This window comes from Magallana gigas, chromosome 3 (genome assembly GCF_963853765.1).
Source record: "Magallana gigas chromosome 3, xbMagGiga1.1, whole genome shotgun sequence".
Lineage (NCBI taxonomy): Eukaryota > Metazoa > Mollusca > Bivalvia > Ostreida > Ostreidae > Magallana > Magallana gigas.
In genome coordinates, this window is record NC_088855.1 from 204,321 (window position 1) to 260,409 (window position 56,089).

Sequence of the window (56,089 nt, forward strand, 5' to 3'; positions counted from 1 at the left end):
AGAAGATACATAGTACATACGGGCATGTTTTAAAATGATAGAGCTTTTATTTGCACAATTTAAATTGTCTTTTAATTAACAAAAGGCTGCTTTGTGCCAAATTTGGTTCAAGAGAAAAAGTAAGACTTGTTGAGAGTTTACAGACGGACGGTCGACACCAAGTATTCAGAAATGTCCGTAGGAAGCCTCGATAGGGGTGAGCTAAAATGACGTGAACAAAACTTGGTTTGTTAATCAATTAGTTGAAAATGTTATAGAGTGCGATTTACGAACTGTGTGAGTACAGTCATCAGGTTCTTTTTGGGAGATGGAATAAAAACAAAACTTAAAACAACTTTATTCAATGATTTACACACTTATAGATGATTGAATCAGTGTCTACACTTGTTCATCTTGTACGTGGTCCTCCAACCAAACAACGGTGGTCGTATTGACTGCTGTGTGACAGAAGTTTGCTAAATGTAGACTGATCGAGTGCAGAGTGGCGTGTGCCTCCGGTAAACTCACTACGCGTCCAACTTGACCTGTAGCTAACTGCATTATCTTCAGCTACAAACAAATTGTCGTTGTCATACTACTAAAATTTACTCAAATAAGTTGTGTTTAAAATTTTAAACTTAAAAGTTATTAAAATTCAAAATGTTTTCTGTCTTTGAATTGTCCTCAAAACCAAATCTGAATAATATAATGCATAAATATATATTCACACATCAACTTGATAAATGAAATATGCAACAGTGCAATGCATCAAATGTATAGTTAAAATAAAAACAAGAGGCCCATGGGCCACATCGCTCACCTGAACAGCAGTTCCTTGTAACATTACATTTCGTAGCATATGCTTTTTCTATTTTAAACATTGAACCCCTTTCTGGGGACCCAGTTATGGTCCGAGGTTTATGGTTGGCTTGAACAACATAAATAGTAACATAGGAATGAAAATGTGTAGCACTGCGGTGGGACCGCACGTACACAACCTGAAAAACTGAACGTAGCAGAGTTCCACTTCAAGAGGAATAACTCTCAGACTGTACAGAACACAAGAAAGATAACTCTTGGTTCCACTACATTAGAGTTTACACAATTTGAGGATCCTTGCATAGTAATCTCACAAACTGTAGCATTATAGTTCTCGAGAAAAACTTTTTAAAAACATTTTCAATATATCTTTCTATGTTAAACTTTGAACCCCTCTTGGGGCCACAGTATTAGTCCAGTGCTAAAGTTTTAATTATTTGGAATCTACATTATTTAAGGATGCTTGCCTAGTTATCTCACAAGCTGAAGCATTATAGTTCCCTAGAAAAAGATTTTTCAACATTTTTCCTCTATATTTCTATGCTAAACTTTGAACACCTCTTGGGGCCCCAGTATTAGATTGAGATCACGGCTTTTATAATTTCGAATCTACACTATTTGAGGGTGCTGACGTAGTTATCTGACAAATTGATGCATTGTAGTTCTCGAAAAGAAGATTTTTAAACATTTTCCATACATACCGGTATTTCTACATTTAACTTTAAACCCATCTTGGGTCTCTAGTATTAGTCCAGGGGTCACTATTTTAAAACTGTCGAACCTTCATTATCCAAGGTTGTATGCATGATAGTAATCTCACAAATTGAAGCATCGTAGTTCTCGAGAAGAAGATTTTTTAACATGTTACCTTTATATTTCTATAATAAATTTTGATCCCATCTTGGGGCCCCAGTATTGGTCCGGGGGTCACGATTTTACCAATTAGGAATCTACATAAGCGAAGAATGCATGCATAGAAATTCCACAAACTAAAACATTGTAGTTCTTGAGAAAATTTTTAAACTTTTCCTTTATGTTTTTTAAAATGTTTAAATTTTGAACCCCTCTTGGTGCCCATCAAATGTCCGGGAGTTACAATTTTTTGAATCTACATTATTTAAGGATGTACATGTATGCATAGTAATATCCCAAACAGTTGCACTATAGTTCTTGAGAAGAAGATTTTAAAACATTTTCCTACATATGTTAAAATCTAAACCCCTACTGGGGCCCCACTTTTTGTTCGGGGGTCACGATTTTTACAATCTTCACTATATATACAACCTTTTGTGTATGTATTAGCATTTTTGGTGAAGTGGTTCTTGAGAAGAAAATTTTTAAACATTTTTCATATGTAGTTCTATGTTAAACTTTGAACCCCGCCTGGGGTCCCAGTCTTGATCCGAGGGTCACGATTTCTACAATTTAGAATCTTCATTATACATACAAGCTTTTGTGTAAATATTGGCATTTCTGGTGCAGTGGTTCTTGAGAAGAAGATTTTTTAAACATTTTCCTAAGGTATTTCTATGTTAAACTTTGAACCCCGCCTGGGGCCCCAGTCTTGGTCCGAGGGTCACGATTTTTACAATTTAGAATCTTCACTATATATACAAGCTTTTTTGTAAATATTGGCATTTCTGGTGCAGTGGTTCTTGAGAAGAAGATTTTTAAACATTTTCCTATGTATTTCTATGTTAAACTTTGAACCCCGCCTGGGGCCCCAGTTATCTTCACTATGTATACAAGCTTTTGTGTAAATATTGGCATTTCTGGTGCAGTGGTTCTTGAGAAGAAGATTTTAAAAAAATGTTCCTATGTATTTCTATGTTAAACTTTGAACCCCGCCTGGAGCCCCAGTTTTGGTCCGAGGGTCACAATTTTTACAATTTAAAATCTTCACTATATATACAAGTTTTTGTGTAAATATTGGCATTTCTGGTGCAGTGGTTCTTGAGAAGAACATTTTTTAAACATTTTCCATATGTTGTTCTATGTTAAACTTTGAACCCCGCCTGGGGCCCCAGTTTTGGTCCGAGGGTCAGGATTTTTACAATTTAGAATCTTCACCATATATACAAGCTTTTGTGTAAATATTGGCATTTCTGGTGCAGTGGTTCTTGAGAAGAAGATTTTTAAAGACATGCCCCCTAAACTTACTGTTTCGCAATTATCTCCCTTTTAAAAAGGGCTGTGACCTTTATTTTAACAATTTATAACCCCCTTTCCATAAGGATGCTTTGTACCAAATTTGGTTAAATTTGGCCCAGTGGTTTTTTAGAAGAAGTTGAAAATGTGAAAAGTTTACAGACGGACGGGCAGACAGACGGACGGACGGACGACGGACAACGGGTGATCAGAAAAGCTCACTTGAACCTTCGGTTCAGGTGAGCTAACAATACATTCAAATAAAAGTAAGGGTGTTACTGGCATGTTGCGAATAATTGTGTCTCTATCACAATTAAAAGGCAGATCCGCTATTGTGTACATATGTGGACCAAATATATAAACATTTCTTCAATTGACTTGTTTATGCCAGGAAACTGACCAAACCTGCTGTCAAATAGCACATTGTACAAAAGCAATATATATATATATATATAGGTTTTACACGTTGTTCTTTATGCCAGTTGTACATACAAGTACAAAACAATGCTATTTTAATCAATTTCAACTGCGCAGGTGCATACTTTAATTTAAGATTTAGAAATCTCACAAAATATGAAAGGTGTCATTCATGTCGGTTTTGAACATATTCTATAGTGTAAATTACAAAAGAGGATTGGAAACATGTTCTTTCAACTTACATGTTCCTCTCCTTTTGGTGTCCGCTCTACAGCCATTTGTTGAGAAACATGAGAAGTCTTGTATATTGAAGTTGTAGTTTTGTCTCGAAATGAGTTCCCTTCTTAATCAATAAGAATGAGATATATTTTTATAACAAGTACAAGCCAGTCTATTCCTAGACATCATGTGTCTGTGGAGGCACACTAACGTTACAAAAAAGCCCTTAGAAGTGGAGAAATGGTTCAAAATATTAATTATATTAAATAAGAAATGCACATTCATTTTTATTGAAAATGTAGCGTTGATGTACCTCCATGGACACATACAGATATATCTCGTGCCGGTTGATAGTTTCTGACGCCTAGTATAAGAATATAGTACCCTATTTGGAGACAACGCTACAACTCAAGTGTGCGAGGTTCAAACCCTTTTTCAACAGATTCCTGTGAGTGGACACCTATTTTGAACATTTTTGAATCAAGTGTGCAGATGCGCAGTTCGAAGGGATAAAGTTATATTTTCCTGTAACAACCTGTGAAACCTCATATTTTTGCTTTTGTTCCATTAGTCAACTTTTTTAGTCAGTTTTTGGCATGAATAAGTCAGTTTAAAAATCTTTAACCCAACCCCCAACCCCCATTCCCCGAGTCGAGCGATGTTAGGTGACATAGAAGACTATACGTTGATCAAGCGATTACACGAGCTAATGACGCTGATACGTTAGTCGGACGACACTAAGCAGACAGTCAATTTACAGCCGTATGACTGACAGAGAAACCAATCGCTTTTGTGTCATTCTTTCATTAGTCAACACGATATCTGCCAGGAACAAATTAGGGATAAACCGACAGACACGAATCGGTGAATAACCGAAAACATCGCTAAAATTTAGCAGGAGAAAAGCTGATCATTTCTAGCTATTCGTTAATCAAAATCACTTTTAGCCAAAAGAATTAGTTTTTATATGAGACAAAGACAATATATCATTAAGCAACGCTACAAGTAATTTGAATGAAAAAAAATGTATAAAATTCAAGTGACCTCTACTAATTTGAGTCCGTTTTGGTCATGGGCCAGCTGACTCTCCTCGGCCGTCGTGTTGTACAACCAACACGTGAATGGGGTATGGTGGCGACCTCCCGATCTCATGCTCATGTAATGCTGTTATTAAAACAATCACTTCTGTACAATACTGCCGAATCAGAGTACAAATACAATATTACGGACCAATGAAAATCTTTAACCATCAAAGCTTATTTTGTTAAAGAATTATGGATTTGAGAAGACCGAAATAATTACATTGCTGGGTTAATTTTTATAAATATTTTTTTTTATTTTAAAATACTTTTATACAAGTTAAATGTTTGATTTTATGATAAATGTAAAAATATTTGGGAATACTCCTGAATAATAGAGTTACAATAAGAGTTACAAAGTGGTATTCATAGCGGTACTTCTTTACGTTTCTTTTCTTTTTAAGAATTAAATTTTGGGTTCTCACTTTTTCATACAGAAAAGAATAGCTGGAGCTCTCGTCTTTTTCCGTATGAATGGGTACAAAGGTCTTCTTGCTTTTCCGGCGTCCATCAGATCCCGAAAAACAAACAAGAACGCACTACAAAAATATGACCTAATTAGGAATTGGGCTGATCAAGCTCCACCTCGGGAAAGTTCATATGTCAACCGCCAAAATAAATAGTAACATAAGATATACAAGATTTAAGTGCATTGAAATGTTCCCCAAAACATCAGAGCTCAATCATAGCTATGAATTTTCTTTGATAAGATGTACATAATACCATTCTATACGAATTAGGGTCAAAACAATCTAAACATCCATGCTAAATACTAGGTTTGTAAGAATTCGGCGGTTAAATTTAAGGAGTTTTTAAGTTTATAACTTTATTAAAAGCCGATACCCGTTACATAATAACTGACAACTTTTCAGTAATGAAAATATATCCAATGCTCATTTTAGAGGACTCACCAAAACAATGGAGATGACTACAGTCTTAGACATTATGGTTCGTGTTATCAACACCGAGATAAGGAATATTCTGTTCGTACAATACACGAGATGTCAAAAAGTGAATCGTACAAGCATATCGTATCATTAAAATTATAAAATGTGTATGAATATGAGAGAGAGAGAGAGAGAGAGAGAGAGAGAGAGAGAGAGAGAGAGAGAGAGAATCAGAGAAATGTATACAAATATATTGATTAATTTCATGTTTATACCTTAAACACATTTATCAAGCTACTGATCCTTACTGCAATAATGACTTACTAAGATTACGTGATAATCTTACTTCCTCTGATACCAACCTAGTGGAATTATCCATATTCTCCGTCCTCTGCGAGAAACACTTTACCATAGTCTGGTTTTGTTTGATGATTATTTCTGGAGAGAGTTTTCAAACCATCCAAATGACCTTGATTGTGTTCACTGTTGTGCGACTAATGTCTGCAAGATGTGAGCTGACCGAGTTGTTGAAATCAGCCTTGCAAGTCGACACTCGGGTGTCTCGAAGTGAGACTAATCCCCCCTCAGAAAATAACTAACAAATCTTGATTTCATTTCAGAAAGGGGGGGCAAGAAGTGGACTACCCTTTTCGCCCCCAAAAGGCCGTAGATCTGAAGTTAATACCTTTGGAATTGACGAGCTTGATTATTGGCCTCTATAATTCAAAATATCAAACGAAAGACGGGATGCAGTAAAATGATGAGAAACTGAAAATTGTGACTTTTATTGTCATTGTTTTGAATAAGGGTAAGATAGCACCTTTATTGATTATGTATTAAAGACATATGAAAAGTAAGTTAAAAAAATTAACCAATTTATTTTTATGCCAGGAAGGATCATGTGTACCTATGTAAATAATCATTTTAGAAATGCAAGGTTTAATATCTTTAAAAAAAATTAAGCAAACAAAAATGCCCTTTGGCTTTTTATTTTGCAACATGATTTAGAACATATCAAACAAGAGATATGATATGCATACTTTAAAAACTTATCATACTTTTTACTTTTACTTTTTCCAATGCAGATTAAAATTTTAATGTTGAATTGCTTTGAGTAGTAAAAATCAATAAAAATAAATACTGCATGCAACAAAAAGAAAATGACGAAAAACAATTTAGCGGTTTAAATCACTGTTTTCTTTAAGGAATAAGGAATCATTTTTTTAGTATTATGAGGTGATAATTTCGGTCATATCCAAAGAAGCTCCAAGGGATTTATGATAGATTTCACCACTCTCCGAACGAAATTATTACCTCATAATATTCAAAAAATGATTCCTTATTACTTATATTTATATTATATCCAATTTGTACACTTTAAACATTATTCTAAAACTACTATTTCTTATGTAGCACATGCTATGTATTACTACGCAGCGCAGCTAATACCGTTTATCGCTTATGCTATAAGACACGCCAATTTTGTGTCACTTATGTTTTATTATGAAATTATTGGGTTTTAGGGTTTAAAATTGATTCGTAATGTTATCACAGACAATGACAGTTGAAATTAAAAATATTTGGGGATTTTGAAATTTTTACAGAATTTTTAATGTCTATTTCACAGTCCCCGAGATTCCCGTTGGAAATATTCTCTATATTTGTTATTTCTTTTTTTCAAAATTAAAACAAAAATTTTTATTCACAAATCACCAATTTTTAAGAGAACAAAAATAGAACAAAATTAATTATCTTGCCCCTATGGAGGTTTTAACTCACTATCACGTCATGATCCAGATTTCAACTGATTCTCTAAAATAAAGGACATTGCACAAACAGACATCTGGACCGGTAGGTGACGTGATAAGTTAAACATTTTGCATTTGAAAATTTAAAAATTCTCAATATAGTCACAAATTTAGAACACAACAAATTTATGCATATCTTCTTAAACCTTCTGATTTTACTTCTTAAAGGGGCATGGTCAAGATTTTGGTCAAATTCTATTTTTATGTTTTTATGTTTTACAATGCTTTATAAATGCATTTCTAATGATAATATAAAATTTGAAAGTCATTCGTAGGGTTATAAGCAAGATGTAGGTCTCACAGTTCTTTGTCATGTTAACAAGAGTCGTGCCCTGTTTTTGTTTACGTAGGTTCAATATACCAGTAGAAAATCTTTTACTAGCTTATTTGTCTATCTTTTTATTTAATTTAAGCATAGATAAATAGTTCCTAACGTCTAAAACATTCTTTTTAGGTTTATAACTGAAATTTTTACTTCAATGTTCAAAATGTAAACAAACGCTTTGTTTACATAGCGAAGAATTTCAAGCTCTGTAACTCGCTTATAACTCAACAAATGACACTCAAATTTCGGCTGCTTATTAAAATGCCTTTCTGAAGCATTGTAAATATTAAAATCGGAAAAATAATTTTTGACCAAAATCGTGACCATGCCCCTTTAAAGGGTTATTCTTTGTTTCTTTGAAATAATTAATCGGTAAAACTCAACCTGTACAGATGAATGTAGGTATATTCAATAAGGGGGTGTACAAACATTGATTTGTAATCTAGGGAAGTGGCCATACATATAATTATAAAATCTAAACGAAAATGTGAGGAAGAAAACCTACTTTGGGGAAGAACTTCTATATAGCCAGTTTTTTCCTGCGGGAGAAAGACTGCTATATACCATTTTATACCAGAACTTTGTTTAATTTCTTAGAATTATTCTGGTATAGAAATCTACAGGCATGATGATATGATATGGTGGCTCTTTTAGTACTGTGGGCCAGAGACAAAACTATAGGGAGGATGGCTTATCAAGTATTGTAAACTGGAGCAAAATCTACAAGTAGGCTGGCTATTATTGTACGCTATAAGCCAATCTACAGGGATAATAATTGTTCTGGTATTGTAAGCCAGACACAAGACTACGGGTAGAATGGCTTTTTGGAGCTAGAGACAGATCAACAAATGGGATGGATATTCTGGTGTTTTATGAAAAAATGACAAAAACAAACTGTCAACCATCTGAAAAATCCATAAAACGAAATACAAATTCAAAGCAGAGCAACACGGACCTTTAAAAAGATAGAGGTAGGATCAGGTGCCTAGGTGTATATCATTTCAATTATGAAGTCAAAACATTTAGTTGCTGCATGGATATTTTGTTGAACTTTTCAAAACTCAGATAATATGCTGATAACTATTATGAATAAATATTTACAAAAATTATTCCAAGTATCGATTACACAACTTCTACTATAAATTCATTTAATTCTCGCATTTTATAAAGCCTTGTCAAGGTGGTAAAAGATATAAGAAATTTTGTTCTAAAATGTACAACTGTTTTGGGGTTTTTTTGGGGTTTTTTTTTTTTTTTGCTGTGATGTTTTGTTTATTTTTTAAAACTTCCTAAATAAACATCCCGGGTTTTAGCTACATTCGCCAATTAATTTTTGCAGTGACATTTTTTACTAACGCAATTTGGATTACGTTTTAATTCACATGAGGATGATCTGTGCCATGTTATTTTGAAACTGACCTAACGATTTAAGTAAAATCTTTAAACATGTGGACATCCTGTCATGTCCAGGTGTGCTAAAATTGATGCGTACAAAACTTGGTATGATAAGTAATCGGTTGAAAAATCTGTTAAGTGCAATTTACCAACTGCATGATTACAAAGTCCTAAATGCTGCCATCACTTCTTCTTTTTAAAGATGGAATATAAACAAAACTGAAAGCAACGTCATTTATTGATTAACACACTGGTAGAACAGAAGATTGAATCAGTGTCTACACTTGGTTAATTTGTGCATGGTCATCCAACCAAATGATGGTGGTCGTGTTAGCTGTTGTGTGACAGAATTTTGCTAAATGTGGACTGAGCGAGTGAAGAGTAGCGTGTGCCTCCGTTAAACTAACTACGCGTCCAACTTGACTTGTAGCCAACTGCATCATCTTCAGCTACAAACAAATTGTTGTTCTCAAATATAACTAATTTTACTACAAAAAATCGATGCAAACATTGAAAAGTACACTAATTCTCTTACAAATAACAAAATTTAAACTTTAAATTACAAAATGCACATCATATATATGCACAAATCTACTAACTAAATTAAATCTAATACAATATATTATATTAAAAGTTTAGATTTACACTAAAGATTAAAGGGAAAGGTCAGGCAAAAATAAAAAAGAGTTGAAATAATTATATTTACCATAAAAATGATGTCAACAATCATATTTCACTTAACATGATCCCAATGGTAAGCAATAATCACTGATTAAATATCAAAGTTTGACAAAATCATGCGAGCTGCCATTTTGATGCTCTTCACTGTTTAGAGTTAAATATTGTGTGGCTTATCTTCGGGTTTTATCGCAGCATCCCGATAACTTCCAAATGCCCTGTGATATCAGCATACCCAATTCAGAGTTCTTATCAGTTCACACATGTGGTCAGTGCCTCGGAAAGTTTAACAGTTATGTGTGTGTAAATATGCCTGCTTGTCAAGCCTTTAATTGCACAAATAAGCAAGGAGAATGCAAAAAAAGTTTTTTTGTGATACCAAACCCTGCAAAGATGCTGCATCAAAACGCAAACAAGATTCAAACAATGGATTACTAATTTAAAGAATGGAAAGTTGTGTTTTGAAACTTATGTTTTCAATACTAAAAAGCTTGTCTGTGAAGATCATTTCACCCCAGATTGTTTTGAGAGAAATCATGTGGCAGAATCTCTTAATTTTTTTCCACGATGTAAAAAATTAAAATTCCACTCTAATTAATACAAGCAAAGGGAAAAAGGTCAGGAATCTAAGAAAACTGCAAGAAGTAACTACCTTAAATTACAACAGAAAAGAGAAAGGGCTAAGGTAAGAAAATCAAAATCCAATACCAAGTAATTTTTTGTTGTAAAACCTGATTCTTTGATTAATCAATTGACCTTACATTATTTCAGTTAAAAGAAAATTTACTTGCTCTTAAAAGAGGAATTAGCAAGCCTCACACATCATCTGCTACGTCAAACGATGATCAACAAAACATGCCTGGATCAAACCTGTTTGAATTCAATACCCAGGTAAACATACTGTCTTTAGTAATTTAGCATTCAATTGAAGTAAATAAAGTTCATTACATCTTTTTATGGGTTTATATATGTATTACAAAGCCTCCTTCAACGATGCAAAATGGCGTATTTAATATTTTAGGAGGAAGAAAGCCCTTGCCTTCAGACTATTCCAACTTCATCAATTACCAGTGAGCCGTTGGAGTGTGAAAATATTGTTCCGTACAGAATGTGTGGACATCCTTGTAACATATGTCTACAAAGTGAATATCTCAAGCCCTCACAATTTGCTTCTGATCATAGTTACTGTACAAACACTAGAACAATTGGAACAATGACAGTAGTTACAGACAACAGTACAGGAAGTTTTCATGGTAAAATTTTAACTTCTACTCCGATCAAAAAGATCTCCCCTTATCTTGATGAAGAATAAAAAGTAAGTTTATTTATGGATGACTCTACTCCGATCAAAAAGATCTTCCCTTATCTTGATGAAGAAGAAAAAGTAAGTTTATTTATGGATGACTCTGTCACAGGATCGAACTTTGATGACAGTCATGACAGCAGAGATCCTACTTTTGTTATTGATGAGGATGAAAGTTTTGATGCAGAAAATGTTGATGATCACAATGATGATAATTGTGATGAATCATCATCACTCGTACAAACCAAAAAGTTTATTGTGTTTGAAAATTGTTTGGATGATATTCTGAATTGTTTGATAAGCAATATTTGTAAATGTCATGTCGACCCTTCAGATACCATCAAAGAATACTGTGGTTCATTGTTAAAAGTGTCAGTATTTTGCACTGGCGGTCATTTAGTCAAAAAATGGTTATCTCAGCCACTGTTAGGGAAAATGCCCGTAGCCAACTTGCTTGTGTTTGCAGCAACCCTTTTTGCAGGTCAAACATATGCACATATCTCTCAGTTTGCAAAATTTATGAATTTTCAATTTGTAAACAAAACAACATTTCAAACTGTACAACGAGAAATTGTAATGCCAGTGGTTGATCATTCTTGGACTGTTATGCAAGACCACATTTTCAAGAAAATTAAAGATTCCAACCGTTGACTAATGTTGGCTGGTGATGGTAGATGTGACTCTCCTGGCTTCAATGCAAAATATTGTACATACTCATTATTAGATATGGAAACACAAGAAATTGTGGTTTTTGTTAATATCAAACTTACTGAAACAGGAAGTTCAAGCAAAATGGAAGTTGAGGGATTTAGAAGATGCATGACATATTTGATTGAAAAGGGCTTTAAAATAGAATTATTGGCAACTGATAGGCATGTTCAGATTAGAAGTCTCGTAACAAAAGAATTTCCCAAAATTGATCATCAGTTTGATGTTTGGCATCTTGCAAAATCAATAAGAAAAAAACTGTTGCAAAAATCAAAAACAAGTGACTGTCGTCTTGGATAAGAGCGATATGCAATCATTTATGGTGGTGTTCAGCTAATTGTCAGGGTGACAAACAATGGTTAAAGGAGAGCTGGGTCTCCATTGTGCATCATGTTGTTAATGAACACAGTTTTGAGGGTGAAAATGTTACAAGTTGTTCTCATGAAAATATAAGTCCTGAAGACTCAAGGAAAAAAAAGTGGCTTAAAAAGGGTTCTGAAGTTCACAATGCATTGAAAGAGGTTGTACAGGACAAAAGGTTGCTATAAGATATCGCTCATCTCAGTGAATTCTGCCACACTGGCAATCTTGAAGTCTACCATAGCCTTCTTACAAAATATGTTCCAAAAAGGCAGGACTTTGACTACGACCAAATGAACTGTAGAACAGCAATTGCAGTCATTGATCATAATATGTCTCAAAACAGAGGTCAGAAGGTAGATGAACATGGAATTGGTGTCTACAAAATAGCATATTCTAAAGTAGGGTCAAACTGGGTTGCAAAACCTGTGTATAATCCCAAATTATATAAATGGGTACCTGTTTTGATGAAATTATGTATTATGCAGAAGCAAACAATGGCAATTCCTGTTATGCAAGTATCAGCAAGGTCAAAGGGGAATATTGCCCCAGTACAACCTCAAAATAGAGCTGACCTTGTATCTAAACTTGTGTCAAGGTTTAAGGTAGTTTATGACCATGCATCATAGGGGTCAGGCACTGAATTATGGATCTGAACACGTAATTGATGCAATGTAATTCATGCACTGTATGTGCATGTTGTATTTATTATTGGAATACATTGGTGATTATTTTTTTCTTTTGCCTTCAAAGTATAATTATGATACATGTTTGTTCCATCTTTTAAATCAATTTAAGAATTACGAAGGTCTTGCATGCTTTCAAAAGCTGTCTTAAAACCAATATACTGTCCATTTTGCTCTGGAAAATGTTCTCTAATTTTTTTCACGACACAACTTGGAATTGTCACTCTTTTTCCTTTTCCTAACTTTTCACCTCTGAACATCCAACAAACAAATTGACGGTATGCTACCAGTCTGGATTGTCTGAAACATTAAATTGTACATTAGTGCTAATCAAATTGTAAAACATGTCTGTCATAATGAGTTGCAATTTTATGTACTTTTTATTTGGACCAGAGAGTATGTTTTCCTTTACAGAGTGTATATTTTTAACGCATGCATGTTTTTTTCTTCTGATTGATATTTTTATATTTGTTCAGATTATTCTTACTGAAAGAATTTTAATAAATCCAAATGTTTGACAAACTGTTTTGTAAATTATTTATAATTATAGATAAATCAATCAATCTTACTTGTTGGATAAGTGTTCTGGTGCACGACCTTGTTGTTTTTTAAACATCATGAATTGAATAAAAGCAATGGACAGAACATCTGGATTTAGAATTAGCAGATCGAACTGGTCATGGTCAGTTATGCAACCTAGATCTCCCATATTCCCAACTGTATAATCACACTGTTTGCAACACATGCATTCCTCCACAGTGGGCATGACCTCGCATTGTCCACAGGAACACCATTCCTCTAATGTTGGTATAATTGGACTTGATGGATTATTTTCAGTAGCAAGATTTTCAAGTTTTTCTTCTGTATATTCAGATGCAAATGCATATGGTTCTATCCCAAATACATTTTCTTGCGCCATTCTTCCAGAATTTTGTTATACAATGTGTGGGTCAAGTTATCGAAGTGGTATGCTGACGTCACAGAGGTGCTATCATGGCAGCCTCCATGCCCGTGCGGGAGATTTAACACTCACCAGATAATTAAACCAAGTTTTATGGCTTTAGATGAGATAATGATATAAGGTATATGGTGGGTGTTAAATACAAACTTTAGTATATCCATTTCACTAGAAAAATTTTTTACGTGACCTTTCCCTTTAAAAACAAAAGAATACAAATGAAATGTGTGTTTTTACTGACATATTGTGTGGGCGGGTGGCTGGGTCTGTTTGTGTGAGGATTTACATTTTAAGGATGTAAAATGCGCATACAAGTGCAGTGCAATGTTATTTCAATTACTTAAAACTGCACAGCTGCAAACTTGAAACTGAAGATTGAGAAATATCAAAAAATATGATTGAATGGGGTATTGTCCATTCTTAAGCCAATTTTTTTAAAAAGAAAAGAATAAATTTTGCATGATAAACTTGTATCTTTGAATCAAGATGGGTGTCCTTTTGAAATCTGCTATGTCGATGAAGGCACATTGACTTTACATTTTTATAGAGAAATTTATATCATTCACAACAATATGTGGGTATCGTGACAGACATATCTAAACAAGTTCAGATTTGTTTTGCTTTTTTTTTAGTTTTTTATGTGTCAATTAAAGTATACCTTTTTAGATGTTGGAAAGGGGGTCTAAAATATGAATGAATTTTCTTAAATAAGAAATATTATGCCTACATTTTGCATCGGAAATATACCTTCAATTTACCTCCATGTATTTATTCAACTGATAATTTCTGGCATCCATTTCAAGAATATGGTACCCTATTTTGAGACAAAGTTACTAATTCAATGTAAAACGACCAAACTTTGCATCTAATAAATATGTGGTCCAATATCTGTTATCTTGGTATCATTTTTGAACACGTTATCAAATAAAAATACTCCATCAAAGAATTTTCAAAAATTATGAATCTTTTCCAATGACTGTAGACTCCTTTTTTTACGCGAGTTCTTACTCCCGAGATTCAACTTTTTTTGCATCGTCACGAAAAATAAAATATTCAATTTTTCATTTAGTTTACGTCTGTCTGAAATTTTCAAATCAGCGAGATGTGCTTCTCGCAATTTCATCCGGGTATGAATTCCCCGCGTTCAATTTACAGTAATTACATCTTGAGTTTTATGTTGAAGTCTATGGACAGAACATGTATTATTAGGTATTGTAAGAAGTAGATATTAAAATTTATAGATTCAATTCTTGGTGAATAGACGCCAAAACGTTTTCTTTATTGAAATATGAAATGGTCTATTTCACTTACCAATAAATATTTAACTTTTTAAAAGATTCCAAATTTTTCAATATCCGTTCCTTTTACAATGAATACCTTAAATATCCAAGGTTCAATCCTTTTCACTATAAATGGTTGTAGAATGTATATCAGTGACTTCATTTCATTATTTAAAGATTATTTTTTCAATCTAAGTCTGCACTTGCGCAGTTCTAGGTGATTGAAAAGGGATACATTCTGTTCTTGTTTAAGCAATTTGAATAAAAAATCAACATGATTTATTTATTGCTTTTATATCTTCTGACAACAGTTTTATTCAGTTCCTAGATTGAACAAGTCAGTTTATAGATGTTCACGTTTTGATCCATGTACAAGATTGCTTGACATTCCCTTTAAACGAAAGCTTTGGTTTCGTCTGATGATAAACTTGAGTTTGGCAATAACATTTGATACGGACGGTTACACGAGATTTAGGCGAAGCTACGTTAGTGGAGCTATGTGACGTGATATATGTGGTTAAACGTTAGTTGACGGATGACACGTGCGTTGGATGATGACTAGCGAGTCGTCGAAACTACGTGAGTTAAATGATCATACGTATACGTTAGTCGTACTGATTCCAATACTGAGCGCATCAATTGATAGCTAATTCATTCTTTAAATAAAACAAAGTTTTATTACAGAAACAAGTGCTGGTGGTCAGTCAGGTGTTGATACGTGGTAAGGGGAACAAAACGGGTGAAGACACGTGCTAAGGCCGATGACATATGGGTCGGGCGACAGTTTCGGACCATTCTAAAATCTTCAAGAGATCTGCCGCGAAAAAGATTAGGACTTAGTCCGACTGACGCATTATTGGGATCCGGCGAAACCATAGCACGACTACAATAGAGTTGTACAGTGTTTTTGCCAAGATATCTAGGTTTTTAAAATGTGATAGAGGCAAAATATCAATTAGCAAATTCTACAAGTTATTTGAACAAAAAGATTGATACAGAATTTAAGCAACCTCTACTAATTTAAGTCCAGTTTGATCATGGACCAGCTGACTTTCCTCGGCCGTGGTGTTGTACAACCAACACGTGACTGGAAGGTGATGGCTTCCTAATCCCGTTCTCATGCTGATGTAATGCTGTCGTAAAAACAATTTCTACTGTACAATTAATGCTGAATCAGAGCGAGTGAAAATACATTATTACACACCAATGACAACCATAACCATCAAAGTTGATTATATGTATTTTGGATTTGTTGTAACAGAAATAATGACATTGCTGAGTTATTTCTTTTTTCATTATCCAAATAATTCAATGCAAAATAAATGTTTAATACATGTAGAAATATTTGGGAATACTCATGAATGACAGAAAGTAATGTTAAAAGTACAGATTGGTATTCATATAACTTTACTCTTCTTTTAAGTATTACTTGCAAAGTGCTTACTTTTTCGTAAACAAAAGAATATCTGTCAATTTCGTTCTTTTCCAGGTGTATGGGTACAAAGGTCTTCTTGTCTCGACGTCCATCAGATCCAAAAATACAGAAGAGGACGCACTACAAAAATCTGACCTATTGTGAAATCAAACATAGCGCTGGCTAACCATCGTGGGTCAATTCATCTGTCAATCGCTATTCAAATAGTAACATTACCGAACAGAAATCATCATTAAGTATAAAATGAGTTGTAGATGACTTAGGTTTGCAAAAACTAGTCGTTTCAGGGAATTAAAATTCAAAAAAGTTCCAAAATCAACAAAGCTTGTTAAACTTAGCAAACGTAGCTTTTAATTTTCCCTTATAAAATTCACTAAAACCATTTCTGTGACGTCATTGATTGATACACCGATTCCAGAAAATCTCTTATTGTCCTTTAACCCTCCAATCAGTTACCTGTAGCTGTCTTATAGGTATATACTTATTGGACGGCTACATGTGTAATACTGGACTATTATGAGGCGTTATTTTAATATTCTAAGGGATTTTCAGATATCAAAAATGGATATTTTTTTTATCAATAATTCAAATTATCAAGTAGTTTGATATCAGAAATTTTTTTTGGAAATCAAAAAATCAATTTCTGATTTTAATTTCTGATATCAAAAATTTGAAGTAACTTCGAAATATAATTATAAGTTTTTTGCTATCAGAATTTTGATTTGTAATTCTAGTATCAGAAATAGGAAATGATTGTTTTTATATCAAGAAATCCAATTTCTAATGTCACAAATTTATTTTATGATATAAGAAAACATAAATTTTGATATCAAAAATAATTTTTTGATTTAAGACACCCCAGAAGTATAGTATTAAAATGGCGCCCCATAGACTGCTGTCTATAAAATTATAGGACAGAAAAACACTTTACTGGTTTCTACACTTTCATGGAAATTTATCAGCATTCGTAGAATATCGATAAGAAATGAAATTTACAAATTCAAAATAACAAGAGAAATTTCTGGTGAAATATAAATAACCTATTGGCAGAATTGCAAAAAAATTTGAAAATCATAAATTCATTCAAATGAATATAATTGATTAACGCTTCGTCCTTTTATACCATATTGAATCGGAAAAAATTCTAAATCAAACAAGAGACATACAGGCATTTACGGTCACTTGGGTTCTATATTCCATACACATACCCGTCGAGGAATCTCATATACAAGCGTTAAAAAGGTTTTATTTGGGAATTTAAAAAAATGAGAAAATATTAAAGACCAATCCCTCTGTACACGAAATCTTTAAAAAGGGAATATAAAATCTAAAATTTTGGTGAATATAATGATAAGAATAGAATGCATTACCCAATATTGAAAAGTTGCAACACTCTAATAGGAAATAATTTTTCAATATTTGTTTACATTGAAGATAGATTTTAAGAATATATGTTTTCTAAAGGAAACTAAAGATGGCTAGTACATGTATGCATTATTTTATTTGTAAAAAATATCCCCAGGGGCCAGACAGAAACTCTTTTCGAAAGGCATTTATTCGACAAAAAAATTATAATCTGTCTCCTTTCTCACTTCTAATATTTCAGCGTTTCAGCCATCTGGTTTTTGTTCAAAAATCAATATACATGTACCGCCGCACATCATTATTTTTTATAAGCCAGTTATTACTTTACTATCAACAAATCGAATTGTTTATTTAAAAACTCTTTGGTTGTTTTGTTTTTATATAATGAACAGATAATAAAAATTCTTGTAATGATCGTTTCAATATTTCACTTTTAATTACATTATTGGCAATGATAAACTAGATGCTGTCATTAGACAGTAATACCCGCACCAAGTGTTTGCCCTTAAATAACACTGTTTTGTACCAGTTTAATTAAAAAGGAAGGCCACATACAAAAATTTAGCTCCGGTAATACATTTAAAAATTATAATTTTCATAACTGAAGGATGAGATCCCTTCCCATATGATAATACACATGAGCAGCACTTTATGTGCAATTTGGGGTTGAACTGTTTGCAGTGAATTTTCAGTTAATCAATAATCTTAACATTTCATGTCATAGAAAGTATAATGGCCTATATAATTATTACAAACAAAATTAAAAATTAAATTATGCCCCCTCCCCATGGTGGTTGCCGGTTTTAGTTTTGCTTCTGTGTGCCTACATGTACATAATCGTGTGCACAGATTTAGAGATGGGGTGGGAGTGAGGGGTCAAGACCCCCCCCCCCCAATGAAAATTCATTTAGGCCTATTACCAAAAATACACCTTGGACCCCAATGCTCTTACAGACATGTAAACGCTCTAACCCATTGCGCTTCAATGTTAGGTAACATTATTGGGGGGGGGGTAAATATTTAATTATTATTTAATATACTTTATTGTTTATCTCAATAGGAAGTATACATCACAATATGCAGGTGTCCTGCACCACCTAAAAGCTGTTATTTACATAATAAAATAGTGCAAGTGGATTTGAAGAATAGGTCATAAAAATGCATGCATGTTACAAATAACTGATCTTTGTCCGAAGTTACGTACACAACACAGGTCTGCAGGTCTCATTAGCGGGTACTAGTTTTACCCAGCTCTTCGATTAGATGGGTTCACGTCTGTGTTTTCCATATGCAGAAAAGGATTAGTTAAGATCAACTAAAGGAATTCATTATTGTGTTTTAATTGGATTATCATTATGATATTGACCAATATAGGTAAGCATAATACATGTAGTAGCAGTAGCACAATATAATGAGATTCCAGCATACATAAGTTCTACTTTCACTTTCTAAATGTGATCTACCTTTGACAGCATACTGTATCATCATCTTTTAATATTTAAATAAGCTTATCATCGTTACCTATCTTATCGCATTTGTAAAGTTTCTGTCATTTTAGTTGCGAAAGTTATTTTTTACATTTGTCAGACTTGCACTATTGAGTTGAGCCCATATTGACCCTGTATAAACAATTTCTTATTAAATTTGTGTATTACATGTAAGTAAGTGTAGACACTTATCATTTTTATATGAGTTATAATAGTAAGGAAGGAGTATTTCTTTCTTAATGTATTATAATGCATCAAATACAATGTAGGTCATGACCTTATGGGACTGTTCTGACCCCACGAAAAATTGCTAACTTCCAAAATGTTAATGTGCATCAGGAGAGAAATCAAGAAATGATTTAAAATTTGCTACTGTACACATGTAAGAATGTATTAAGAAGACTGAATCTTTAGAACCCGGTTAGATTGGGGGGGGGGTGAATGTGGAGCATAGACATTTATAATTTGAATCATTTATTGTTATTAATTTTAACTTGTCAGTGAATACTAGATATTGATCCCAAGGAAGAAATATGACCTCTGAGCATATCTCAATAGATCTTTTGTCAAATATGCAAGGTGTAATGTAATTATTTTTAAGAATAACATTTTTTACCAGTTTATAAAAGTTTTTAGACACCCAAATTATGTTTTGATTTTTGTTAATAGATCATTCGACAATTAAGGGGGGGGGGGGGGAGAACAGTTTATATTTGAGTTTGTTTGTGGGTGGGGGTTCCAAGTCATATATTTGACAATTTTTTAATGTATTTTAAAATAAGACTAAGCTATACTACAGTCATGATCATGAATAGTATAGAACAAAACACAAACTAATACATGTACATGTATATATACATAGGAAGTATTACAAAACAGAGATGATTGATCTATATCTGGGTTCTTAAATTGAATCATATATCATGTACATATTATATTATTGTTTCTTTGTTCAAGGCATTTCAGATGGTATGTAGGTCATGATCATAAGTGCTCTTCCTGAAATTATCAAATATCATAAAAACCATAATTGACATCCCCACCTTAATCCAAAGATATTATTCCTCCTTAGGTCATGGCGCATCAGATCATTATGGCATGTAAGTCATGATCCTAAGGGGTCATCATGACCCCCTTAGAATCAGAAATTGTCAATTATCATTAAATTATTGATGTTTGGTGATCCTATCTCTATTTAATCTTTATTATTAAGTCTCCCAAATGAAATTTGGAGACATTGTTTTTGTACGGTTCTTAATACATATATATATATATTATTCTTCGTCTTCTTCTTTTTCTTCTTTCCCGCTCTGAACTTGTTTATCAGAGATGGCTGAACAGAATTTTACAAAACTCTAGGATATGATAGGCCTGCATATCTAGTTGTGCACCCTGGTTTGATTTTTCTCATTTTATGTTAGACAACCACTTTTCGGGGGGGGGGGGGGGGGGTCTAACATTGAACCTTGTAGGAAGAATCGTAGACTCTATTGTAAATGGTAACTTGAAAACGGACAAAGATATTAATATAGGGTTTTTATAATCATATATTGACTGTTACTGGCAATATATAGGGTTAATTAGATCTGACCCCTGGGGTCATCCCCACCCCCCAGGAATTTGTAATTACCATATATCTCAGAAACTGTTATAATCATGACCCCTAAACCATATATATTCATGTTTCTGATGTCAAGGGGCATCACATGTTATGTAGGTCATGGGCCCTGTGGGTGGTTCTGACCCCCTCAAACAGCAAGTCCCTTAATATCTTCAAAACAGTTGAGATCCCCACCCTTAAACCATATGTATTCTTGTTCCTTGTGTCAAGGGGCATCAAACGGCATGTAGGTCATTGGCCCCGGGGGTGGTCATGACCCCCCCCCCCTCGAACAGGAAGTGCACGAATATCTCCAAAACGGTTGAGATCCCCACCCCTTAACCATATATATTCTTGATCCTTAAAGGGCATCAAAAGGTATGTAGGTAATGGGCCTCAGGGTTAAATTTAATTTTTCAAAACCGTAATGCACATCTATCCATTAAATCATAAAAGGAGTTCTAGGATCTATGTTTTTTTAAAGTGATAAACGTCAATTTTTTTGCTACTTTTTGACTCCCTGGATCAAATTTAAATTTTTAAAACCTTACTGCACATCTATAGAACAGTCCCTATCATATCCCAAGATATGATGTGTCTATCCATTAAATCATAAGAGGAGCTCTTGGATCTATGGTTTTTTTTAGTGATAAACGTCAATTTTCTGCTACTATTTGACTCCCAGGATGAAATTAAAATTTTCAAAACCTTATTGCACATCTATAGGACAGCCCCAATTATATCCCAAGAGATGACGTAGCTACTCCAAAAGTTGTAAGAGGAGTTCTGGGAACCATACTTTTTTTGCAAAAAAAACGTCATTTTTTGTTGCCCACTGATCCCCTTAATAAAAAAAATAATTCTGGAACCTGATCACGCCTCAATATGACATCCCCAATCATATTCTAGAAGATCATTTGGCTACTGCCAAAAAAAAATGACGTTTTTGAAATCAGTTTTTTTGTAAAAAAAAAAAAAAAAACACGTCATTTTTCAGCCATTTAATGACCCCCAGGACAAAATTGAAAATTCCGAAACCTTATTGCGCATCTATAGGATACCCTAAAACATATTCCAAAAGATGATTTGTCTGCTGTTGAAAATGTAGGAGGAGTTCGAGGAAGAAGATTTTTTGTGAAAAAACGTCATTTTTTACCAATTATTTGACCCCCAGGACTAACAGAGAATTTTTGAAACCTTCTTACAAAACAACATGATACCCCAAATCAAACTCCAAGAGTTCAGTTTGCTGGTTTATAAGATGTAAGAGCAGTTGGAGAAAGTAAAGCGGACAGACGGACGGACGGACGGACGGAACAGGGTAACAACAATATACCCGAACTTTCTTTAGAAAGTGCGGGTATAACTATTAAATATAATATGAACAAGCAAGGAAATATTACTTTATACATCCCCAGAACTCTGACTTAAGGCTTTTACAATATCTTAAATTTGATAAACTTATTCTTTTATTTTTAAATATATATATACAGTTCTTTCATAAAAATTCAAGAGCAGAATAAAATTAAAAGATAGTATTAAGTTATACAAAATACACTGGCGTCGGAAGCAAATTGAAAGTGGGTGGGGGGGGGGGGCTAAACTGATCCTCAGAAATATTAAGAGTAAAAAACATAATTCCCAAAATCATGAAAATCCTAATCCGTGAGGGGGAGGGGGGGGGGCTAGTATACCTTTGACTCCAACTTCTTAATCTTTCAAACGTACATTACGGAACAATAATGTTTTCTGCGAAAAAAAAAATGGGAAGGCTGAACCCTCTATTCTGCTATGTGCCTAATGGTTAGGTCAAACTTAGCAAAAAAAATGAGTCCCCCCCCCCCCGGTTCCGACGCCTATGAAATATACATATATGTATACCCGCACTTTCTAAAGAAAGTTCGGGTATATTGTTGTTACCCTGTTACCCTGTTCCGTCCGTCCGTCCGTCTGTCACGTTTTACATTCTCAAACTGCTCTTACATCTTATAAACCAGCAAAGTTAACTCTTGGAGTTTGATTTGGGGTGTCATGTTGTTTTGTAAAAAGGTTTTCAAAAATTTTCTGGTAGTCTTGGGGGTCAAATAATTGGTAAAAAAAACTTTCTTCCTCGAACTCCTCCTACATTTTCAACAGTAGACAAATCATCTCTTGGAATATGTTTTATGGTATCCTATAAATGCGCAATAAGGTTTCGGAAATTTCAATTTTGTCCTGGGGGTCATTCAATGGCTGAAAAATTACTACTTCTTTTTTTTTTTTACAAAAAAAGAATTAGTTTCAAAAATGTCATTTTTTTCGGCAGTAGCCAAATGATCTTCTAGAATATGATTGGGGGGAAAAGTATGGTTCCCAGAACTCCTCTTACAACTTTTGGAGTAGCTGCGTCATCATTTGGGATATAATTGGGGCTGTCAGGATGACCCCTTATGGTCATGACTTACATACCATGACCAGTTGCGCCATGACCAAAGGAGGAATAATATCTTTGGATTAAGGTGGGAATCTCAATGGTTTTTATGGTCTATTCTTCAAAACCCCTTGCAATATTTTATAAGGTAAATAACAGCTTTAAGGTGGAGTAGGACACCTGCATATTGTAATGTATACTTCTTATTGAAATAAACAATAAAGTATAAATATAATATTTCCCCCGAAAATAATGTTACCTAACATTGAAGCGCAATGGGTTACAGCAATTACATGTCTGTAATGGCATATTGTCCGAGGTGTATTTTTGGTAATTTTACTATTGGTATAATTATTAAATAAATTTTCCTGGGGGGGGGGAGGGGGTCTGGACCCCTCACGCCCACCCCTTCTCTAAATCCGTGCACACGATTATGAACATGCAGGCACACAGGAGCAAATCGAAAGCCGGTGTAATGAAGAATAATGACTCCCGTAGAATAATGACAGGGGGTCATTTTTCGACGTAGAATAATGCCCCCCCCCCCCGTCATTATTCTACGCAGAAAAATGAACCCCGGTCATTATTCGACGTAGAAAATTGACCCCTTTGCCTGAAGAATAAGTGGCATTTTCATAAAAATGAGCACACTTCACATGAAGAAAAGTGACCCCTGTAGAATAATGACCCCCTTGTAGATTAAAGTTTTTTCAGTATATTTTTTTATTATTTGTTAAACATTCTTTACACTATTGTATTTTTTACTGCTGCAGTTAACAGAAAGTGACAGAAATTATAATTCATATTTAAATATACCTAAAGTGAAAAAAGGGGTATATCTTAGAAAATAAAAATTCTTCCATTATAACAAGACATTGATGTATTGCATTGGGGTATGGTTGTCATCTTAAAGGGGCATGGTCACGATTTTAGTCAAAAATTATTTTTCCGATTTTAATGTTCACAATGCTTCAGTAAGGCATTTTCAATAGGCAACCAAAATTTTAGTGTCATTCGTTGAGTTATAAGCAAGTTACAGAGCTTGCCATTCTTTGCTATGTAAACGAAGCTTTTGTTATATATTGAATGTTGAAGTGAAAATTCCAATTTTAGACCTAATGAATGTGTTAAAGTAAGGAACTGTTTATGCTTAAAATGAATGAGAAAATAGACAAATCAGCTTTTTTTTACTGGTATATTGGACCTATGTAAACGACAACAGAGCACGAGCCTTGTTTACATGACAAAGAATTGTGAGCCCTGTATCTTGCTTATAACTTTACAACTGACCCTCAAATTCCATTTGATCAGTAGAAATGCTTTCCGTAAGCATTGTAAATAATGAAAACAGAAAAATAGAATTTGACCAAAATCATGACCATGCCCCTTTAACAATTACATTTACATATATCGATACGCCCACTTCGACCTAAGGGTGAAGATGCAAAGTTGCAACGGCGATTGTGTGAAGGCGAAGGAGCAAAAGTGCGAAGATGCGACGACGAAGCGCGAAGATGTGATGCCTAAAGTGCGAAATCGAAGGAGCAATACTAGCTACTATCGCTCCTTCCCAACTTCGCAGTTTGGCCTTCGCATCTTCGCACTTTCGCCTTTGCCTTTTTAGATTGCATTCAGCAAGTCTCGGTCGATTACATAGAATTTAATGCAGGCACCGTACTTGCCAAGGTTTTCCGATTAATCCAGGCTATTATTGGTACGCATGCGCTTGGCCATCGCGCTCAATATGAATGTTTATAAACATTTTAATGTGTACATGTGACATGTATGTTTATCAGTGCTGGCTATGCCTAATCATTATATAGTCCACATAAAATTTAATGTCCACCATAATGTATACATATGCACATCAAGACTCCTGTCACTTACCAGCTGTCTGTTTACCGTGGACCAAACACTGTAACATTCTTATTTCATTATTCTTATTTCAACACTCCTTGATCATGCATGGATCTAGAGGGGGAGAGGGGGTCCGTCCCCCCGGAATATATAATATTAATAATTTCACGCAGTAAAAGGGGAAGGGGGTGCCGACCCTATCTCCCTGGATAATTTAATTTTATTAATTTTATAAAAATAAAATTTCCAAAATATGCCTCGGAACCCTTAAACGATAGAGAGCTCCGCAATTATAAACATAGGTAATCACAGATTACAAAGCTCACCAAGACGAGGCATCACCTTTATGAGGCATCACCTTAATGAGACCACATTTATCATATTAAATAAAAACCATCCTTTATAATCTTGGATATTCATGGATTCTTCGCCTCGCCATCTATGAGATTGATCAACCCAATATATTTCCGTAGCGAGTCAGTAACTAACCTAATAAGTAATAATATTGTATAATATAGTATGATATTGTATTGTATGATACTGTATCATATTTGATAAATAATATGATATTGTATTATATGATACTATATAATTTGATACAATATTGTATCATATCAAAAGATACAATATCATGGGATAAAATAAAATATTATATAATACAATTATATTATACATATTGTATCATATGATACAATAATATATATAACAACATCATAAAATACAATTTCATGTGGTCTGATAACATATCATATAAACCAATATCATATTATACAATATCGTATGATACGATATTTTTTAATATTACAATATCATATATACAATTTCATTTGATATAATTCTATATTACAGAAACCAATATCATATTGTACAAAACTGTCTGATACAATATCATAGAATATACAATATTATATCATAGGATGCAATATTATGTAATTGTATCATGTGATTAAATAATCAATTAATAATACAATATTATATTATACAATATTGTCATAATATACAATACTACACATAGCAATATCATGATACAATATCATATCATAAAATATAAAAAAGATACAATATTATATTGTATCATATAACGTTTTACAATATAACATATGTTATTATATTTTCTCCTATTAAACAATAGTGTTTCATATCATACAATACTATATCATAGGAATCATTTTATATCATTTAACAACAACCACATCTATCTATCAAGCAGGTTTGAGTGAGGTAGGAGATTTCTATAGCATCCTTGATAATGGAGATCAGGCTCTGCATCTGAAGCAACCTCTGCGTTTCATTTATAATATAGTTAAATCAACTCTGCAAGCTACCATCTATAAAACATGTGACCTGTTCCAAAAAACTAAACCTATGGTTCAGATTCAGCATTCAAGCCTGTCATGTGCATCAGTATCATAAGACGCACCATCCATGCAAATTTGGTGAAGTTAGGACCAGTAATAACTACGTATACGATATCATCATCAGAGGACACCAGCAATTAAAACCTTTACCTCTTCCAGCATCCCCAACCTATGGCTCTGATTCATATTCCATGCATGTCAGGCGCATCAGTATCACACCATCCATTCAGGTTAGGTGAATTTAGCAAGTTTGGTGAAGATAGGACAAGTAATAGCTTAAATACAGGAGCTGCAACAAAAACTTTAACCAGCTCCGGACGCCGACGCCGGGGATATAGCATTAGCTCCCCTTGACTTCGTCTCTGTGAGCTAAAAAGGCGAAAGCGCGAAGATTTGAAGGCGAGAGTGCGAAGTTGCAAAGGCGAAGACGCGATAGTAGTATTACTTCGTCGTCTTCGCAACTTAGCACTTTCGTCTTCGCATCTTCGCGCTTCGCCGTCGCATCTTCTATATTCTTCATATTGTTGATGAATTGCATTGAGGATTTCCACTATTACTTTGGACACAATAAAGATAGTGAGATCAAAACCAAGGGGGATATAAACCCCTAACATGCATATGGACCCTAACCTCTTATCAACGTTTTTAGAAACAATCTTTTCTTATTATACTCGATCAGTGTTTATTATCTATTAAGATTTATTATAGTCAGGTACTCTTCACACATTTGCTATAAAAGAATAACGTCTATTTATGATCACAAATACAACATTACAACAAATGTTTAGAATATTGATGTTCATGTATAACGTAGAAGAAAACAAGACTACGTTACGCAAAATGATTTTTAAAAAATCACTTTCCTCAAGAAATGTAAATAAGAAGTATTCATATTCCTACATTACCTGCCCCCTTAGTCTTTTTCCATAAAGATATATGCATGTATCATTCTAAGATTGACAATTCATTCACCAATGAATATTGCTTATATTATTACAACAATTATTATTTCATGATTATTGTTCGTAAATTATCACACAATATCCTCATTGTGTATGAATCTTTCTTTATTTGCGTCATTTCCCGTTGTATGTCGACGAGAAAAGTGACGTAACTGTAAACAATCAATTTGTGGCAATGTAAGAGTGAACATTTTGTGTGTGCTTGCTACGGATATGAAAAACTATATACAGCGATTTATTTACGGGAAAACCTATTTCTTTTCATGTTTACAGGGGGTCATTTTTCTATGGGGGTCATTTTTCTTCATGTTTAACATGAAGAAAAATAACCCCTGGGTCTTTTTTCTTCAGAAAAATCCAATAAGTCTTCAGTTAGGGGGGGGGGTCATTATTCTACGTTGAAAAATGGCCCCGGTCATTATTCTATGGGGGTCATTATTCTTCATTACACCGGCAACCGCAGCGGAGAGGGGGCATAATTTAATTTTGTTTGTAATAATTATATAGACCATTATACTGTCTATGGCATGACATGTTAAGATTATTGATTAACTTAAAATTTACGTGCAAACAGTTCAACCCTAAATTGCACATTGCTTATGTGTATTATCATATGGGAAGGGATCTCATCCTTCAGTTATGAAAATTATAATTTTTAAATGTATTACCTGAACTTGCATGTGGCCTTCATTTTTAATTAAACTGGTACAAAACATGTACAGAGTTATATGGTGCGGGTATTACTGTCTAATGACAGCATGTAGTTTTCAATGAAAATATTACCTCATTGTACTTCTATTGACACAGACAAAATATCTCGCGAGAATTGATAGCTTCTAAAACCAAGTTTAAGAATATGGTACCCTGCTTTAATCCTCGACAAAGTTGCAACCTAAATAAGCAAGTTTGGACTTTTTCCTTAACAAATTGCTGAACAGTGGACAATGTCGCCCTTCTATTATATTTTTTTAGTTCTAATTGATTAAAAATGTATTGTTCTGTTCTCATGTGCAGAAAACCTCATATCTATTGCTTTTTTATATGTTGGCAACAGTTTTGGTCTGTTTCCAACAGAAACTAGCCAGTTCAAGAAATGTTTACATTCTTATACTTAAATGTACAAGATGGCCGCACATCCCCCTTAATCTCCGACAAGCAAGAGATGCTTTCTGCTTGTTCGAGATTTACGGAGAGAGCCGAGCGTCTGGTTGAGCGGGACTATATTGAACTCTAGCGTAGTAATACATACGATTAAAAGAAATATCTCAATTGTTCGTATCATTTAAAATCTGACTATCAATATGACTATTTTTAGGTATTTATTAAAAAGTTTCCTTGAAAAAAAGAATAAATAACGTCGAATTTATCGATTTTTTTTTCAAGTACTAAGTGTTGTCGACGGTTTTGATTGCGCTAAGGTCAAAACACTGCTTCACTTCCGGTTTGCTAAATATACTGCAGAGGTAAGTGGATTAAAATCAATTCCCAAAACATAATTTTTTTTATTTTTGTATCTTTTTTTGTTGCTGTATATAATGGTTTCTTCTGTAATGATTCACCAAAACGATTGTAAGAAGTCAAGATACAAGCGAGACACGGAGAGAAGCAGTCGTTGATATATCAACAACGCTCGTGTCTTATATTTGTTTACAAATTATGTAAACTAAAGAAATTACCTTTTCGTTGACAAAATAACTTGTATCATACAAGATAAACTAATTCAATATGTTTACAAATAATTTTATCAACAGCAAAAAGCAGCCTTAGATTGAAACTTAAAACAATACAACACATACATGTAGACAATAATAGGACTCAAGAATTCTAACCTCTGTAACTTGCTTGTATCTCAAATGATAACTTTCAAATTTTAAAAAAGTATTATAAACATCCATATTGTCCATTCTAAACATTTGGAATTGAAAATAAAAAGGGATTGAAAATTTCAAGCTCAAATCGTGTCTATCTCCCCTTAATTCGGAAACCTTTACATCTTGTGATAACAGAATAAAACCATATTATTGATATGCATCGTAAAATTTATATAGTATAAAAAATGTATGCAAGCCAAAATAAATATTTTAGCAATATTTGAACATAGTTCTTATCTATTTCTCCAAGCGGGGGTAAATAATACCTTGTACGACTAGGTACTTTTCTGGATCACCGCATACATGCTGAATACTTTATTAAAGGAAGTTTCCTGTTTGTAACTTTCAAAAAAGCGATACTCGTTATATTATACCTTACAAATTCAATGTTTCTTATAGCGGACTCACCAAAACAATGGAGATGACCACAGTCTTAGACATTATGGGTCGTGTTATCAACACCGAGATAAGGAACTGTGTACTGTCCGTACATTACATGCAGTGTCATGAGTCCATCGTACCAGATTATAGTATCAGTGAAATGATAAAATCAATACATAACAAATACTCAAAACAAACAGAAAAAACCAAATTGTTCTTGGTACAACTTAGCTCATCTGAATAATATCGAGTCAATTTAAGATATAAGTTGAAATATTCATGTTCTGATAAACAAAGAGTTCCAGATGGTACAGGTACTTTTTCCAGCTTTACGAATTAGTTCTGTCAAGATCATTTTAATCAAGCACTTGATATTTTTTTTTTCTGAACCAATGCTGCAGCGTTAAAATATTCAAACACACTGTATGTTTAGACCGTGATAATTTTAAAATGGAACGTCTGGTATTTATACAGATTTCTGTGTAAAGAAAAATCAAATCGATCAGAAACTTATTTTTTAGAAATGTTTTTGAACATGGGAGAACCAAATAATTATAAAAAGTAACTGAAGAATAAAAAGAAGACCATAATAATAGATTAACAAGAGGGTATTTCGTGGGAAACGGAAGACCCTAATGTGTGTAGCCAGTAAGAGAAATGCATCAGAAACAAATTCACAATGAATTGCAACATCTGTTGTTTGTGTAAAATGTTTGCAACATGTGCACATTTTACTTGCTTTCCCATTATTCATCATTACGATAAACGAATTGAAAGTTAACAATAATGACAAATCTATATACGTACAAGACACTCTAGGATAGGAGAGAATTCTAAGACTTGTAAGTTTTAAACTTCTTACAAAATACATATACTTGCTTCCACCTAAAACCGTTCTTTATTATTGGAGAGAATTTAAGTCTGTAAAATTTATTTTGTGTTTAATTTGGTCAAAATTGTTAACGATAAATACAGTATCAATATTTTGTTGTACCTTGTTATAATCTGAATATTATTTTTTTTCTGGTTCATTTTATTTATTTTTTGCATTCTGATTACATACCGTGGCGTTGTATCCGTGCCCCGGTCCTTATTTGTAGGTGTGTAGGTGTGTAATTTCCTATTTTCTAATTTAATGGTTTGACAATATGCAATATCTGTATAGATTTTTTTAACTGTTTACTTTTTCTATTTATTCTGGTTTTCAGTTCAAAATGACGTGTTTTTTTTTAAATTTTCCCTCCTCATACTTACTGAACATGCATGCAAATTTAGCTTAAAATTGGAGCGAAATGATAGTAAAATATAGTTCTTGCTAGTTTATATTTAATCTCTCTATCAAAACAAAAACAAAAAATTAAAAACTTCATATGGGGCAGGTATCGAAATAGCTAGTAAACGCATTACAGATGTTTGATCCACCTCTAGTTTATCGCTGGAAATTTGCGCGAGAGCACTGTGACGTCATTCATAACCTTTTTACGGGCCGCCAGAAGGCGGTCCGTTATTTGATATACATTTAGATATTGTAACTACGTTTCTGCGGGATAGTTGTTTTTTATAGAATTATTATAATGCTTATATTTATAAATTAGAAGTAAATTTGCATGTAGAAATATGTTTTATGCCTTTAAAAAATAGCATTTTTTTTTACTCGTAAATGTTAAGTATGTCATAGTATGTCGCGTTGGGCGCGATTTTACCGAGACGATAATCTATTCGGAAAATTTCGGAATTTTTCATTGTTTCGGGATCGGTACACGGGACATACTAAAGACCTGAAATACTTAAGACCTGAATGACATGAAATTTTATTTAAATGATGTATTTGAATTTCAATGTTCTGCGTCAAATAAAATGATATTTTGTGTGTATTTTTTATATTTCCAGGTAAAATGTGGTAGAAAAATATCATGAAATGACATCCTTATCAAATATTTACGCAAAAATATGAAAGCCATGAAAATTTGAGCTGACCTGATTCATTTTTAATACTTATGAGGACCGCATGCAATTCAATAACCATGATTACATGTATCTTCATAAACTGAAGTGTAGATAAGATTAAATAATTCCATTTAGGAAAAAAATTATCCGGCTTAATTTTTTTTACCTTTTCTACCGGATGAGCATATGATCTTACATGTACCTTTAAAATAATCCATTTCTATTTTATTATGTGGTCCCTTGAAATCATATTAACTTATGCATTAAGATTTAATTCAATACAATGCAATAAAAAAAATGGTTTGAAATACATAATCTCCAAGAGAATAATGTTGCGTTGAATTTTGTATTAGCATAATGTACAAATCAATGGGTTCTCCATTACTTCATACTATTGCAATGGTCATACAGTTAACGTTAGAAATGCTTACAGTAACGAACTCGATTTTTAATAATAATAGTAAAATGTTATACTTCAATACGTGTCGCTGAAAATATATTAAAATTTACCATAAAGATTGGTACAACCCAATCGCAACTTCTCGGGCCTTTCCGGCAGGCTCGGAAAAACACCTCGAATGTATTAACAACACCGGATGTTAGAATTTTATACAAAATGGAGACGCCTAGGTAATACAATCGAGGTGTTTTCCGAGCTTGCCGGAAAGACCCGAGAAGTTGCGATTGTGGTACAACCAATTCATTATTTTCTTCTTTATTGTCTTTTTTATATAAACAACCAATGATGATTCATACAACAATTATATTTTTTGCGGCCCATTTGACGCTTGCGTCAATATGCTTTTTTGTATGTCTTTGTTTACGTTTCTCGACTCAATACGAAGGTATGGAAGCATGAAACAAATCTATCGGGTCTCGCCAAAGCTTGTGCAGTACTCAGAACGTGTCTTCAAACCTCAAGACACTGTTAACTTAGTCTCGTTCAACCAGACGCTCGGCTGTCTCCGTAAATCTCCGACGAGCAGAGAGTCTGGTAAAGCGTCACGTTGATAACCGCTACCGATAGGGGGCGCTGATTTAGTTTCATTTTGAATCGTTGTCAATGTGTGCCGGTTAAGAGATTTGTGTGATATACAGTACTTTATTTTCTTGCCGTGAAAATTATGGAACTTACGTCAATTTAGTCTTATACTATAGTCTCGCTTTCCATAGACTCATTAAACATGGCTGAACTTAAGTTCGACGAAGCGGTGAATGTTTGTTTACAACCTTGACAGCTATAAAATAGATTAATTATTGGTTTTACCCTATCCCGTAAGGTAACACTGCAAATAAATCCTTTCCATTTATAACCGTTTTTAAACTTTCCAGTCGTAGATCTTTTAGTTTAAACGGCAAAATCGTTTGCTTCTGTCATTGTTTACATGTTATAGGAGGTGTGTTTCTTTCAACCAATCAAATTCAATACCAGGATTTTGGTAAGCCTCGTTTTGACGTTACAAACATTAACGTGACGCTTTACCAGACTCTCTGTTGTCGGAGATTTACGGAGACAGCCGAGCGTCTGGTTGAACGAGACTACTGTTAACTATGAGTTAAATGTCGGCCATTTTTTTTGCATAGCACCACGGGTAAAAACATTAGAGAGCATTATGGGACGTTGACAAAAACTTTTGTTTAATGAATCTATAGGTTTAGCTCGTTCTTTTCTCCCGCGCACACTGGTTCTTAGAGCCCGCTTCGCTTGTCGCTATTACCAATCAGAGAAATAAGTAAGTCAACTTTGTCCTGTAAAATAATATTACCACCTAAATTCGTACTAAAAAATGCTCGATTATTTCGGTTAACGTTTAGCACATTTATTACTTTTTCATACATGTATATAAGACACTAATGAGTTATTATAGCATTGAATCATGATTTTTTAAAGTATACAGTCTCATAACTGCAGCGACGTGTGCATACAAATTGAGTAACGCGCATTAGCGCGTTATGAAAACTTCTGTGCAAGCATCGCTGCAGTTTTGAGACTGTATACTTCAAAAAATCATGATTTAATGCTTATATTTACATTATTTTAACTTCATGCCTTGTCTGAAAATGTGATTTATACCTAAAATTCCTATCTCATCCTAAGGGTAAGTTGATATTAATGGAAGAGCCATAGTAACAACTGCAAGCGTGAACTTTTTCGCTTGTGACGTTGCAGTTAACAGCGTTCAACGTTTGTGACGTCATAATAAAACTCGTCATTTTAACCTTTGAGTACCATGTGTGCATTACTATAGCATTGAATCATGATTTTTTAAAGTAAGTCTCATAACTGCAGCGACGTGTGCATACAAATTGAGTAACGCGCGTTAGCGCGTTATGAAAATTTGTATGCACACACCGCTGCAGTTATGAGAGTGTATACTTCAAAAAATCATGATTTAATGCTTATATTTAGATTTTTTAACTGCTTGCCTTGTTTGCAGATGTGATTAATACCTTAAAATTCCTAACTGATCCTAAGGGTAAGTTTATATTAATGAAAGAGCCACAGTAACAGCCACAAGCGTGAACTTTGATTTTCGCTTGTGACGTTGCAGTTTACAGCGTTCAACGTTTGTGACGTAAATAAAACCCCGTCACCTTAACCTTTGACTACTGGTTGCATTTAGAGGCATTTGAAGATCATAGAATTTATTGGATAAACACAGTAGAATGTAAGTATTATAGCATTGAATCATGATTTTTTTAAGTATACAGTCTCATAACTGCAGCGGTGTGGGCATACAAATTGAGTAACGTGCGTTAGCGCGTTATGAAAATGTGTATGCAAACATCGCCGCAGTTATGAGACTGTATTCTTCAAAAAATCATGATTTAATGCTTATATTTACATTATTTTAACTTGATGTGATTTATACCTTAAAATTCCTATCTTATTCTTAGGGTAAGTTGAGATTAATGGAAGAGCCACAGTAACAGCCGCAAGCGGGAACTTTGATTTTTTCTTGTGACGTTGCAGTTAACAGCGTTTAACGTTTGTGACGTCATAATAAAACTCGTCATTTTAACCTTTGAGTAACCTATGTGCATTACAGTGTTATAACTGCCGTAGCTTTCAACACACATTAGCCAGCAAAACATATGTGGAATGTAAATATAATGTTATAACTGCCGTAGCTTTCAACACACTTTATAAGCAAAAATATGTGGAATGTAAATATAATGAGTTATAAGTTGTTTTATACTTTACTCAATAACTTACTAAGAGAATTAAAAAGGATGTAGTTGTCTGGGCGTTTATTAGGATAAAAATTGTGTTTCTCATCGAGAACACACTCTTATTCTTCCCTTCGAATTGTTGAACGCTAAAGATAGACTAGATTGCAAAAAAAATATACTGTAAAATTAAGATTTCGAAACAATATCGTCATTGTTATCTTGGAGAAAACTAAAGTTTAAGCCGCTTTTTTCAGATGTTTGCGTCATGTACCAAATAGAGATAATTTATGAATGACTATTATTTAATTAATGCTGAACATTATGATCGCGTTTTAAATTTCAGTACTGATAGATTCCCGCTTACATTCGTAGATTTGAAACTGAGGCTTACTCTGTGATAGATCATAATGTGAAAGCGGATTGGTTTTTCTTAACTTTTTATTATATTATTGAACATTCTGTCCCAAACAAATTGTCAGAAACAAGTATCAGTGACCACACGTTACCATGAAGCTATCATGTTTAGGCACTGAATATCTTTTTTCCTATTACGTTGAAGGTAAAGTGGTAGCTTTGACTTTGGCTGGTTTGATCTATTTTACCTACATTTCAATAAATCATCCAGCTCAAAGAAGCTAACAAACGCAAAACACCAAGATGTAATCGATGATATACCTCTGTAATGTTATTTGGAGCCACGTCCAGAATCCTCACTTGTGTTGATAGTGTTAGAAATATTTTAAAAAATGACAGTATGAAAATGATTATAATGCAGATTTACTTTATTAAAATGTTTCTGGATTTTCAAAATTAAGGTTCACAAATACAATTCAAAAGTATTTTCCCCATTTTTATCTGTCGCCGTACAACTGATGTGCCACATACTGTAAGGTTCGAACTCTTGTGATGGCCCTGGGATCCAGACCTCCAACCGTTCAGTCCATTTTGTCAAATTCGTGCGTTGAACTTTGTCAAAAACAACAACGGTATCGTTGTCAAAAGTGGAGCATGATACATCCAGACCCTCAGATCCTTCTAGCACTAGATATTTGCCCTAAATAAAAAAGAAATATATATTATTACTTTCCGACTGTTTGGGAATTGTAATTGAAAGGGCTGTTTTGTGTGGGTGTTGATTGATCCTAAAAATATTAACTTCCTTAACGTATTATGGCAAACTGATTCGTTTGTTATTATAAAGATACATGGGTATTGTATACATTGTTATCTAAATATGCATTAATGAATCATCCAAAGGAAACCTTGATACTCGATGCTTACAATTACTGAGTAAGAAAAGCCACAAGGGCCCTGGTAACAAATCATTTTCAAACAAAAAACAAATTGCTGAATAACGTTAAGTTCAATTAAAATCTAATAGATACTGTAAATAGACAGCATACCTCGTCTGTGACATTGCCGGCATACATGAGATTATTGAGATCCCATCTGACTTTTGGTTTTAATTCAATACTATATAATGGAAACACTTCTCTGCTCTTGTCATCTGTGACGCACGTGTAGTTTCCCTCAATTTCTTTTGATGCGTGAAGGTATGTTACATAGGATATTGACCAAAGTGTGGACCTACTGCTGGCAATGTAAACATCACTTGTATCTGATATTGGCATCCCATCTCTCTCAACTCTAACGGGAGGGGGGTTTCTTCCTAGAGCGTCACAATATATTGTTACTTTTTCACCTTCTAGAGGTTCTTGAAATGGAATGCTTTCTAAGAACCCAAATTCGTCGTTTGTTTTTTCTGGACTGATATCCTGTGTAAATCTATACGTTATGAATCTCACCACGTCGTTCAAGTTCAAGGTCAAGTGGTTGTCCAAAAACAGAAAAGTTTTAAATTTTTCTAAAGCTCGGTTAGAAAATACCACTGTTCCTGTCGCAGTTGAATTTCGCTCGTACGTCACGTTAACGTATGGATTTGGCTCACTTTCCAAAAATTTAAAATGAACTTCATTTTTTTCTTCAAATTCAGCATAAATCGCCATTCTCTGGTACCAGGAATCTCTCGAATCTAATTCCGGTAAACAGCGGAAATAGACAGCAACGGAGGTGCTGTTGATGTCATCAATTGCTCCCTGACAAACCCTCTGATAATTTTTTTTAGCGTTTTGCGCATTTACATCGATATTATAACTGGTACTATAGTTGCCGGTGCTAACTGATATCAGCTCAAGAAACTTCACAGACGTTGAAAACAAAATTGTATATAAGGTACTGTTTTCCTTCCCTGTGCTCCAGGTGCCGAAACGATATTCATTTGCTAAAAAAAAAGAAGTGAACGTAAAAGTAAATAAACCGTTAACAATGTTCTGACCTAACAGCAATTTAATGCTTTTAAAAGTGAATGAGAATACTCCGAACATTCTATTGGCAGTAGAATACCCTCAATATTCCAAAACAAGACATCCATTTTTACTGTATGTCAATTAAATGCAATACAAAACATCGCATCCATTTTTAGAATGCATTTCTCTTAAACTTGAATTTTGAATCGACAATTTAAAGGTTTATTGACCGTCCATCCTCCTTAACATTATGTGTGTTAAAGAATTAACTCATTTTAGCGGTCATTCTAGGACTGCATGTTACAAAAGAGCTTACGACAAAGTCGTTAATATTTTCAGTCTTGTAGAATGATTTTTAATGAACAAAATTTATATAAAACCATTTCTTTAAAACTATATCAATTCCCATAGTTATATTTTACGGACATAAGAAGAAAACATTGATTAATTTGTGATTAAATCGCATTCATTAATCTGGTTTGATAATACTAGTTTTTTGCGCTGGAAAAATATTTTCATCCAAAAAATTCTTAAAAAAAAATAAAGCAACCTACCCTTCCATTTGCACATTCTTAGTGCCCATATTATCAAAGGGTGTGTTTTGCTATGTTTGGCTGAAATATTGAAAATAATGAAAAGATAGCCCCGCGGAGCTATTTCTATTTAAAAGTCTGATAACGGAATTAAATATGCATTCACATCACTTTATATATATATATATATATATATATATATATATATATATATATATAAGAAGCACTAGCAAACAAACAACACTCGTTATCTAAAGTGTCGGATCAAAAGATACACGGTTATAAGATGAGATATAAAAAAGCACTAAAAATAACCAACGACACGAACAATAAAGTAAAATATTGTCAAATTTTCGGGACAACCCGTCCCTTCTTCAGGACAACAAAATAAAAACTACATAAGAAAGAAGAAAAACATCTACAAAACTAGCACTAAACTAAACTAAATAATATATAAAAAATAGATAATGTTTAAACACCGGATCAAAATCTTTATTTTTTCTCTCCGCATCTGTCCAGATGCAAAAATAAAGAAAAAATTTGGATGCATAGACTGAAGTCATTCCGCCCTGACGGCATTAACAAATTAAGTGACTTCACCAAAATGAACATCAACTAAGTACTGATTTGTTTTCGTAGCAATATCACCATCTTCATCTTTTTCGGTCCATGTACAAACTATTAATCATGTTATTTATTCAAAATATAAGCTATTTCCTTAATCGGTTTTGTTCTTTTTCTTTATTTCACTTCCATTAGTTTTTACATTCATGATTATTTATGTGGTCTTTTACAGGGCCAATCTTCCCTACTAACTTTCACTACGAATTATCTTACTAGTACAAATTAATTAACAGCAACCCCCAATTAGCAAGTTAATTCGTTCGCGTTATCTTTCAGCACTTATTCACAGAGCGTCCGCTGCGTCGGACGGGATTTTTCTTTCTCGGGCTCGAATTCTTAAATATAAAGATGTAGCTGCCACGTTTTGATCCAGTGTTTAAACATTATCTAGTTTTTATATATTATTTAGTTTAGTTTAGTGCTAGTTTTGTAGATGTTTTTCTTCTTTCTTATGTAGTTTTTATTTTGTTGTCCTGAAGAAGGGACGGGTTGTCCCGAAAATTTGACAATATTTAAGGTCTTCCGTTTCCAACGGAAGACCTTTCTATTATTGTGCGGGTTAAGATTATTCTTATTTTTCTTTTTTTCTTTTTCTTCCTAGACGCGAACTTTGAGGCTTCATATCGTGCTCATTTCTGAACGGTTTTTGATCAAATTTTCAGGGCTAATGGACTTTACAAAACACTATCTTCATCAATTCATAAAAGTTAGAATTCCCTTTCCGTTAACGAGTTATTCCCCTTTTAAAAATTTTTTAGGGCCTTTGGTTTACAGACAAAGGCTCCGAGACTATGATAGCAGGGAATGGGAATCTAACGAATTTGAATAACAAAGACATTGAAGTTTTATACATCGGTTTTTGTTTTTGGATTACGTTCCTTATTTAGGAAAAGGTAGGGGGTCAAAAAACAGGATTCCAAAAAGTGCAAAAATTTAGACATATTTTCCTTTATATCTTTTTAACGAAAAATATTTTGTTAAGACATGTAGAATAAAAGTTGTGCACAATATCAAGGGCTTTCATTTGACACCAATAAAAAAGGACTGGCCCCTTAAATTAAGGGCCAATAGCCCCTAAACGTTTTTGCTTAATAACTCAAAAACGGTTAGGATTTTGATATGGATGTCGCTGGAAAAGTTGTTTGTTGGGATCTCATAAAGGTCGTAACAATATTATTTTGTAAGTGATTTGTGTAGTATGAGTGTAAAAAGCTTTACATGTTGACATGTACCTGTTATCATTTGACAAGTTAACGAGGTCTTTGTGCGTACAACTGGCATAAAGTTGCCGCAGAAAGTATGCTGGTTTATACAGGAGGCATTAATTTATAAGAATTTTTTTTGTTGGAGTACATGCTTTTTTTAGGAGTTTAAGTCATTGTTGTTAAGTTCTTATAGTGCACAATCATTAAAAACGGCAATTGGAAAACAAAACATTCTTTTTCTTTTCTATTTAACCACAAAATATGGAATTAAAAAACTCTATGCATTACATTTTATTTATTAACTCCATGCATTTAAAATCTACCTTGAATCAGAGCTGTGTGTGTTTGTGTACCATTACGTAAGCTCTCCCTCGCCCGCGGCCGAGAAAATCGGTCACCATGCTCGCGGCTGTAGCGGTCAGCGGTTATCTAATACACGAGAGCTGTGTCTCTCATATACATGTATGAGTTTATTTAGCCGCGAACTCGATAATTGGTTTCGTTTTGATTACACATAATTTTTTTATGGATTAAACGATTGGGTGTCAATTAAGAAATCGTTCAGTTAATTAATAAAAGCAATGTCATTCTCAATCTAAAGCAATTGTAACAGATGTGTTTAAAAAATATTTATTTTTTTGTATCATTTTCAATGTAGAAAGTATTAGATTAAGATAAAAAGTCACAGCCGTGACGGGGTGTCGAACCGCGTACCTATCGTGTGTTAATCGGGTGACTTACCCACTAGTCTATGTGTCGCACTGCTTATATAAGTTTTTTTAAAGATAGTCCTTTAGTCAATGGATGTTTTCATATAAATATTATTTCGATATTTTTCACGCTAAACAAATTAAGATAGTTGTTTTATTGGATAAACCTCCGATTACTTATATTTTTCTTTAATATATATAAATCATTTTTAGATTTTTTGGTAATATAAGATTTTCTTTGTTCTAAAACTTCCGGTCGCTAACTTACAGCCATTTGAAAATTGCTCTCGACCGGGACACATCATTTGAATGTGTGTGTAGCCGACATACATAGTATAACTACCTATAAGGAGTTACTATACGCTCTGTCCCACCCTTACTTAGGGAACGACACATATATATATAACATACTGGAATAAAGCGGAATCTCAAAAGTCTGGTTGTTTACAATGATGTCAGAAGTGGGATCGCCAGATGCCTGATGATTTCCCCAATGGTGTCGTGGACAACAGAGCTGACAGATTTTTCAGTTGAATGATTGTACATATTTATTAACTTTTGAACATTTCTAAATATATTTTGTTTAATAAAGAAATAAACATACGCCATAAAAATGGAAGAAAAGCTGAAAGAAGAAATAGAACAGTTGCGGATAAAACTTCTTCATGTTGAAGCGAGGCAAGCGGCTACATCCAAATCAACACCGCCTGTCTACATAAAATCCGAACGAAAACTCCCCAAGTTAGCTGGAAGACCCGTCAAAGACTCTGATCCAGATGTCGAAGATTGGGTAACAGACATGAGAGATCATATTGTAAATATTCCAACAAATGATGAGAAAATTGAGTTTGTATTGGACCACCTCACTGGAAATGCTAAAACGGAAATCCGAATGCGTCCATCCGATATGAAAAAAACAGCGGATGACATATTGAAAATTGTTGAAGAAACATTTAAAATTCAAGACAATTTGGCCCAACTCAGACACAAATTTTATGAGAGAGAGCAAACAGAGAATGAAAGTTTAGAAACATATTCCCTATCCTTAATGAAACTTATGCACAGTATTAACAAGAAAGAAGGGGGTGACAGTTCAAACAATGAGAAAATTCTGACTGAAAAGTTTATTGATGGTGTAAGAGATTATCAACTCAAGAGGGAACTACGAAGGTTTTCCATGGAAAATCCATCAATGCCCTTTATAGAATTTCGCGGACGTGTGCTATTATGGGTTGATGACCGACAGCCAAATTCGTCGAAAAGCGCTGCTTCAATCAATAAAGTTTCAATTGAAGAAACAACGCCAGAAACTCAAAGCAATGATATTCTGGAGGTGATTAAGAAACAACAAGAGCTTCTTGAAAAACAGCAGAAACAAATTGATTTCCTCACACAAATGGTGCCCCGGCAACGGTTTCATTACAGAGGACGCGGCATTCATTCCGATAGAGGTAGAAGCAGAGGACGAGGATATAGACGTAGTTTAGGCAGATCCAATACCATCACATGTTATCACTGTCACGAAGAGGGTCACAAGAAACCTGATTGTCCAAAACTTTCAGCAACGGCAAGGAAGATTTCTCTGGACGACCCAAAAGCCCAACCCTCTCAGTGACGAGTCGAACTGGTGAGGGACACCAAGAAGACTCCAAACAATCGCTAAACAATCTTAAAGAAAAATGTCCTTCAACAAATGTCAAGATAAATGGAAATAACTTTTTGTGTCTATTAGACACAGGATCTGAAGTGTCTACTATAACATCAAAATTTTACAATACTTACCTGTCCGACTTAAAACTTAGTGACACCCGTCCTTTTCTGAAACTTGTAGCTGCCAATAATTTGCAAATACCTTACCTTGGTTTTGTAGAAGTAGACGTTGATCTGGGTGGGTGTGTTTTATATGATGTTGGTTTTCTTGTTTCTAAAGTCAATGATGAAGAAACAACAGACGGAATCCTTGGTTGTAACATTTTAAAGCAAGTTCATAATCTCATTAAAGATGGTACATTCAAATTTGAAAATGAATCAGAAAAAGACTCTTGGAAAATAACGACCACTGCTCTCGACCTATCTACGGGTGATGACAAAATAAGTTTTGTGAAAGTTGCAGGACGATCTGATATCTGTATACCAGCTAAATCTATGAAAGTTGTCATCGGATCGACAAAACAGAATAAGAAGAATAAACCGTATACGGCAGCAGTCCAAGCCATATCAGGAACGTTTGGATCACTTCCAAGAAACATAATGGTTATTGATACCTTAGGAACGATAGACTGTGGCAAAGTACCAGTAAGAGTGCTAAATATTGGAGATGAAGACACGTGGTTGAAACCCAAGAGCAGAATTGGGACGCTTCACAAAGTAGATGTCATTCGATCTACCAACGACGAATATGACATTGATATACATGAAACAGAAGTTGTAATACGTAAGATAAGTACAAAAACATCAGACGATATCCCAATCTCAGACGATTACAACGATCACTTGAAAGTAAAGATGGGTGACGTAATCCTCACTGAAGATCAAAAAGGAAAATTCGATAGTCTTTTACGAAAGCATCGCGAAACCTTTAGCAAAGATGACAATGATCTTGGTTACACCGAAGCAGTGAAACATGCCATCAAACTCAAAGATGATGTACCAATCAGACTTCCACACCGTCGAATACCTCCACATCAAATCGATGAAGTTAAACAACATATCAAGAAACTTTTAGACAGTGGAGTAATACGGAAAAGCAGTAGTCCCTTTGCGTCAGCTGTAGTAATAGTACGAAAGAAAGATAAAAGCCTTCGTCTTTGCGTGGACTACAGAGAACTGAATAAAAAGACCATTAAAGACGCTTATCCTCTCCCAAGGATCGACGAAACGTTGGATGTCTTACACGGAGCAAAATATTTTAGTTCGATTGACCTTGCACAAGGATACCACCAAGTGGCTATGGATGAAGAGTCGATAGAGAAAACAGCTTTTCGTGTCGGTACGGGTGGCCTTTATGAATACTTAAGAATGCCGTTTGGATTGTGCAATAGTCCTGCCACTTTTCAAAGGCTCATGGAAGCTTGTTTCTCAGAGGAAAATTTTGAAATCTTACTTCTTTATTTAGATGACATTCTCGTCTTTTCAAACACAGTCGATGAACATTTACGCCGTTTAGATATTGTCTTTACAAAACTCAAATCCCATGGATTGAAAATGAAACCAACCAAATGCAGTTTTTTTAATACATCAGTTAAATACCTTGGACACGTAGTTTCCGAGAAAGGGATTTCCACAGATCCTGAGAAAACAGAAGCAATCAAATCATGGCCAACACCAACCACAGAAAAGGAACTCAGATCATTTCTTGGTCTAGCAGGGTATTATAGACGATTTGTGAAGGACTTCTCGAAAATCGCTAGACCATTACACAGTCTAACCCATAACAACAAAAGTGGACAAAAGAAGATAACAAAACCATTCCAAGAGTCATGGACAACTGAATGCGATTCTTCTTTTAATGCACTAAAAGAAAAACTTATCTCGTCACCGATCCTAGGTTATCCAGATTTTAAGAAAACATTTATATTAGAGACAGATGCTAGTTTTGACGGATTAGGCGCCGTCTTGTCACAAGAACAGCAACACGGTCACGTTGTCATTGCGTATGCATCAAGGACTTTGCGACCCACAGAACGAAACATGGAAAACTATAGTTCGATGAAATTGGAACTACTAGCTTTAAAGTGGGCCGTGACAGAGAAATTTAGAGACTATTTACTTGGTGCAAAATTTGTCGTTTACACGGATAATAATCCGCTCAGTTATCTTCAAACTGCGAAATTAGGAGCCACAGAAACACGATGGGCTAGCCAACTTGCTCAGTTCGATTTTGAGGTCAAGTTCCGTTCAGGAAAAGTTAACCGCAATGCTGATGCATTAAGCCGTAAACCAGTACCCAAAATAAGAACTGTTACATGCAATTCTGAGTCTGTACTTCAGACGATAACGAAAGGCTCTACTTTAATGGATATTCGCAGGAAAGATACTGAAATATCTCATGCACATGTTCGATTCATGCAAACAGAGACTGTAGACGCAACCAATACGTTACCTGAATACGAACACGCAGAAATAGCATCTCTACAAACATCTGACCCTTTACTTAGTCGTGTTCGCTACTGGATAAAAAATGATGTAAAACCTACCATAGAAGACCTGAAGAGAGAAAACAAAAATGTTAGGAAGTTATTGAAACATATGGACAAACTACAGATTGAGGAGGATGTGATCTACAGATATACAGATGGAGAAACTGGGACATGTAGACAAGTACTTCTTCCAACATCATTGAAGCAACATGTTTTAGAATCCCTACACAGTCACGCTGGACATCAAGGTGTAGAGAGAACTTTGTCTCTTGTTCAGAAAAGATGCTACTGGGTGACCATGAAAAATGATGTTGAAGAGTTTTGTAAAAAATGTGAAAGATGTCTGATCTCTAAAGCACCACTTCCTTCTGTGAAACCTCCAATTGGAAATCTGCTTGCGTTCAAACCATTAGATATATTAGCCATTGACTTTACCCTACTTGAGCCAGCATCAGATGGAAGAGAGAACGTTCTCGTCATGACTGATATTTTTTCGAAGTTTACACAGGCTGTTCCAACAAGAGATCAAAAGGCAACAACAGTAGCGAAAGTTTTAACCAAAGAATGGTTTTTCCGTTATGGAATTCCCAGAAGAATCCATAGTGATCAGGGCAGAAATTTCGAAAGTGCCATAATTCAAGAACTCTGTAAAATTTATAACATTTCGAAAAGTCGAACAACACCGTACCACCCAGAGGGAAATGGTCAAGTTGAGCGGTACAACAGAACAATGCACAATTTACTCCGAACTTTAACAGCGGAACAGAAACGAAAATGGCCTGAATATTTACCTGAACTTGTCTATGTTTATAATTCTACAATCCATTCATCAACGGGTTACACCCCATATTTCTTAATGTTTTGTAGAGAGCCAACACTACCAATTGATCATTTCCTTGGCCTTGGTGACGACAACTCTTCTGCAACGGTGGACGAATATATCGTAAAACATAAACAACGTATGAGTCACGTTATGGAACAAGCAAAGAAGAATTTAGAAGACAATGCGAAACGGAGAAATAAACATTACAATCGTTCTACAAAGCAGAGTGAAATTGCCATTGGATCACGTATTCTACTCAGAAAAAGAGTAATCGGTAGAAGCAAAATTCAAGATACGTGGGATTCAACGCCGTATCGAGTTGTTGGTGCTCCAGGTGATAACGTGTACACTATTCAAATTGTGGATGGTTCTGGACCAACAAGAAACGTCACACGAAGAGAAATCCTAGACACGGGTGAAATTGTGTATTCAGAAGATGACAGTGATTCAACTATTTCTGATTCCGATTCTGAAAGTGAAAACCGTGTGTTTATTCTTAAAAATGTGCAAAATTGTGATCCAGCAAGTGATAATGATGTTGAAGAGACCGAATTGTCTTTACCGGATACATCGGTAGCACCCTCAGTACAACCTAGACGTACAACGCGCAGCACTGCTGGAAAACATTCCAATCTTCACCACTTACCAACTTCCGCCATCAGATCTCAAACAGTAACAGAAGATGTACACGATTTTCAACAGTTAAGTCAGGCTGTTGCGAATCTCGGTGCTTCTTTGGCTTCTACACTCACCCAAGCGTGGGCTCAGTATAAACACTAGATTGATTTCATTTATGTAGAGTATGAATGGTAGAGTGACTGTTTATTATTTATTGATATATTTAATTCATTAATTTATTCATTGCAGTGTAAAGCAATGTTAAACAGGGGGAATATGTAACAGATGTGTTTAAAAAATATTTATTTTTTTGTATCATTTTCAATGTAGAAAGTATTAGATTAAGATAAAAAGTCACAGCCGTGACGGGGTGTCGAACCGCGTACCTATCGTGTGTTAATCGGGTGACTTACCCACTAGTCTATGTGTCGCACTGCTTATATAAGTTTTTTTAAAGATAGTCCTTTAGTCAATGGATGTTTTCATATAAATATTATTTCGATATTTTTCACGCTAAACAAATTAAGATAGTTGTTTTATTGGATAAACCTCCGATTACTTATATTTTTCTTTAATATATATAAATCATTTTTAGATTTTTTGGTAATATAAGATTTTCTTTGTTCTAAAACTTCCGGTCGCTAACTTACAGCCATTTGAAAATTGCTCTCGACCGGGACACATCATTTGAATGTGTGTGTAGCCGACATACATAGTATAACTACCTATAAGGAGTTACTATACGCTCTGTCCCACCCTTACTTAGGGAACGACACATATATATATAACATACTGGAATAAAGCGGAATCTCAAAAGTCTGGTTGTTTACACAATAATAGACACAGATCAATTGTGGGTTTTAAGTTTAAAATAAATAACTTCTACCTGATAGAGTATGGTCATTATACTGCAAACTTTTCAAATCTTCCTGGGTTCTGAACTGTGCCTGTCTGTGCGTTGTACATGTACCTTTGCGTAATATATCCTTCGCCAACGGCCGATGAGATCAGCCACGACTGCACTACCTAGCGGTAATATTAAGCGGGTATTTAATACACAAGATTCTCACACCGCGACGCACACTTACATGCATATGAATGTGTTTGAGTTAATATAGCCGTAAAAACAGGAACTGTTTTAATTTAATCCTATAAAAGTTTGTCCATCTTGTATTTATTCAATTGAACATTTGAGTGTAAATGAATATTAATGACCGATATTACTCCAAATCGTAAACATCGTACATGTAAGACATAAATTAATGGTTAGTTTGTTTATGTAAAATATTTTAGAAACTGCACAAATAATGTTTTAAATCAACCCCCCCCCCCCACACACACACAAATAGTAAACCTTTAAATGATGATCATCCCTCGCACATGGCTGAGGAGAACCGGCGCGAGTGGACAAGTAATCCGGGGTCGGTTCCTGTTCTTCTACATGTACCTTATCGCGCGTTCATGTTTCATATTTTGCACGGACACAACTATATTTTATTATGTTTTCAACTATTATATTCGTTTTAGATGAAACGATAAATTCATTAAACTTGTACAGTTGTTTAGCATTGATTTATAGATAGCATACAAGGTAGTTTAAAAAACAAATTATAATCAAAGTAACATGTTTGCAGTAGGTGCTAGCACGATAAAAAATGTCCTGAATTGAGGCATTCGATGATTTTAAAAAAAAAAATTCACATGAATTTTTAACAACTTTAGATTAGATTCTATCGGTCACATATTAATCACTTCTGTAGTTTTTCTACATGGTCGTTCGTTTCTTTGTAGAAGCGAACTCATTGCTGCCCCCTCCCGCCCCGCTGACAGGAGCTGCGCTGGACTTTTTTAATTGTCAAAACAATATCAAGATCTATCGAAAATCATTTTTGGTGGCTTCTTCTCGTGTGTAACATTTTGTTTCACTTTCCCACCCGTTTGTTTATTCGGTCAGTCTGTGTAAATTCAATCGCCACATGCGACCGAGAATCTTGTGTCGCTTCAGCGCACACAGCTCGGAACATATATAGCCCCAGGTCATCAATTGTTATATAATTGAGTAACTGTTGGAATGGTGCTTTTACATAAAGTAATAAATAATAAAATCATCCAGAAAAAAAGTTACCGAACTCAATAGTCAATACCAAAAATAAAATCCGCATGATTGCAATCTGAAATTGGTTTTTCAGTATTCGGCGGGATTTAATTTTTCTGCTAACATTAGTATTTTTATTGGTTTCAGAGATTACGATGTAAAAACACAAACAGTAAATACAACTGATATTATTTACATCGATAATGTTGAAAAATATTTAAAATTAAATTAGTCCTATTCGTAAGATAAAAATGTTCTACGAACAACCGATTATTTTTTTTCCTATGTCGTATCATTCGCGCGTAAATAAGTATATTCTGTACATATATATACATGAACCCAGAAAAATTCAAATGATTACAAAAAAGAAAGTTGTAATTAGTATTTCGGAATTTTTTTCAGAAGTAATTTCACATTGTATTGAAAAGAACAAGAAATAAAAATGATTTAAATTTTTGACTCAATATTCGTATATATTACCGGCGCTTCGTACATGTGTAACGGCGTACAGTGTATAGATTATTATAATCTGTTCGAATTAAGTACCATGCGTAAAGATTCCCATAATAATTACTAGTAATTGCATGACTGTGTACATTGTAGGCAAATCCCTGTGTGTTAATTACTTCTAAGACTCTTTGTTTTCCATTAACAGTGGTTTAAATAATTTTCAGATAATTGATCAAATGTTTGCTATTTGAATTGTATGCTTCATCAAATACTGATTCCGATTACCTTGAAGTCATTAATTTTCCATTGGCTATTGACAAAAAAAGAGACGCTTGACCATCCAATGAAAAAAAATACACAGAGGTTGATTGACAGGTTCAGCCAGGTGCAGGAGACACCCGATGTCCGAGGTTATGTGTGCTGCTTGTACAAAGTCGAATGGTCTCAGTAAGAGTTATCGATGTAAATAAATAAAAAAATATATATGCTTATCAAAACATGATCGTTTAAGTTACAGTGAAGTACATTGATTGAAGCGTTTAATAGGGGTTTACTCCAGAAAAGTTTCTACCTAATGTTTTCACTGACCTTTGTCCAATCAGATCGTAGCTGGGCGGAGTTAAGACATTGCCGCTCGTGACTTGAATGAGAGAAAGAAGAGAGAGAGAGAGAGAGAGAGAGAGAGAGAGTTGAGTAAATTATAAGTGGTGCCGATAAAGAAATAATCATTAGTTATAAACTTGCAAACAAATTAATTAAGGTCTGTATATAAAAATTACATGTATATCCTATATTGTATAACTTTAAAGCTTTTTAAAGAACGATTGTGAAAATTTCTTTGGCCGTGCACTGTCGACAACATGCATATGGATAAGAATGACGTAGTTTATATTCAACTTATTTTCCTAGCATGGAGTCCGAGAATACGGACATTAAATATTTTAAAATGCGAACGAATAATCACTTATGAACATGATGAATTTAGATGTAGTGTAAAGGAAAGGCAAGGAAGGCGGATGCTTAGTGGAAAAGTAAAACGTCTAAGGTAAAGAATGTTTCACACTGAGTAACAATGAAGAAAGTTTTTATACAAAGTAAATTTACAACCTATGTTTAATTCCAGGAAGATTCGGCAAACTTTGATTTAATTATTAACGGTAACAATTGTAATAATTAAAAACAGTTTCTTAAATATTCGTACAGTCTTCGATGTTTGACATTACCTTATCCTTTTACTGATCTATATATAGACATCGTTGTTCCCTGGTTAAAGAATTTCAAAACACTTCAAAGTTTCATAAATTTATAAGATATACTATGTCCCGAGTTTTTTCTTCCACCACTTTTTGCTTGATATATCAATAATAGTAAATACCTTTGTGCTCAAACTACGTTCATCCACTTATATGAAAAATGTCCAGATTATATGTGTTGAAACGCCCCCTCTACCGCTTCAGGTTTCAATACACATCCCAATATTGAAAGTCTACGGGGATTTTGCATTGCATCAGCCATTAATAAGCCCGGATGATAACTTTTAAAAATTGCGCGAGATATCCCGAGTACTTCCGAATGGAGAAAAGACGTAAACATTTCCCATTATAAATCTCCGTAAGAAAATTGTTTTCGTTCCTGTGAAATTTTATGAGTGAAAATTGCTCAATGAAGATATCTTGGATATCTTCCCTTTCATCAATTGAAAGTGAATTGAAGTGTCAGTGAGTTCCGAATTAAATCTGATGAATGTTTCACGCGGTTCTCGCACGCTTTGCCCGAAACGATTTACACGCTTTGCCCGAAACGCTAAACGGTTTACACGAAACGCTTCACAATCACACGAAACGCTAAACAGTTTACACGAAACGCTTCACAATCACACGAAACGCTAAACGGTTTACACGAAACGTTTCTCGCACGTAAGTCGCACGTTTTTTGGTGTAGTAGTACGTTGCAGGGTTTGTAAATTTTGTCATCACGCAACAATTCTAAACTTGCACATAGTTTTCAAAAATTTAGAAATATTTTGGAATAAAGAAGTTATCCCAGAGAAAAGGTAACGTGTTTTGTAGGCGGGTTCGGTTTTTAAATCAAAGTACTGATGTACTGACGAGAGTTGATTTTATTGAATATTATTTATTTTAAAATCAACGATATGCTAGTTTGCTTGGCAAGTAGTTTATAATCTGCATTTGAATTATGCACATTTTTATAATATGAATTCTCTGACTTTTCCGACTAGAATTTCGAGAAAACCTCTAATGAATCATGTTGTGTAATATTTTAAAATAGAATTGATTTCATCAAACTATGTTTTGGTATTCCAAATATTTCAAAAATTGTATGGATCCAACCAATAATGAACTCTAGTCTCGTTCAACCAGATGCTTGGCTGTCTCCGTTAATCTCTGACAAGTAAGAGATACCAGGTCACGTGATAACTTGATGATGCGACCTCTAACTATAGACTCTCTACTTGCCGGAGATGTAAGGAGACAGCCGATGGTTGAACGAGACTATATATTGAACTCTGGCGTAGGAATACACACGACTAAAAAAACTTCAAATTGTTCGTGCATGTACCATTTAAAATATGACTATTTCCAAGGTATTTACAAAAAAGTTTCCTTAAAAGAAATGCTTCATTTTTTTCAAGAACTAAGTCTTGTCAGCGGCGATGATTTGTGCTTAGGTGCAAACACAGTTTCAGTTTCGGTATGCTAGAGTAACTGCATAGGAGAGTTGATTAAAATCAACTCCCAAAAAACACAATTCCTCACATGGATCATGAGTACATGTAACAATGCTTGCTACCCTCTGAAAATTTAACTCGCCATTAAACATCTCATTATTTAAAGAATGTTTGAAACGATTACATAAACTGTGTTCGACAGATAGTTTTCCTAAAACAGTTTCTTTCTTTCTTTTTCAAAACACGTTTTATATACAGGCTTTCAATCACAACACATTTTTATAACAAAAGCAGAACTGAAAGTTTAGTCATTATAAATTATTGACACCATATCACATACATTTTCAACTCCTCGCAGCAACAACGGAAGACCTACTCGTGGCTTTGCCACGAGCTCTGCTCTAGTTTACTTTATTGTTCGTGTCGTTGGTTATTTTTAGTGCTTTTATATATATATATATATATATATATATATATATATATATATATATATATATATATATATATATATATATATATATATATATATATATATATATATATATATAGTATATAATATAATATAATATATAAATATATAATATATATATATATATATATATATATATATATATATATATATATATATATATATATATATATATATATATATATATATATATATATATTAAATGCATGTGTCTTAAAAGCAAAATAGCTGAAAATTTTTAGCTAAACACTAAAACACATACATTTCAGTCAAATATTCTATTTGCAAAATGACTTTTTTTATCTTTATTTCTAAATTGTATTGATCCGATTTATTATGAATAATTTAACATTTAAAGTATTTACCTCCAAAAATTGTTGTTTAGATATGATTAATTAACAGTTAGAGTGTTTACGTCCTATGATTATTGTTTAAATATGATTAATTAACATTTAGAGTGTTTACCTCCAATGATTATTGTTTAGATATGATTAATTAACATTTAAGAGTATTTACCTCCAATGATTATTGTTTAGATATGATTAATTAACATTTAGAGTGATTTCCTCCAATGATTATTGTTTAGATATGATTAATTATCATTTAGGGTGTTTACCTCCAATGATTATTGTTTAGATATGATTAATTAACATTTAGAGTGTTTACCTCCTATGATTATTGTTTAGATATGATTAATTAACATTTAGAGTGTTTACCTCCTATGATTATTGTTTGGATATGAATAATTACCATTTAGATTGTTTACCTCCTATGATTATTGTTAAGATTTGATTAATTAAGATTTAAAGTGCTTACCTCCTATGATTATTGTTTAGATATGATTAATTAACATTTAGAATGTTTACCTCCTATGATTATTGTTTAGATATGATTAATTAACATTTAGAGTGTTGACCTCCTATGATTATTGTTTAGATATGAATAATTACCATTTAGATTGTTTACCTCCTATGATTATTGTTAAGATTTGATTAATTAACATTTAAAGTGCTTACCTCCTATGATTATTGTTTAGATATGATTAATTAACATTTAGAATGTTTACCTCCTATGATTATTGTTTAGATATGATTAATTAACATTTAAAGTGTTTACCTCCTATGATTATTGTTTAGATATGATTAATTAACATTTAGAGTATTTACTTCCTATGATTATTGTGTAGATATGATTAATTAACATTAAGTGTGTTTACCTCCAATAATTGTTGAGTCCACAATCCAGTCCACCTCGGTTTGCGGGGTGTGTGAAAGTTCCACTTCCACCAAAACTTTTTCTTGATCCTCGAATGTCAACTTATTTACGGACAACAAACTACTTCCAAACTCAAACCAAGTCTACCAAAATTAGAAAAATTTAAATACTAAACATGGACATGTTATGGTCGGGTATGCAATTAATTTGTAGCATTATAAATATTTATCACCAATATATTTCAATTCTGTGTAAAATTATTTTGTTCTTCCCGTTTGAATATTATTTGAACGTTATCAAAATCTATTCTTTATATATTTTGACAATATAACAAAAATATTTGTCTTTTTGATTTGCTAACACTAGGTTTTATTCTCGAATGACGCTAGATTCCCATCGCATGTTTACTCTAAATGCTTACCAGAGATTTTTTCGGCGTTTGTGTGATATTCTCTGTTTTGTTGAACTGATATAAAACCTCCTTTAACAAATTTTTTATTTCTTCTTGTCCATTCTTCAAATCTTGGATCTGAGGAATAAAATCACGGGATCAGTTCTGTGAATTCATGTCTCATCAAAGAAATTGCAGCTAAAGAAAGCATGGTGTTTATAAATAATGGCATGGTCTAAAAATGTATAAATTTCCGCGGAATACTCATCATTTGAGCCGAAAATTTTCAAATATAATTATTTTTTTGCTGCTTTTGAAACGTAACTTAAAGAGATACAAGGGTATTTTAAGCCCCAGTGTAAAATACACATAACGTAACTCAGTGAGATGCAATAATGCTTATGTGGTAGCCCGTTATTTCATGATACCTCAATTTGACAAACCTAACTAGGTTAAAGAGAGATTTATTTCAAAAAGAAAGAATATATTTGTAATGATATTGTATAAAATATTCGCCCAGTTTCCCTTATTGTCAGCGGATGAATTTACTTTTTTTAAATAACTGTAAGAGTATCTGTCTAAGTGTGTCTTGGCGACTTCAAAACGGAGCAAAACCGTTAGCAAGTTTAGAATGGCAAAAATAAAAAGGGGCGAAAATAACCATGTATACAGTCATAATTATTACCAGTTATTTATTGTAAACGATTTTTAAATATTTAACTGGGATATATATGCACAAGTTTAAAGAAAATATCTGATCATACCTCTTTTTGGATACTACTGACAGAGAAGGTCAAGCCAAAACAAGAGAGACTCAGTACCAGGAGGAACTTGCTAACTGCCATGTTCACTCCGGAATGTCCACAAACTGTCGAGGTCTGTGGTTTTTATATATAATCATACATTACAAATAGTTTCCTAATTATATAGTTAGCATTTAGAAATTTAAACATTTGCAATATGATGACAGATGTAATGAGGGGATGCTAGCCGCATGGTGCCCTTTCACATACATGGCTCATTTAATCTCATCATTTTCCCCCGTTGTGGGGTATTAATACTTATTTCTTTTAAGAGGTAATTATTTCTCTGTTCAAATTGTTACATAGAAATTATTACATAGACATATTCAGGCAACGTGTTAATTTTCATTAGCCTTCCATCATTCACCCTCCTCTCAATTAAACTAAATACGCATGGTTAGTATATGTTGGATAAAAGTATCGGTTACCAATAAAAGGATACTAGTTTAATATATATATATATATATATATATATATATATATATATATATATATATATATATATATATACACTGGTTATCGCAAATCCAACATGGATGTATACGCTGCGACTGATGGACTGATGCGTTGGGTGACGACACTATTGGGTGTAACAGGTTGACATTTTGAATTGTAAGTTGCAGTTTATAAAACAAGCAGTTTCATTGGCCGTTCGAAATAGTACCCGCCCACTCTGACCTGCTTACGTGGTATTGATAATTTATGCACCAACTGCTGGCAGTGTCGTTTCAAAACTCTGTATCAGGACTGCAAAAACTAAATCACTGCAACAATTGACTAATCGTTCTCACAACAATCGCCTCTTGTTATTATGGTGTAAACAATACACACTTTTTAAACGTTTTCCCCAATTTTTTTTTCAGTATTATGTTTCACCGAGAAATTCAATCATTTTTAACGCATCAATGTAAGCTGAGTATTTATTTCGTTGTAGCTTATTCCAAAGAATTCTGACAATAAATATTACACGAATTGCATGTAATTGAACTCAACCGATCAATGACACACTTTTACAAGTGTGCATGTGCTTTCAATTCAAACATACACAAAACTTGAAATGTACGAAACAAACGTGTTCAATTTTGGACTGATGGGTTAAACTTCAATTTTATTACATGTACCACAATATTCATCAGACAATATTCACTACTGATGCTGACGCCTTACTTGCCGCTGATTTTCACTCAAACACGCTTACCGACCTTGGGTTGTATAATTCACGTTCAGATTGAGTCGCCATTTTACTATTTTACATGTATATAAACAAACCAAACATTTTCTTATTTTACTGCTGACGATGTTTAAGAGATTTTCAGAACAGAATTATTGCAAGCAAGTAAGTGAAGATATATGCTGTAAAACGTCTAATGGATTTCACGGCGTGTTAACCCCAATTTTCCCATGGATTTACATTTTGCAGCAGGCATTTTTTGAGGAAAACAGTCTGTTCAACCCAAGCGATCATTTCACAAATATGGTACACGATGAACGGTTATGTAAAATTCATTTGTTCACTAAACAGTTTCTGACGAATCTCTTTAGAATAAACTTTTAACGTTATTTTATGAGCGAAGTGCAACTTCAATCTATATGTGCTCGTCCCTGCGTTAAGGGAACTTTTTTTTCACTTAAATTATGTACACATGTACGTAAACGTCGCCCCATTTGTTCTCAAAATAGTTCTGTATATATATTTTTAACTAGCTAGTACATCTTCACAAGTTTTCTTTTTGCATCGTGTTCTCAATCAGAATCTTTGAAATTGAAATTCACACCGATTAGTAAGTTTCATCACTCAACGCATTGCTTAATCAGCCGTAGCGTGTAGCGTTAGATTTGCGATAAAACATCAAAGAACAAACTGTGTGTCATTTTAGTGACCAGAAGATGCATGCTGCCCACCAGGGCCTCTTTTATTCTGAATTGTCAACGAATTGTCCAGGATTGTGGTATTGTACATTAGAAAATAATGAACTGATTATCTCGTTAGCATTTCGAATTTTGAACTTTCCTTGATAGATGTAATGACAAAGATAATCGGGCTGCCGGAATGTTAACTGCAGAGGGCTTTTAAATACGATGGTCATTTAGACTAAATTACTTCCATCGACAGTGAGGAATAA

The 56,089-nt window shown here is 33.8% G+C and overlaps 4 protein-coding genes across 6 annotated transcripts; 1 reads left to right on the forward strand and 3 right to left on the reverse strand.

Annotated features, from left to right (window-relative positions):
* Window positions 1-320: 320 nt before the first annotated feature.
* On the reverse strand, window positions 321-5,983 carry LOC105321297 (uncharacterized). Its single transcript, XM_066077930.1, has 5 exons — window positions 5,911-5,983; window positions 5,573-5,642; window positions 5,087-5,200; window positions 4,627-4,746; window positions 321-549 (listed from the first exon to the last, which is right to left on the reverse strand). Exons 1-5 carry the CDS (start codon window positions 5,958-5,960, stop codon window positions 379-381), a joined length of 525 nt encoding a protein of 174 aa, XP_065934002.1. The 5' UTR covers window positions 5,961-5,983; the 3' UTR covers window positions 321-378.
* Window positions 5,984-9,296: 3,313 nt separating this feature from the next.
* LOC136269425 (uncharacterized) lies at window positions 9,297-29,911 on the reverse strand. The gene is made up of 4 exons (XM_034482179.2): window positions 29,803-29,911; window positions 16,494-16,604; window positions 16,060-16,182; window positions 9,297-9,525 (listed from the first exon to the last, which is right to left on the reverse strand). The coding sequence occupies exons 1-4, from the start codon at window positions 29,833-29,835 to the stop codon at window positions 9,355-9,357; spliced, it is 438 nt and encodes a 145-aa protein (XP_034338070.2). The 5' UTR covers window positions 29,836-29,911; the 3' UTR covers window positions 9,297-9,354.
* Window positions 29,912-35,316: 5,405 nt separating this feature from the next.
* On the reverse strand, window positions 35,317-54,072 carry LOC105332549 (uncharacterized). Of its 3 annotated transcripts, XM_034482132.2 has the most exons (6): window positions 53,928-54,072; window positions 53,194-53,301; window positions 52,774-52,915; window positions 37,757-37,816; window positions 36,300-37,177; window positions 35,317-35,950 (listed from the first exon to the last, which is right to left on the reverse strand). In XM_034482132.2, exons 1-6 carry the CDS (start codon window positions 54,006-54,008, stop codon window positions 35,714-35,716), a joined length of 1,506 nt encoding a protein of 501 aa, XP_034338023.2. In that variant the 5' UTR covers window positions 54,009-54,072; the 3' UTR covers window positions 35,317-35,713. The 3 variants fall into 3 exon arrangements, with proteins under 3 accessions (XP_034338023.2, XP_034338025.2, XP_034338029.2); XM_034482134.2 differs by lacking the exon at window positions 37,757-37,816; XM_034482138.2 differs by lacking the exons at window positions 36,300-37,177; window positions 37,757-37,816.
* LOC117687966 (zinc finger CCHC domain-containing protein 12-like) lies at window positions 40,170-42,162 on the forward strand. The gene has a single exon (XM_034465495.2). It carries the CDS (start codon window positions 40,888-40,890, stop codon window positions 41,887-41,889), a length of 1,002 nt encoding a protein of 333 aa, XP_034321386.2. The 5' UTR covers window positions 40,170-40,887; the 3' UTR covers window positions 41,890-42,162.
* Window positions 54,073-56,089: the final 2,017 nt, after the last annotated feature.

Bases quoted from the DNA above. Each gene is read 5' to 3' on its own strand.
- LOC117687966 (XM_034465495.2), top strand. From the start codon at position 40,888: ATGGAAGAAAAGCTGAAAGAAGAAATAGAACAGTTGCGGATAAAACTT.
- LOC136269425 (XM_034482179.2), bottom strand. From the start codon at position 29,835: ATGTCTAAGACTGTGGTCATCTCCATTGTTTTG. The intron at 16,605-29,802 runs GTGAGTCCGCTA...AGATTTTTGTAG, and splicing joins TGGTCATCTCCATTGTTTTG to TGCGTCCTCTTCTGTATTTT. The intron at 9,526-16,059 runs GTTGCTTAAATT...ATTTGTTTGTAG, and splicing joins CTGGACTTAAATTAGTAGAG to CTGAAGATGATGCAGTTGGC.
- LOC105321297 (XM_066077930.1), bottom strand. From the start codon at position 5,960: ATGGTAAAGTGTTTCTCGCAGAGGACGGAGAATATGGATAATTCCACT. The intron at 4,747-5,086 runs GTGAGAACCCAA...TTTTAATAACAG, and splicing joins ATTCTTTTCTGTATGAAAAA to CATTACATGAGCATGAGATC. The intron at 550-4,626 runs GTCACTTGAATT...ATTTGTTTGTAG, and splicing joins ACGGACTCAAATTAGTAGAG to CTGAAGATAATGCAGTTAGC.
- LOC105332549 (XM_034482132.2), bottom strand. From the start codon at position 54,008: ATGGCAGTTAGCAAGTTCCTCCTGGTACTGAGTCTCTCTTGTTTTGGC. The intron at 53,302-53,927 runs GTATGATCAGAT...TTTATTCCTCAG, and splicing joins TCAGTAGTATCCAAAAAGAG to ATCCAAGATTTGAAGAATGG. The intron at 37,817-52,773 runs GTAAACACACTT...TCAATATTTCAG, and splicing joins GGACTCAACAATTATTGGAG to CCAAACATAGCAAAACACAC.